Below are 71,905 nucleotides of genomic sequence, written 5' to 3' on the forward strand. Positions count from 1 at the left end.
TGGCCAAGCCGCAGAGCCTTGTGAATAAGTCTGAACTGCTTATGATAGTGCAGGAAGAGACACATAGGCCAAACCACTTGACTCTTGAAACTCATGATGTGTTTTGAACAGCGGAACATTTTCTTTGTTTAGGGATTATACATCCGAGAGAATGATAAATCTGTCAGTGGCAACTGTCAGCATCATTGCTTTCCAGTGAATAGTCAGAATTTCCCCAGAACAAAGGCTCTTTGTTCATTAGGAATTCATGTGGTGGGGTGCTGTCAATTTAGTCAGCCCCTCCTATGACAGCCTCCTCTCTTTCTTTTCTTTCAGCCATTCCAGCTGATACTGGAAACATGTAAAGAGACTCTTCCAAGAAATTTCTCTCATGGTAGGTGACAATCAAGCCACGCTTTTCTTAGAATAGGATTTTGCTACATTTCTTCATCGGAAATACGGGTTGGATCCAGTAAGATTTTGAGGGCTTTCATCTCCTATTGACCTCTATGGGAGTTGAGGGCCTGGATCACCTCTCAAGATCCGGTGCTATCTCACCGTGAGAGTGGCTGCTAAGACTCAATCCTGCTCCGACTCACGTCAATGGGATTTTTGCTACTTCTGTGCAAGTAGGATGAAACCCCTACTATTACAGCAGGAAGAGTGGAGATCTTCTTATAAACCCATCTCCTAATTGCATAGACATTTCTGTATATACCTTTAGATAGTAATAAAGTACCCTTTATAAAGACTAAGCTGAGTAGTTGATTTCCATCTTAGAAAAATACATTTTTAGGCTATAAAGCCTCAATATTTTAATTCCTATTATTAAAAAATGATTTTGAATTCAGTAAATCAAACATCACCTCAAACACATGTTATATTGTCATATCAGTAATTAGTACTTTCCCCTCATTAGTATTTTTCTGTACTGATATTTCCTTTAGTTAGCTGCATTCCTCCCCACCCTACCTTTCTTTTTCCATAAAGAATTATCATATATTACAGAGGGGCCAATCAGTTTCCACTGATCTGCCTTCAGAGGGAACCCTCGGTGTATAGATCCTACTGCTCCCATTCAGAAAAGGGGGCCAGCTGTCGGTAGCAATGCCCCTGATTCCCATGAAGGGTGCTATGTGGATCTGGTGGTGCATGGAGGGGCAGGGAGCAGTACTGGTGGGCTGAAGGAGGAGTGGGCAGGTCAGTAATGTAGCGGGGAGGGGGACACCTCCCCGCCCGATACACACACTTGTCATCAGGACAGAAAGCGAACATCATGACCCAAGCAATATGATCATTCTGCTAGGCTTTATAGCCACTGCTGTCAGTTTTCCACGCTAGGGTTCTCATCCAAAGTCAAATGAACTCACTGAGAGTCGTTCCATTGACTTGACTGGGCTTTGGATCAGATCCTATAACAGGCGTAATGACTGGCTTACTCAGAATTCGGTTATAGTTCATTATTATTTCTGAAGCTGTGGGGTTGAATATTGTGGCTTGAGCTTTACCACTTAGGCCCGTATGCTGCCCTACGTACACATACAATTACCCTTGACATCAGTAGGGCAACATGCAGCCCTTAGTTTATATGGCTGCTGTCACCCATGTGAAAATGACTAAAGAAATGCATTGCAGCTTCTGTTCATGAGCAATCCACATGCTGCGATGCTGGGCTTCAGATAACTACTTTAATTTAATCAGCGCAAGGCGACGAGTGAGACAAAAACGTTTATAAAAAGTTTTATTTCACCAACATTTGAGAAAAAACGAAACCCCAACAAGAAATAAAGCAGCTCTTTGTGTGGTGTGTTATAATTCTGAAATTAGTACAATTTACCAAATATTAATTTGAAATCCATGCAAATCATAAGGTGTCAATGCAGTGTGCAAAAACAGGCAGCACTAATATAAAAGATTGGGTCAGCGGTACATTGCTTCCATTACGTCAGTACGAAGGAGAACAGAGGTCTTGATTCTCTACTGTCTTGCACCTTGTGGACTCATTTAGGGCTCCGTCTTGCGTGGGGCTGAGGCTAACTCCACAAAAGGAAATAGATGCTTAACTGCCACTTTATAGGAACATTACGAGTCTTAAGCCATGAGAACAAACTGTATATTAATATCGGCACGTTATTGACATAATCCATGCTTGTAGGCTGCTGACCTGGCTCCCCAGTCCAGGAAAGAACCAGTGCCACACTAGAGTGTTTCAGGCCCTTTTTCTCAGGGCTTCATGTATTCGTGGCACCAACAACCTTCAGCAAAACCCTCAGTTAAACAGTTCAGCATAATTCCAACAGTTAAACCAGGTCTTTTCCCCTGACCCAGGGGCTTCCTTGGGAGAGTCTCCCTGCCCTTAGCAGCTCTTCCCTAGTCCTCCCACAGGCCATCTGCCTGGGAGCCAATCTGCCACAGACACCAACTTTCTTGTTCTTGCTGCAGCTAAGCTCTCCAGCTTAGCTCCTTCAGCCTCTATAGGAATCCAGTGCAATGCCCTGATCTCTTGTAATCTACTAGACTCCAACCTGTTCTTAACCAGGCTCTGCCTCAGAAATATGCTGGCTGGCCCCTAGACCCAAGAGTATGTCTACACTGCATCTGGAAGCAAGCCTCCCAGGCCTGGTCCCCAGACTGATGCTTGTGCACTACAAATAGTGTCAGGTTTCAGAGGGGTAGCCGTGTTAGTCTGTATCAGCAAAACAACAAGGAGCCCTTGTGGCACCTTAGAGACTAACAAATTTATTTGGGCATAAGCTTTCATGGGCTATAACCCACTTCATCAGATGCATGGAGTGAAAAATACAGTAGGCAAGTATAAATATACAGCACATGAAAAGATGGGAGTTGCCTTACCAAGTGGAGGGTCAGTGCTAATGAGGCCAATTCGATCATGGTGGATGTGGCCCATTCCCAACCGTTGACAAGAAGGTGTGAGTATCAACGGAGGGAAAATTACTTTTGTAGTGACCCAGCAGTACTTCCACCACATCATTGAACAGCACACTAACCCACAGAACCTTCCTATTAACACTACAAGAAGAAGGATTCTGCATGGACTCCTCCTGACGATCGAAACAACAGACTGGACTTCTACACAGAGTGCTTCCGCCGATGTGCACAGGCTGAAATTGTGGAAAAGCAGCATTACTTGCCCCATAACCTCAGCCATGCAGAACACAACGCCATCCACAGCCTCAGAAACAACTCTGACATTATAATCACAAAGGCTGAGAAAGGAGGTGCTGTAGTCATCATGAATAGGTCGGAGTATGAACGAGAGGCTGCTAGGAAATTCTCTGACACCACATTCTACAGGCCATTACCTTCTGATCCCACTGAGTGTTACCAAAAGAAACTGCACCATTTGCTCAAGAAACTCCCTGAAGAAGCACAGGAACAAATCTACACAGACACACCCCTAGAGCCCCAACCAGGGGTATTCTATCTGCTACCCAAGATCCATAAACCTGGGAATCCCGGACGCCCCATCATCTCAGGGATTGGCACCCTGACAGCAGGATTATCTGGCTATGTGGACTCTCTTCTCAGGCCCTACTCTACCAGCACTCCCAGATATCTTCGAGACACCACTGACTTCCTGAGGAAACTACAATCCATTGGTGATCTTCCAGAAAACACCATCCTAGCCACTATGGGTGGAGAAGCCCTCTACACCAACATTCCACACAAAGATGGCCTGCAAGCCATCAGGAACAGTATGCCCAATAATGTCACGGCAAACCTGGTGGCTGAGGTTTGTGACTTTGTCCTCACCCACAACTATTTCAGATTTGGGGACGATTTATACCCAGAGATGAAAGTAAGCCGGTCCAGTCTGGTACGGCGTACTGGCAAGAGTCGGTACACAGCCGACCATACCGGCAGGGGGCAGCTTCCCCAGGCCAGCAATTTAAAAGGGTCCTGGGCGCTGGGCAGCAGCAGCAGCCGGAGCCCCGGGCCCTTTAAATCACTGCCAGAGCCCCGCTGCCAGAGCTTTGGGGTCACGGCGGCAGCCTGGAGTCCCAGAACTCCGGCAGTGATTTAAAGGACCCGAGGTCCCAGCCGCTGCTATCACAGCGGAGCCCCAGGCCCTTTAAATTGGCGCCAGAGCCCCACTGCTGCAGCCCCAGGGTTGCGGTGGCAGCTGGGAGCCCCGGGGCTCTGGCAGTGATTTAAAGGACCTGGGGCTCCCGGCTGCCGCTACCACAGGGGAGCCCTGGACCCTTTAAATTGGCACCAGAGCGCGACTGCCGGAGCCTTGGGGTAGTGGCAGTGGCCGGGAGCCCCAGGGCTCTGGAGGCGATTTAAAGGGCTCAGGGGTTCCAGCTCCTGGCTGCTGCAGTCGCTACCCACTATCATGGGCCTCCGGCGGTGATTTAAAGGGCCCAGGGCTCCCAGCCACCGCTACCGCAGCTGGAGCCCCAGGTCCTTTAAAGTCCCTGCCTCTTCCAGTTGAGGCCCCACCCCCTGCTTAGGACCCCGGCCCTGCATACCGGTAAGTCCTCTAAGTTTCTTTCACCCCTGTTTATACCTTCAAGTCAGCGGCACTGCTATGGGTACCCGCATGGCCCCACAGTATGCCAACATTTTTATGGCGGACTTAGAACAATGCTTCCTCAGCTCTCGTCCCCTAGCGCCCCTACTCTACTTGGACCCATGGGAAGGAGGCCCTGGAGGAATTCCACCAGGATTTCAACAATTTCCATCCCACCATCAACCTCAGCCTGGACCAGTCCACACAAGAGATCCACTTCCTGGACACTACAGTGCAAATAAGTAATGGTCACATAAACACCACCCTATACAGGAAACCTACTGACTGCTATACTTACCTACATGCCTCCAGCTTTCATCCAGACCACATCACACAATCAATTGTCTACAGCCAAGCCCTAAGATACAACCGCATTTGCTCCAATCCCTCAGACAGAGACAAACACCTACAGGATCTCTATCATGTGTTCTTAAAACTATAGTACCCACCTGGGGAAGTGAAGAAAGATTGACAAAGCCAGAAGGGTACCCAGAAGTCACCTACTACAGGACAGCCCAACAAAGAAAGTAACAGAATGCCACTAGCCATCACCTACAGCCTCCAACTAAAACCTCTCCAGCGCATCATCAAGGATCTACAACCTAGTCTGAAGGACGATCCCTCACTCTCACAGACCTTGGGAGACAGGCTAGTCCTCACTTACAGACAGCCCCCCAACCTGAAGCAAATAGTCACCAGCAACTACACACCACACAACAGAAACACTAACCCAGGAACCAATCCCTGCAACAAACCCTGTTGCCAACTCTGTCCGCATATCTATTCAAGGGACACTGTCATAGGAGCTAGCCACATCAGCCACACCCTCAGGGGCGCATTCACCTGCAAATCTACCAATGTGATATATGCCATCATGTGCCAGCAATGCCCCTCTGCCATGTACATTGGCCAAACCGGACAGTCTCTACGCAAAAGAATAAGTGGACTCAAATCAGACATCAAGAATTGTAACATTCAAAAACCAGTCGGAGAACACTTCAACTGGGGATGCAGGAAGGGTGGGATTCCACATGTGGGGGGGAAATAAGGAAACATTTATCTGGCAGATTGTTTTACTGCTGTTTGAAACTGCTGCACAGGGTTCTGGAATGTTAGGCGTAGTACCAATGAAGGTGGATTAGTGGGCAGAGTGAAGGTGAGGTGGTCAACAGTGTATGATAAATGTAATTTACCACATGGATATCACCACTGTGTGTGTGTGTGTGTGTGTGTGTGTGTGTGTGTGTATTTCCATAATACACAGTACTATGAATACTAATATCGTACAGGATATCTAGCCCATGGAAATCATGGATATTTTTCCTTTAAAAGCTACATTTATTTCTCAAGAAGAGATGATGATTTAAGAAGCACAATTGCAACTGATTTCCTCTACCGCAATCATAATGCTGGCTGGTTCAAAAGAATTAGCCTAATAGTTTTTTGTTTCATTTCAAGAAGAAATTACAAATAAAGAGGGACATGGCTGATTTTCAAACTACTGTAATTTTATCCCTTAAATTACAAAATATTCAAAATGTTAACAAAAGATATATTTTGTATCTTCAGTGATTCAGCTTTGGGTTGCAAACTTGACAGCTGTTATAAACTAATCAGGGTTAGGCCTTGCTAATGCTTGACTGGGAGACCACCTGGGACAACCCAAGATGCTGAAGGAAAAGCTGTTGGTTATTCTGCATGTTTAAATCTGAGTCAGTACTGGACCAGTGCCCTAGCACAGCTTTGGAGGTGTTCATGTGCAAACCTTGCATCGCGTGCATTCATTTATTTCTGGATCAGATGCGTACAAACCACTATCAAATCAGAATTCTCATCTCATAATGATGATAGTGTTCACACTTGCTCTGCAGCACCTGTGCTGAGTGTAAAACACTACCTGTCTGATTTCAGAGCATTTTACATTCACTCTGCAAAGGTGTAAAATGACCACAAAAGGTTCCAGCTGCTAAAGAATCAGGCCCAAAGTGAAAGACAGTTGAGAACCAGTCCTATTGTCTTTTGAATGAGACTTCATAACTTGTGGCCATTAAAGATCCTAGGAAACTTTTTGTGAGTGTGGGAACTGTTAGCGCTGGAGTCTTCTGTCTTATGAATGTAGTTTGGGTAACTATCTTCTGCCTTTTTAAATTCCCAATGCAGTGACAATTGAATATGATTTTTTTCTTCACGTCGTGTCCTAAGATTTTGTTTAATGTTGTTGTGCACTGTTAATCAGCTGCTGTGGTTGACTCAGAGGTGATGGCACTTCAGTAGTGGGTGAAGGGATTCCTGCTTAGGTAAAATTTGTAAAGCACTTTGGGATCTTGATGAATGAAAGGTGCTATACATGTAAGATGAAATTATTCAGACAGGATGAACTGAGTTTTATGGAACAGATCTGTCTGCACTGCAATCCAAGGGCCAAAACTATGAGTCAATGGAGACAATTCTAGCATTCCATCAGTGGCAAGAATCAAGCCTAGGAGATATAAAATGCCTCCAGAGAGACTGTGGAGAGTGTGGTAAAAAGCAAGTCTTGATATACTTTTGGAAAAGTGTGGCTCATGCTCCTCTGCTGGTGCTCTCTTAGGTGCATGGAACAGGGGAAGGGATTCCAGGGCCACACAACTCCACCTACAGACATGCACCTTTTGAGACAGTAAGTGCTGCCAGCAGTGTTAGGTGTCCCTATTCCCTGCACTCCTGAGCATAGTCCATCAAATTATAGCTTCTTTCGAGTGGCTGCTTAAGGGCTGGAGAATTTTACAGTTGATCCTAACCTTAGCTCTGACTTGATGGAATAAACCACACCAGCAGGGAGAGAGCAGCCTCTCTAATAACTCACTACCTGGCCACTTAGTAAACAATTGCACCTCTTGTCCCACTTCCTATTTAAAATCAAACTCTGTGGAATGACTTGTGATCTTTTTCTAACATGCACTTCTTAGTGCCATGGACTGAGTTATAAACAATAAGGACCCACTTGTGCTCCAAGACACATATGCAACTGCCACTGACTTTATTAGGAGTTGTGTGTTCATGGCTGAAAGCAGAACTGTTGCCAAAAACTTTAAGCAAAGTTCAGCCTTGGGCCCACAAATGAATGGCCAAACAGATCAGATTAAGCTATGGGGTACTTCAAAGGTTGAAGTGCAAACAGAGGTTAATTTACAAACACCTAATTTTGCACTATTTCTATGTGGTACAAGGGGAGGTTATTGGTTGCATGGTCTTTAATAAAAAGAACATCCAAAATGCATGTCCACATTCTGTTATCTTGGTGCTGTTGAATGCCTGCATGTCTGAGCACAGGTGTCAAATCTAGGCAGAGGGAATACTCTGCTTTGATCATCTAAGGTAACTGTGTAAGAGCAAAAGCAGAAGGAGCACTTCACATAGGTTAATCAACAGAAAAACAGCATCTACCAGGACCAATAATAAGTTAGTTTCATTATACACCACAGGACAATTGCCTCCATGCATGCTGGTGCTTCTAAAGCGGATACTTCTGCTGTCATCACATCCATCCACTAAGTATAGATTTACACATGTACATCATTAAGGGGAACAAATCAAAAGGATCCCCTGAAATCACAACCAATGCACTGCCAAAGTAAACACGTTCATCTGTAATACTGATATCATGCCCCACCTCATTCTGAAGTTGTCACATACCAAAAATATGAAAATAGTCAATTTCCCTGTGGACTTCATCAGGGGGGCTTTAAAGCACTCTTTGTTCTACCTAGATGCTATTAAATTATATCGTACAAATAGAGAGAGAAAGTAAAGTTGCCCCATGTAAACTTTGCTTTCCCTTTTTTTCCCAGAAGGGAAGGATGATCTTGTGGTTGAGGCACTGGGCTGATAGTCAAAAGATTTAGGTTCAGTTCCTGGCTGACCTTGGCTACATCACTGAATCTCTCTGTGCCTCAGTTCCCTATAAAATCATAGAATATCAGGGTTGGAAGGGACCTCAGGATATCATCTAGTCCAACCCCCTGCTCAAAGCAGGACCAATCCCCATATTCCTAAATGCCACCTTCAATGATTAAACTCACAACCCTGGGTTTAGCAGGCCAATGCTCAAACCACTGAGCTATCCCTCCCCCAATCTGTAATATAGGGACAATGATACATCCTCAAAAGGTTAATGGATATGGAGGTGCTCAGATACCATGGTGATAGACCACATACTACCTATACAAGTTGAGAGGAAAATGTATTACGCTGAAACAGAATTCCTAAGGGTCTAAGAATAAGGTTTGAGAGGGGTTTGCTGTCTGCAGTTCTCACCTGCAGATTTCAACGCTTCAAATGAAACCCCTAACAAAATGGATGTAAAAGTTAGCGGGAGAGCAGCTTGCCATCTATAGCAGCAATTTTACATTACTATGATGTATTATATTAAAAGAGCCAGATGGCACTGGCTTGCACAATTTCCTCAGTATAGTTGGCTGCTATTATATATATCTATATCTATATACACACACACTGGTAAATTATTGCCTTTTGTTTTTCATTGGACACTCTTTACCTAACAGCTGTGGTTTAGTTTCTATGGCTTTTAATCCTCTTCTGCAGCATATCTTCGCTTAGAAAAACAATATATACAGAAGCTACAAAAGATAAGCAAAAACAGCACAGTATGACTAATGATAAGAACTCCAACAGCAAAAATGTACAGGGTTTTATCACAATAATCCTGGGGCTGGTGGAAAGGTGGAATGAAATTTGGCAGATAGACAGAAAACACCCAATAGTTCCCAAGTATGAACCAGATAAAGAGGAAGAGGCTGAGCGTAAGATGGATGTAGTATTTGTGAGCATTCTGCCGCCATGGATATTCATCGTCGTCGTCATCATCAATCACGACAGATTTGGAAAGCAGTTGCCGCATCCTGGTGGAGTCATAAAGCAGAAGAGTCACCTGTATGTTGTAGAGACAAAGAAAGTGAATAAACAGAGCCACTGGCTTTAAGGGGTCAACTCTGTGAGGTGCTGAGCCCTCACCTCTTATAGACTTCAGCAAAAGCAGAGAGCACTCAGCAACTCTGAAGAACTGCTCAGAATGGTCAGGACTGGCCCCTATAAAAGCCTTCAGCAAAATTAAAACAATAATGTGGCACATAGGTGCCAGCTTCGTCCGGACCCAGGGGTACTCAACTCCACACTCTGCCCCAGTCCCTGCCCCCATCTGCCCTCTTCCCCCAAACCTCCACCCCGTCCCACCTCTTCCCCCCCACTCCACTCCACCCCAGGCCCCGCCCCCACCCCCACCCCTGGCCCGTCTAATTCCACCTCCTTCCCTGAGCTCCCTGCTTCTCCCTATTCCTCCCAGAGCCTCCTGCATGCCGCAAAACAGCTGATCACAGTGGGTTGGAGACACTGGGTGGGAGGGGGAGGAGTTTATCAGCAGGGCCACTGGCGGACAAGAGGTCCTGGGGTGGGAGGAGGGAGTTGGCTGCCAGTGGGTGCTGAGCACCCACTAATTTTTTTCCCTGGGTGCTCCAGCCTACTACACAGACACTGCACCGCTCTAACTATACCAACGTAAGCCTTATGCCTCTCATTGAGGTGGGGTTATTATGTCGGTGTAGTAGAGCACCTACATTGGCGGGAGAAAGGCTGTAGTGTAGACACTGACATACTTAGGTCAACATGAGCTGCCTTATGTCGACCTAACTGTGTAGTGTAGACAAGCCCCAAGTATAGAACTCACTACCAATTTGGGGTTTGTGCCCTGGTTCTTAACAGTCTACCCTTGAGCCACTGCAGGACAGCTTGGCAAGGTCCATTTATGGCTATTAGCCAAGATGATCAGAGATGCAACCCTATGCCCTGGCTGTCTCTAAACCTCTGACTGCCAGAAGCTGGGACTAGATGACAAGGGATGGATCACTCAGTATTGCCCTGTTCATTTGATCTGAAGCATCTGTCACTGGCCACTGTTGGAAGACAGGATACTGGGCTACAAGGACCATTGGTCTGACCCAGTATGGACATTCTTATGTTCTTACATATGAGTATAACCGAGGGTGGAATTGAACCAACTGGATTTAAGCTGATAAACAAGGTGCTATTGAGGGGCTATGTTAAAACATGAACTATTCTAATCAAATTATTAAAATCAAGTTGGTCACCACATTACAAAATATAGGTCCAATCCAGCTTCCATTGAAGCCAAAGGCAGAGCCCTGATTGACTTCAGTAGGAGCAGCATTGGACCCACGTATAGTGTCATTTTTAATGAGAATTGACGACAGACTAATCACTAATGGCTAGCACAATTTTATTACTCATTAAAATCTTTATTAATCTCTGGTCAACAATATTAGGAGAGTTTCAAGCAATCATATTAAAATTGTGGATGTCAGCATTGTTGATGAGGGTCCCAGTTCATTACAATGAAAAACTCCCATTCCGATTTAATTTTCCTATAGGAAAACTTAGCTGTTATTAATCTAATCCTCTGATTATGCTATTGCTGCAGGAAAGTCCAGCTGAGCAATCAAATGACTGAGCATTTAACCGGTGGAATTCATGCACAGCAAATGATTTCTAACAAGCTTAAGTACTTTCTTTTCCCCATTCACTTATTTTGCTGAAGATACTGACCACAGCCCCTTGATGGGGACTATTCATTTCTCATTAGTGGGACCATATACTGAATCTATGCTGGGCAAGTGTAGGGTGTGTAGAGACCTCTTAACAAGAGCATTCTCTGCCTTTTCTCTCTTCATTGATCCTGGCACAAAAAAGAGGCAAGAGACATGCATAAGGGGAGTGTAGCAGCGTGCAATGCTACTGTTCTCAGGTAAGATACTGGCAGCCTTGACTTCAGGAGACAGGCTTCCCTTGCCTGGAACATTAGTTTCTCACAGCAGGGGACTCCTACCTCAATCAGATTCTCCCTGGAAAAGTGAGGGAGACTAAATGGAATAGCTAATTGGGAATATCGTACCATATATACCATAGTCTCTGTCTACATGACAACCCTACCTGTGCCAGCAAGCAACTTAGGGGCGTCTGCCATGGGGTTTTGTTTGCAGTGTAGAGAGCACTACATGGTTATAGATCAGGAATGGGAAAACTTTTTGGCCCAAGGGCCACATCTGGGAATAAAAATTGTATGGCAGGCCACGAATGCTCATAAAATTGGGGTTGGGGTACGGGAGAGGGTGAGGGTGAGGGCTCTGGTTGGGGGTGTGGGCTCAGGGGTGGGGCCAGAAATGAGGAGTTCAGGATGTGGGAGGGGGCTCTGGGCTGGGGCGGGGGAGTGGTTGCAGGTGTGGGGGGTGAGGGCTCCAGCTGGGGGTGGGGGCTCTGGGGTGGGGCTGGGGATGAGGGGCTTGGGGTGCAGGAGGGTGCTCCAGGCTGGGATCAAGGGGTTTGGAGGGCAGGAGGAGGATCAGGACTGTGGCTGGGGGTTGGGGCATGGGGAGAGGCTGAGGGGTGCAGGCTCCGGGTGGCACTTACCTGAACTGGCTCCTGGAAGCAGTGACATGTCCCTTCTCCGGCTCCTACACAGGTGGCTCTGCACGCTGCCTTGTCCGCAGCCACGCCCCTGCAGCTCCCATTGGAGCACCGGAGGGGGCCATTGAAGTGCATAGGAGCCGAAGGGGAGCCATGCCACTGCTTCCAGGAGCTGCATGGAACTACCCCTGACCCTGCTCCCTGGATGGAGTGCCAGAGCACCGGAGTGCAGCAAGCCCCAGACCCCACTCCCCAGCGGGAACTCGAGGGATGACTTAAAATGGCTGGTGGGCCAGATCCAGCCCACAGGCCGTAGTTTGCCACCCCTGTTATAGATTGTGTTACAGCATTACAGTCTCCATCATTACCTGGGATGTCACCCAGCTACAGGGATAACCCTGTCAGACAAGCACACACTGGCACAATGAGATTTGTAGAGTAGCTCAGAACAGAGAAACAGCTTCACTATTTTTTTGTTCAGTTTGTGTCTCCTCAAGAGAAGGAGCAGGGTCTGAGGAGTTGGGGGGATTGTTAGAAGAGACAGAGCCTGATTCATTATTGCCCTGCACCTGGTGTAGTCATTTCCACCAGTGCAAAGGGAGTGCATGGAGCATGTGAAATGCAACCGTTCTGATTTGGTGTATTTTATGCCCACTTTGCATTGGTGGGAATAACTACATACTGATCAGGGCAAGGTGAATAAGGCTCATTGACAGCTGAATTCCTCTCCTGTCAGCCTCCAAAGCAGGGGCAGATACATTTCAGAACAGATGCTAACTCTGATTGTTACGTCCTGTTGACTAAATAAAGCTACCTGTTTTAATCTAGCGGTTTTAAGCGTTTCAGTTAATTCCTGGAGAGGCTTCAGGGCAAGAATCTTCACTCTATGTCTAGGGAGATCAGACCACTAGTACAGGATTTCCAACCTTACAAAGTTTTAGCATCATTTACATGCAGCATGTGATGTTACATTAATCACTTACATCTGTGCCAGCCACTGAGATTGCTGCCTGGTTCTCCTGTCCTCATTGATAAAAGAAATAAAATTCAGCCAACCAGAAGCCATTGTCCTTTTATGGCTCAGATGCTCTCTGATTGGCTGAGATACACAATTACTATGTTCTCCTGAATGCACCAGCAGGTCCGTCATGGTACTGTATAGTGAGAAGTTGTTACTTTCCTGTACTAACATTCATTTATTCATTCTAGATCTATCATTTGATAAAATGGAAATCAAATCATTGTAGCAGAACATTTCCACAGGATCAATGCCTCTTGCTTTGGAGATAAATGTGCCTATTTTGTGGTGCAGCAAGGAATTATTATCCTGTGATATCATTCAGTTGCCTAGCTCTCAATCAACCATAAGAATTTAATGTAAATTCTTAAGTATCCTGTCTGAACACAGCTCACTTGAAACATACTTTATAATGTCAAAGTCTTGGCACATAAAACATTTTTCACATACAATGCACAGTACCTTTACACTGCCGACAACACCACCCACCAACAGATATAAGGGAATTAGTGGTTGAAGTGGGCAGTCTTCCAAAAACTTCATTCCTGAGTACCAAAAATATAATATCGTTAATTACCGTAAGTGGCCAAAATACCAGTATATGCTTTACAGAAAAGAATAAAGATGCAGTAAGTGCAGTGTAGTACTTACAAATAAGCTTCGGATCCAATTAACATTAAGGTCAGTGGGATTGAATTAAAGGGGCCTTGCATCAGACACAACACAAATGAGGATAATGAACAAACAAAAAGGCAGGGAAGGGACGAAATAGAACGAAGATCACAATATCAAGATTATGGGGTTACTCATTTGAGTCAGGTGCATGTTTTTATGGCTCTGTTCATCTTTTGTTACGTGTATTATTAAATATAGAGCTGGTCAGAAAAATTCCAACAATTTCAACAAACTTCGGATGGACCCTAAGCTGTTTCCTGCCAGGTCGTCTGTCCAGCTCCTCAGCAGCCTGTGAACCAAGAGCCTCGGACCTGGGGAGCAATCCCAGGGCTTCCTGGCTCCACTGCAGTGTGGACAAAGCGCGGGAAATGTGCTGCCAGGAATGATCCTGCATGGTCAGGGAGATGGACTCTGATCTAAAGGGTCACTCCATCTCTAGCTTTGCTTTTTGGAATTTTTAATGACAAAATTTCATTCCTACTTGTTAAAATTTGAAAGTAGATAAATAACCAAGGGGTTGAAAAGATCTCAAATGTTTATAGTTAGGAATTATTGGCTGTTCTTCATGAATATTGATCGGCACTATTATTTGCATAGTTACAGATCTGTTAATATTAGATAAATATCTAGAAATTCTCTCTTTGACTAGGGCCAAAATGATTGGATGCACATCAATAATCGGATCTATCGAAATCAAGTCATTGTGAGAGATCATTGTAACAGAATGTTATCAGAGAACTCGAGTCCCTTGCTTAGATAATAAATGTCTGCATTTCGCCTTGACATTTAATTTTCCTTAAAATGCCTTCGCAGATATGTAGCTGTCGGAAACCATTATCCTGTGACAACGCTGTATTACACTGACATCTCTCTTAATTTCAGCAAGTCATGAAAAAAGGACTCTGCGTCTGATGTGGGAAGTTACCCACAGCTCTGGGCTAATCCCCTAGAATAAATGCCACATTTTCACCTCGAAGTTTCATACATTAAAATCTATTACTAAAAGGGGGTATTAACAACAAAAGGTCAGATTCTAGCCCAGGGCCTGTGCAAGGAAGTTTCACGCCCTAAGTGAAACTTCCATCTTGCGCCCCCCCCCCCCCCCCCGCCGCTCCCCACCCTCCCTCCACCCTCAGGCGCCCCCCCCCCCCCGTAGCTACCCCCCCTGGGAGCTGTGCGGCAGCTCCCCACCCCAGTTCACCTCTGCTCCACCTCCTCCCCGAGCACGCCGCCCCCGCTCTAATTCTCCTCCCCTCCCAGGCTTGCGGCACCAAACAGCTGATTGGCGCTGCAAGCCTGGGAGGCGGGAGAAGTGGAGCAGCGATGGCATGCTCGGGGAGGGGGCATAGGAACGCTGTAAAAAACAAATTGGGGGCACCGCTTTTTGGCACCCCCAAATCTTGGCGCCCTCGGCAACCGCCTAGTTTACCTAAATGGTAGCACTGGCCCTGTTCATTTTTGAAGGCTGGCTGGCAATGTGTAAATTATGCCATGGTGTAATGACACCTCCCTGCACTAGCCTGGTCCCTGCAGCCCTGTCGCATTCACCCCATCACCACTCTCCCTTGGGATAGGCAACAGTTTTAGGTGATGGCCAGGTCCATATAAGAGCTCAGTCAGGATAAGTTTTCGAGATATACTGAATCAATGCATCTCCTGACTGTCTGGGACACATAGTCTCTGCAGTAACACCCAGTGGACATACAGCTGAGGCAGGGGCAGCATAGACCCTTAGCTGAATCATAGGTAACAGTAGGGGAAAAACTAGCCTGGGGAAATAGTTTTTACTTTGTGTAATGATCCATCCACTCCCAGTCTTTATTCAAGCCTAATTTAATGGTGTTCAGTTTGCAAATTAATTCCTGTTCTGCAGTTTCTCGTTAGAGTCTGTTTTTGAAGTTTTTTTGTTGAAGAATTGCGACTTTTAGGTCTGTAATTGAGTGATCAGGGAAGTTGAAGTGTTCTCCGACTGGTTTTTGAATGTTATAATTCTTTACATCTGATTTGTGTCCATTTATTCTTTTGTGTAGAGACTGTCTGGTTTGGCCAATGTACATGGCAGAGGGGCATTACTGGCACATGATGGCATATATCACATTGGTAGATGTGCAGGTGAACAAGCCTCTGATGGTGTGGCCAGGGCCGGCTCCAGACACCATTGTAGCAAGCAGGTGCTTGGGGCGGCCAATTCAAAGGGGCGGCACTCCGTCCGGTATCGGGGCGGCATGTCCGGGTCTTCGGCGGAAATTCGGCGGGGAGGGTCCCTGATTCCCTCTCTTCCTCTTTGAGCTGCCGTTGAATTGCTGTCAAAGAGGAAGAGAGGGAGGACCTGCCGCCGATCTGCCACAGAAGAATCGGCGCGGTTGAGCTGCCGCCGAAGTGCCGCCGCTCGTCTTTTTTTTTTTCTGCTTGGGGCGGCAGAAAAGCTGGAGCCGGCCCTGGGTGTAGCTGATGTGATTAGGTTCTATGATGCTGTCCCCTGAATAGACAGAGTTGGCATCGGGCTTTGTTGCAAGGATAGGTTCCTGGATTAGTGTTTTTGTTGTGGGGTGTGTGGTTGCTAGTGAGTATTTGCTTCAGGTTGGGAGGCTGTCTGTAAGCGAGGACTGGCCTGTCTCCCAAGATCTGTGAGAGTGAGGGATCGTCCTTCAGAGAAACTGCAGAACTGGAATTAATTTGCAAACTGAACACTATTAAATTTGGCTTGAATAAAGACTGGGAGTGGATGGTCATTATACAAAGTAAAAACTATTTCCCCAGGCTAAGTTTTCCCCTACTGTTACTCACACCTTCTTGCCAACTGTTTGAAATGGGCCATCCTGATTATCACTACAAACGTTTTTTTTCTCCTGCTGATAATAGCCCACCTTAATTGATTAGTCTTGTTAAAGTTGGTATGGCAACACCCATTTTTTCATGTTCTCTGTGTAAATATATCTTCCTACTGTATTTTCCACTGCATGCATCCGATGAAGTGGGTTTTAGCCCATGAAAGCTTATGCTTTAAATAAATAAATTTGTTAGTCTCTAAGGTGCCACAAGTACTCCTCGTTCTTTTTGCTGATACAGACTAACACAGCTACCACTCTGAAACCTGTCATACTTCTCAGTGTTCATAAAAGTACTTTAACTGTGAAATTATTCCTATAGTGCAACCAAACCACTGTAGGAAAGAGCAACATTCACCTTTTTGTTTGTTTAGTTTGTAGCTCAGACCTGAGTCCAGCCATACCCAGCCTTCTTTATACTTAGAGGCATGTGAATTGTGTTTGAAATGAATATTTTTTCAACTGCAGCCTGAAGAGTGTTCAGTGGATCAGAAAGAGCAGTTCACTCTTCTGGCTGTTTGGAGGTGATTTCGTATACTGGACATATACTGTACAGTGCACTCTATTTTGTTCACAAGCAATTCAATGACTTGCACATAGGGTGACCAAAGAGCAAATGTGAAAAACTGGGACAGGGGGTGGGGGGGTAATAGGAGCCTATATAAGAAAATGATCCAAAAATCGTGACTGTCCCTGTAAAATCAGGACATCTGGTCACACTACTTGCACCATGTCTTTTATTCAGGATGCAAGTTCTGGGTGAAATTGCCTTTGTACCTGTTTCTTGCTATTTATTATCAGTATTAGTATTATTTTAGCACTTATATGGTTGTTTTCATCTTCAACTCAGGTTCCAATAACTGGGCCAAATCCTGCTTGAGTCATATGAATAATCCCATTGGAGTCAACAGGATTGCCAAATGGGTAAGGTGAGCAGTATTTTGCTACTAATTAAATTTCCTGACACTGCTGTGAGGTAGATAAGAAAATTAAAAGAGCCACATTTAATAGATGGAGAAATTTAGGAAAAGAGGTTAGGTGGGTTGTCCAAAACTACAGAAGGAGTCATCAGAACTGGGATTAGAAGGCCGGAATTTCTGGCTCCCCATATAAATGGCTGCTGCGGTAGCCTGGATATCGCCCCAGAAGCTTACAGGGTGAAAAATAATAGTGGAAGGGATGGAGTTTATCATTACGAATCTGACTCCTATTCAGCATGCTTTTCCCACATAACTGCCAATCTGCTTTGATTATGACCTGCACACCCCACGCCAGCTCAAGGAATCACTGAAGCAGATATCAACAACCATATCAAGCTCTGTGGTGGTTTTATGATGTGGACAAACAGATGTAGTGACAAGTATGTACTGTACGATGTCGACAACAATATGTGGTGACATCACCAAAGTCAGGTACACTTGTGTCATAAATCAGATTCAAACTAATCTTTCCACAGGTGGCATTGCTATATAACTATATAATACCACCAAGCTCCTCTCTTTAAACGTCTTAGATAGACAGCTTACCTGTAAAAGCCATGGACAGTGGTAAAGCAAGGAAAGCAAGAAGCCCAAAAATAAAGCATGCTGTAAAGAAACAAGAATGGTGGATTATTCAGCTGGCAGTATTTCAAAAGATACCACGTCCTATTAAATATGTCCCCTTGCACCACGCGTGTGGACAAGGAGTGTCCATAATCCAATGCAATGAGAGCTTCATTTGGATTGCGTGGGATCAGTGATGACTGGGTTGTGGTGTATTTCACCTGCTGACACTGAATTTTACAGTGATACTTGAGCAGTCTCACCACCTTGGAGCAACCAGTAATAGCCTATTCATCCTGGGCCTGAAGTCCTTCTATTGAACTCCGTGGGCTGTGGAGCAGGCACCATACCAACACTGGTGGGGGCTTCATCATCTTCTGCAAAATTCAAGCGTTCATTTTCTAATTATTATGTTTCCAGCCCTTGTAATGGTAACAAAAGTTTTCCAAATGCATCCCAATGCAGCAGTGTCTGCCTACCTGTGCAAGATGACAGAAACAATTGCAGCAAGATAAGTGTGAACTCTCCCTATTCTTATCAATAGTGGTCAACTTTGGAGCCTAATGATGGGCATTCAGCATTGTTAAAGTGAAATTCTGCTCTGCAAAGTAACTGTAAAAAGGTTATTATGGAGTTCCAGGGGTCACATTGCTCAGGTTGCAAACAGATCCCAGTGGTGAGTAAGAGCACTACAAGGAGGTCGAAGTGGCTCAGAGGATAGAAAAAAGCCACTCTAGAGAAAGGCAGTATGATGTTCCTTTGGAGGTCCGAGTTTGCCAAATTTGAACCTGGAACTGTAGGGCATAGTCCCCCAGGTAGCTTTGCACAGCTGAGCCCTGCTAGTTCAAACCCCCTCCTCATGTCTCAGTGCACAGGAACAGATGGAGCCCCAGCAAGTTAGCAACTGCACCAGCACACGTAGCTATTATATAGCATGTCCTGTTCATAGACCAAAGAGTGCTTTCCAACTGAAGGTAAGTATTATTATCACTATCTCACAGAAGGAGAAATGGAGATACAAGGGAGTAATAACAATCAAGGGCAGTAACAGATCTGGGAACAGAACCCAGGTCTCCTGACTCCTAGCCCTGGGCTCTAACCACTGGACAATGCTACCTCCCATACACTACATTAACTTTATTAGGTGCATACTGAGGTCTGAGCTCTTACGCTTCACTCCTTCAGCCCCAAACATAGTGTATGTAACATATCCACTAGCTGAAAAGGGCTGAAGGTATTTCGAGATGAAGAAAGCACTTCTGTTTCTTCATCCCCCCTCCATTTTTTTTTCTGCACCATCCTCTCTCTTTTTCTCAAACACTGCCCAGTGCAGCAATTCTCCCTGTGTGTCAGGCGTTTGCAAAGAGGCCTACACTTGGCTAAGCTCTTTCAAATGGCCTTTATAGACAACCTTTCATTAAAACAATGGATGCCAAGTTCTATACTATGACCCTCTCACTGTTCCATTACCCAGATTATTATTCTAATACACTGGAATGATTTTGAACTCTAAACCTTACCCGTGAACACTACCAGTTGCCTAGGTAACCCCATTTACTTAATATTCCAGAGAGGACAGTTCAGGTGTTCAGTAGTTGAGTTAACTGTCTGGAGTTATAAGTAAGTAGCATGACTAGTGTAGCAGAATGTAGGTCATCTCTTCCACTGCCATTTTCCCTCTCCAGCCCTCTCCTACACTCACCACGTGGATACAGAATAAAGAGAATCGTAGGAAGAAGAATCATGATTCTTTAATGTGCAATGGATATTTTCTATGATCAGTTCCAAAGAAAAAACACTGGAATAGGCTCCAGTATACTCTATAAATGGCTTGGCGGGGCACATGTACATGTAGAACTGCACATCTGGCACACAGGTGTTTGGTTTTGTATTTGCCTGCTTTCTATCAGCTAGCTTGATTTTGGAGGAGGAAAAAGGCAGCAGGGACCACTCAGAGCTAGAGAAAAAGAAAGATAATGGTTAATGAATTCTCTTCCCTAAGCAGTCACTGGGAATGTATTTCCTCATTATCGCCCCATTCAGCCTCATGCTCTGAGATTTCGCTTTGAAGCAGCAGATGCACGGTCTGGGAATGTTTCCAGATTCATGTTTAACAAAGTGAGATACTCAACAATTGACTATACAATTGGCAGGGTTCTGTAGCCAGTCACAAAGCGTCACTAGCAGTACTAAAGATTGTTTTCCCTGATACTTGTGGAGTTTTCCTCTAATGGCACAGATAGATACTGGCTGTTTTGTCTAGGTTGTGCTGCCCCTGACTGGACTTCGGACAAATCAATGGAAAGTTAGGAACCTAAATACCTTTGTGGAGCTGGGCTAAGCTGCCCAGGAAAACCTTTTTTTAACTGCAGTATGCAAAGGTCGTGCAGACAGTGCCATGCTCCTAGAGCTGGGAATAGCTCTGTATTTACGACAGTTCATGGAAGTGAAATGGCAACATTTCTGTGTTGGTGGCCATATCTCCTCACAGCTGGGCGAGAGAAACCCACCCTCTAGGATCCAACCCCTCATAGCAAGTGGCAAGAAAAGGAGCCTTGTGTTCTGGGAGCACACTCACAAGACAAGGGGAGATGGCTTCCTGATTTTCCAAGGTTGGTCCAGAAGAAACTGTGTTCTGGGAACCCATACCTGGAACCTGGACAACTGGGTGGGGAGGCAGGTAGTCAAGAAAGCTCCCTGTTCTGGGAATGTCTCATTGGATTGCAGGGAGGAGGAGAAGTTTGTTCCCATGTGTCTTGCCCAAAAGAGAGCCCGTTAATGGAGAGGGCCTGCTGTGTTGGGAAGTGGATGACTGGGAAGAGCTCATGCTCTGGGAGCCTGGAAGTGCAACCATAAGGAAGCAGCTGGGTTAGGTTCTGCCCATTCTCTGAACTTTGCGGTCAACAGCAGAATTTGAATTGTGGGCGTGGACACTGAATTTTCAGGCACCACAGTGACTCTGTCCATGGGCAGAGCATAATGGAGGCTGGGGGAGGCTAAGCCTCCCCAAACCTCTGCTAACACTCCCCGCCACAGCCCCAGGCCCAGGCTGTGGCAGGGCTCAGAGCTCCTCCAGGGAGCTGGGGCTCGGGGCAGCCCAGGCTGGCGTGTGGGGTGGCTCAGGCCGGCCAGCTGGGGTTCTGGGCGGCTCAGGCGGGTTGGCATGGAGCTCCTCCAGCCACAGTGCGGGGCTCAGCGCTCCTCTGGCCCCAGCAGGTGAAAGCGGAGATGGGGCCTTGGGTAGAAGGGAAGGGGTAGGGGCAGGATCTGGGCAGAAGGGGCAGGCTAGGGAGCTAGCCTCCCTGAATTTGGGGTGTATGTGCCACCCATGACTCTGACCCTTTGTCTAGCAGAGTTACTAGTTTCTGATCTGTCTCCTGCTTGACTCTCTCCTTCTCTTCTTCCCTCTGATGGTTTGAGATCTAAGCTGTTACTTTGTCCCTAGCAACGCCATTGTGCCACCGCTCTCCATCCTGCCTGTCCTCGCCTCTCCTCCAGCACGCTTTTGCTGTCTCTAATTACATGCTGAGGTTTAGGCCGCACAGCCGACCCCTCTCTCTCATCCTGTGAAGGAAATGGGTTACCACAGAGTACTTAAATGATGCCAATTCATTTGTGGGCTCCTCAGCCTTTATTGTGTTACTATGATTGTTCAAAGAATGTTTGAGGTTTCACATTATCTCAAGCCATTAGGTTTACTTCTTTTAAAAAAAATCCAAAATACAGTGCTAAAATGACAAGCTAAATAATAGTTTGCTTTGTGGTATGTGTCAGAATTTTCAAAAGTGGCTGAGGAGCACAGCCCATCCACCCACCTTTCTTAGATACCATGATGACGTGCATGTGGTATAAGAACCCAGATGGACCAGGTTACAAGCTCTCCCATGTTTACCTGTCATGTTGCTGGCCATACTTTTACCATCACTCCTAAATGCTGTTTGTTCTATAGCCTGCTGTGTGTTTTCGTAGGAGTCTGCAGCGATTTGCTAAGAGATCCAAGGGGTCCCCTTGGCAGGACACCACCAACTTCCAGATGAATTCCATACTTACCTAAGTGTTTTGCTATAGCACTGTGAACTCATCAAATGTAACTGTGGAAAGTGGCAATGTAACGGGGCTTGGGTGCACAATGTGCAGATACATTTATTAATATTTTATTGCTTCACAGTAATAAAAGCAATTCTCCAGAGCAGGGTTAGGGATTTAGAAAGAAGATCTGATATAGTTGGGTGGAGGTTGGTGTAACTGTGAGTGTATGGTGTATGTGAGGCCTGGTCTACACTACAAATTCAGGTTAACATAAGCCGCCTTGCGTTGATCTAGCTGTGCATGTGTCTACACTTAAATTTGTCTCCCATCGTTGTAAACGCTCCAGTACACTGATATTGTAATACCACCTCCCCAACTGGCGTTAAGCCATGGTCAATGTACAGAGGTTGATGCAGCACAAAGGTAGACATTGAGTTTCTTATGTTCACCCTAATGGTCCTCCAGCAGCTGTCCCACAATTCCCCACACTGACCACTCGGGTCACAATTGTGAACTTCACTGCCCAGACAGTGGAAGCCACGCCCCCTTAACAGCCATACAAATTTTTGAAATGCCTTTTCCTGATTGTCCATCTTGGTGACCACACCCAGCAGCTCTTCACTGTTGTGTGCAACTGCCCAGTTGACCATGCCAGTTACGCAAGTCAGACGCACTCTGGCTTGGAGCAGACAGGAGATATTGGCTCTCCAGCGCCTGTGAAGAAAAGAGGCTGTGCAGGCACAACTATGGACCAGCCATAGAAATGTGACCATCTATGAGAAGACTGCACTGAGCAGGCAGGGCAAGGGGTACGACAGGAATCAGCAGCAGTGCCGCGTGAAAGCAAAGGAACTGTGGCAGGCATAGCGGAAGGCCAGGGAAGCCAACAGTCAATCCGGTGTCGAGCCCCAGAGGTGCTGCTTTTACAAAGAGCTGCATGCCAGACTTGACAGAGACACTCCCCACCACCACCACTCTGGATACCTTTGAGGAGCCCAAGTCACGGGCCCCTGCCATGAACAGCGAGGATGAGGATGGGGGACATGGAGCCAGGGGTTCCAGCTATGCCACAAGCCAGGACTATTTGAGACTCCACTGCAGTCCAGACAGTCCCAGCAGCTGAGCACAGGTGAGCCTAAGGCAGGGGAAGGAACCTCGGGTATGTGTGTAAATTTATTTCCCATTACGGTGATGACTCCCACAACTCAGCAGGCAGGGCTGGCTCCAGGCGCCAGCTAAAGAAACAGGTGCTTGGGGCGGCCAATACCAAGGGGCGGCACTCCGGCCACTGTTGGGGCGGCATGTCCGGGTCTTCGGCAGCAATTCGGCGGCGGGTCCCTCAGTCCCTCTTGGAGTGAAGGACCTGCTGCCAAATTGCTGCGATCGTGCTGCCGTGGCTTTTTTTTTTTCCCCGCTTGAGGTGGCAGAAAACCTGGAGCTGGCCCTGTTAGCAGGACACAGCCCTTGACTTTTCATTAAGTTACTCCTACTAGACCAAGTAGCAGTACAACAAAGGGAGGTAGCGTTGTTATCTGTTTCATTTCCCCTGTAAAGTTACCAGGGAGCCATGTAGATCAGTTTGTTTAGGTACACAGGGATGTCCCTTGAATCCTCCTGAGAGATCTCAATGAAACTTTCATGGAAGAACTCTGCAATCCTCTCCCGAAGATTTCTAGGGATGGCAGCCTTATTTCTTCTTCTGAGGTAGGACTCTGTCCCATGCCAGTCAGTGATAACTTTAGCTGGCTCCATTTCAGTACCCAGGCTAGCAGCATCCAGCCTGAGTGGCTTTGGGATGCCAGCAGCAGCTGTGCTCTCTGTGCCTTTGTAGGTGATAACTCACTCCTGAGGGTAACGATCACCACTGCCTGTGGAAAATGGTGCCAGTATTCAGTGCCAAGCACTCCGAGGCAGAAGCATCAATAAACATGTCTAGTATAAAGCTTTAGGGGAGCAAGTGAAGTGAATTCTGAATCTTAACTTTTGCTTTCCACAGTGGTACCTCTATGTGTTTTATCTGTAGCAGCTGCTGCCCTTCTGGCCTTCAGGGGTTCCCCCTCCACCCCCACAGAACACCTGAGCCAGATAAGGAGGAGAAAGAAGAGAACTCCAGATGACATTTTCCACAAGAGCCTGCAAGTCCGTGCTGCATCAGACTGTGAGCAGAGGGCCTGAAGGATGAACACTGCAGACTGCATGGAGAAGGAAAGAGCAAAGAAGAAAAAGGCCCAGGAAAAAAAGGGAGAGGGAGATGTACTAGGACATAATGGGGCTTCTCTAGCAGCAAACACAGATGCTCAGACTCTTATGGACCTACAGGTTCAGCAAACATGGGCTCACCTCCCTTTGCAATCCATGGAGAACTCCAGTATAGCACCTCCATCCCCCCCACACACACCTCAGCATTGCACATGGCATCAGGGTCTGCATCCCTACCCCTACCACTCCACACTAGGGGACAGTAAGGACAACCACCACTTCACATACACTGACCTGTGAGAGTCACAGTTAATGTAGGTGTAGCTAAAATAGACTTGACTGTTCCTTCTCTTCTTTAATCTCTGTTCCATGATGTATTTGCATGATGTATTTGCTTTTAACTGGGAACTGGGAGGTTAGGACCTGGGGGCAAAGGGAGAGGCCCCCAGGAGCTGGGTGGGCATAGAGGGCAGCTGGGACCAGGGGACACAGGGAAGGCCCCCCCAGGAGCTTGGGGGCTGGGAGCTTGGGGCAGAGAGAGGACCTCCTGGAAGCTGGGAGGCATGGAACAGGGCTGGGACCTGGGGCCCAGGTAGGGGGCCCCTGGGCAGCTGCTCGGCTGGGACCTGAGGGCACATGTATGGGCCCCCTGGGAGCTGGGGGGCATGGAGAGGGACTGGGACCTGGGGGGCACAGGGAAGGCCCCCCGAGGAAGCTGGAGGGCTGGGACCTGAGGGCATAGGGAGGGGCCCCCTGGGAGCTGGGATGCAGGGTCAGGACTCCCCCAGACTTACTGGTCTCTTTGTCCTGCAGTTTTAGATATCTTCCCACCCACCACCTTGCAGCCCTTCCCCTCACACCTGGAAGAGGCCAGCAACTTCCAGCTCCCATTGGCCAGCTGAGATGCCATGCTCACCTTCCATTGGGTGGCATTGCTTTCATTCAAGCTGCCCATGGAAGGAGGAATGGCAGGGCTGGGACAGTCCCAGAGGGTGGTGGGGAGGAGCCTCCCAGTTTGCAGAGTGCAGAGGTGGAACTAGGAGCCAGGCTGGGAAATCAGATGGGGAAGAACTCAAAAGTTCTGCAGCCACTGCTCATCATCCCAAACCTGCATTATGAAGTGATTCCACTAGTTGGTGCTAGTTTCTCAGGCCCCAGAAGCAGCGCTCCAGCATTTGCAGCTTCTCTGTGAACACCAACAACAACCTTGCATTGGTTCGGGCTATGTCCCACAGCAAGCTGCCCTCCAGGAAATCATTGTGTTCCTTGAGACTCTTCTTGCAGCTCTGAAAATACTGGAAGATTATGCATGCTGTGCTTGGGACGCTCATGACAACAGTGCAGAGCACTGCAGGCTCTATGCTTCTGTCAGAGATTGCGGACCACGACAAATCCTGCGTGGGTTTGTGGGATTTTCAAAATAAGCATGAAAATGATGGGATAGAGATGGCATTATGGGGAGGAGAAGGTTGCATGATGGGAATTTCAGCCTGCAGTCCCAGTTACTCCAACACTACTCATTTTTGCCCCATCATGCATTGTCAAAACTTCCCAAAACACAGTGCGCTGGATGGTGGCACATTGAGATACCTACCCATGGTGCACCACACAGTGCATCTAAACAAGCAATCCTCGTGAGTACTCAAAGCGCTGGTGGTATACTAACTGCAGCAGCTGTATGCCAAATTCATTTACATCAGCAAAAGTTTGTAGTGTAGACATGTCCTAAGTAAGAGACATAAGAGAATGGCTCAGGGGATTTAATCCCTAATTAAGTCTCCCAGTCTGTAATTTGATTGACAGACAGGGAGACTTGGACACAGAGGGTAAGGGTTAAGTGACACTTGCTCAGGATCAGAAAGCAAGGCAGTGGCTTAGCTGGGAATAAAATGCAGGTCTCCTGATTCCCAGGTACTAACCAAGCTGTTCATTTACAAAATATAATTAATGAGTTACCCTCTGAGTGAAGAGATAGGTATTTATTATGCTCATTTCCTGGATGGGGAAAACAGGTGCACAGAGAGGTGAAGGGACTTGGTCAAAGTTCGCACAGGAACTCTGGTAGAGCCAGGAAGAGAATAAAGATTTCCTAATTCCCGGGCCTGTGTTTTAAATATAAAACCCTCCTTCCTCTTGAGCTCCTATCCTCCGCTGGCTATGACCCAATTCATTGCCCACTGGTGACTGTTCTAGTGGTGTATGTTTAATGAGTAAGTGGTCTCAGTGCAGATGCTAAGTGGACATAGATCCACACAACAAAAAACATCAGCACAACCGTCAATATGTTGGGCACCTGAGAGTACAGCATGCAGTTCTGGGCCCTTTAATAATAGAAAAAGGTCAATGAATGAGATGGAATTCAAAGGAGGACAGCAAGGAAACTTGAAGGGACTAATTTATGAGGAACTGAATTCTATCTGGTTAGCTTGCCCAGACACGATAGTCTCTGAAGGGCGCAAGCACCCAAGAGGAAGATGGACTATTTGGGATGGTCCTAGAGGTTTAAATGCAGTACGAGAAATGGGCTTAAGGTGACCATACATCCTGTTTTGGCTGGGACAGTCCCGTTTTTAAGCTCTGTCCTGACTTCCCCCCAAAATGGACATTTGTCCTGTTTACTCTTCCCAACTGATCAGTTGGGAAGAGCAAAAAACAAATGCCCAGTTTACCAAAAAAGTTGGGTGTGCTTCCCATGGAAGGGGGGCAGAGGAACATTGTGGGGAGCAGTGATGTGAGGTACCAGGCAGTGGGGCTCAGGGGTCAGCCCCAGGCGGCATGAGGCTCAGCCCCAGGTGGCGCGGATCTCAGGGGAGGAGGGCCGGGGGTTCAGCACCAGCCCCAGGAGGTGTGGAGCTCAGGAGGGGGGTCAGCCCCAGCCTCTGTCTGTACAGGGCACCAAGCTCGGGGTGTGTGTATCAGCCCCATCCCCAGCCACGGGTAGTGGGAGCTCGGGGACCAGCCATTGGTGGCATGGGGCATGGAGCTCGGGGGGGAGGGAGTGGCTCTGGTAAGCCCTATGGGGAGTATGTGGGGGGCAGCTCAGGCTCAGGCAAGCCCCAGCCATCCTGTTTTTACTTTAGGAAATATGGTTGCCCTAAATGGGATGAAATTGAGCAAAGGAAAGGTTACGTTGGAAATCAAGAAAAACGTCCTTATAGTGAGATCTACTAGTGGAATAGTCTTGCAGAGGAAGTTGAGAAGTTCCATCCTTTGAGCATTTTAAAAGTGGAGTAGAAAAACCACCCTAGGGTATCCTGCAGGGAGCAGTCCTGCACTGGAAGGAACGTGGATTCATAAATTGAATAGCTCTTTTCCACCTGTAAACTTACATAACACTTATGATAATATATAACAGCACAATCATTTTACAGTGTAAAAGGAATCTGTTCAATAAGGTTCCAACCCTGCAAATATGTGATTTTACGTACATAAGTAGTCACACCAGGTGAAATTCACCCCTGTGCAGAGAGACACCATGAGGCCTAGGCACCTATTTTGAAGGAGTAAGTGGGACTTAAGTGGCAGTTAGGCCTTATGAGGGGGAAGGCACGTGTGAGAATTTCACCCATTGTGCATAATGTGTGTTAGTGTTTGCAGGACTGGGCCCTAAAATCATTCACATATTTTCCACATAATTCTGCAGGCTATCTAAATATGTCAGGTAACACTAACTGGACCCATATCTGCGTAATTTATTCCATTAGTCACCCCTGAAGCCCTGATGGCACTATAACACCAGCAGAAAATAGTAACATTTCGATTGTTTCTGTGGTAGGAACAGAAATCTGAAAATACACTGCCTCTGCCCTCTGTCCTGAAATCCAGAGAGGGGTAAAAATAATGGCCAAGATTCTCTGCTGTGCATGGTTTCCACAGGGGGCGACAGAGGTGATGGAGAGCTGTCCGGTTGCTGAAGCATCTTGTTTCTTGATGCAGTTCTGAACCAGGCACTGCCCCGGTGGAGTTTAGAGCAGTCTGGGGGCTTCTCTAAACTGCGCCAGATGGTCACAGCTCCCAAGCAGCCACTTGTGAAATAAGCAAAGCCAGATCACAGAGTGCTCTGGACACCGTCCTCACTACTCCTTATGCTCTTTATTGGTGGGGGTGACATAGAAGCTCTATGTGAGCTGGGGACTGTTCCCCACCATGTGAATGGGGGGATTGGTCTCTGCTTTCTAGTCCCTTTGTGTCACTGGAACAATGTAAAGAGAAAAGATGGGAACAGAGAATCCGGCCCAGCAATGTTGCCTACAGTTCTATTTCCTCAGAGTGGGATCTTGTCAGATTTCACAACCTAGGTCAAGTCTGGCCTAGCCCTTACTGAGGCTACACTATGGGGGGGGGGGGGAAATCGATTTCAGATACACAAATTCAGCTACGGGAATAGCGTAGCTGAATTCGACGTATCTGATCCAACTTACCCCACTGTGAGGACGGCGCAAATCGACTGCCGCAGCTCCCCCATCGACGGCGCTTACTTCTACCTGGGTTGGTGGAGTACACGCGTTGATTCGGGGATCGATTATCGTGTACCGACGAGATGCGATTAATCGATCCCTGAGAGAATGATTTCTACCCACCGATCCGGGCGGGTAGTGAAGACAAGCCCTTAGATGACAGCCCTCTGTAGCTTGATGGGGTTTTTCACCTAGGCAGTTGGTATTTGGTACCTCCTCAGGGGAGAAGGTAAGATTCAGTGTGGGCTCTTGCTGTGCCATTTGATAGAGTAGCAGTAGGGTGATTTAATAGCAGCAAAGTCTTTCAGACTGAATTGCTTTCAGTCAGACTATTTTAGGCTACATTTGAAGAATTGGACAGGAGATTGGTGGGAAATATTTAGCTGAAGTTCTAATGTATTGGAATCAGTAACTTTAAAGTATAATTTAGCTTTTGAGAGTCTGTGCATTTTATCGTAATCTTTGTGGAAGACTGTATTTCATGGGGTTGTGAATTTTAGGTCATTTTGTTATGGAAGAAGGAGTGTAGTGGCTAGGACCAGCTCTAGGCACTAGCAAACCAAGCACGTGCTTGGGGCGGCACATTTTCAGGGGTGGCATTCTGGCCTTTTTTTTTTTTTTTTTTTTTTTGCGTTTCAGGCGGCAAAAGCCTAGAGCCGGCCCTGGCAGCAGCAGGGCATCATGCGCGGGGGGCGCCCTGGGGCTGCTGCGGTTCGCGCCACAGGAGAGCAGCGCCCGCACCTTGTGGCGTCGGATCCCATTTGAAAAGAATTACACCAGATTTGGCTCTGCAGTGCAGTACATTGTAAAGTGTTTTAAGGTGTATTTATAAAATTTAATTTGACCAGGACACTAGAGTTAACATACCTTGTTCCGTACCTGGACCTCAGTTTTACATCACATCTGCAGCACCAATGTGCCTCCTAACACCATGCTGGGACATTGGTTTAGTGCTGACTCAGAAGGCAGAATCAGAAGTTTGAGATTCTCCCATCTATGTACTGACCAGGACCACCTGCGTTTAGGACCCAGTCCTGCAGCATGCTGAGTCCCTCCTGTGAGGTGCTAATTGATTTAGGTAGGAGTTGTCATTACTCCGCACCAGGCAGGAGTAGACCATTTGGGCTTGATCCAATGCCCAGAGCCTCCATTGACTTACCTGGGCTTTGGGTCAGGCCCTTAGTTTGTCAGTTCTGGTGAGATCATAGCAGAAGGTGGTACGGCTGCCTAAACTCTCATGCCCTTAACTTGCAATGAACTTGGTATTAGCCCATTTTTCTAACTATAGTAACCACAGGGCCATTTAAGTAATAGAAGGTGATTACTTCTACAGCTGTGACTTACCATTACTGGCAATTTTAGATATGCACCGGTGACAAGCTTTCTCCAGGCCAGCAGCCATTGGTGATCACTGTCTGGTGTAGCTCTAGAGATAGAAATAATAAGGGTATTACAATAATAAGTTGTGTTTTTAATGAACTAGACATGATGGGCCAGATTCACTGCTTTGCTTTAGCAGCTTTGCGCCTACCCCAGTCACCCAAAGCAGCTGCACACCCAGATTGCTGGAGCAGAACCAAGTAGCCAGAGCATACCAGCAAATCTAGCCCCACTATAAACTGAATGTTAAAGGCTTGATTCACCTCTCACATGACATTGGTGTAAATCAGGAGTAACACCACTGAAATCAACTGTGTGACATGGGTGTAAGTGAAAGGAGACTGTATAGAAAAAGAGTAGCATGCATGGCCAAAAAGGGGAGTGATGTGGGGATGCACAACTGGGTGTGTCTGAAAAAGAGGAATTCAGTGCCATCCGCAGAGTGCAAAGAAGGCACTTAGCTAACTGCTCCCCTTTGGCCTTGCTGCTGCTATTAGTCAGGAGCATTCTGGCAGCCACACAGCAGAGCTTTCATTAATGCACGATCAGCTTCCCCTGCGCTCCCTGTCTTGCTCATGTCTTTATACCGAGTACTACAATCCCTGTCTGCACTGTGCAGGATCAAGGCCACCATTAAGATAGATCGTGATTTTTAAAAGGGTAAAATTGGTGTCCATAATAAATAAATGGGATACATTTAAAAAGTCATTTGCCAGCAATTTTTACACAGTTGTATCTGTGTTACCACCCTTCCCCCACTCTCAGAAGACACTACTGTTTTATCTCAGAAAACGCTGTGTGGTAACGTGGCAAAAGCCGACTCTTTTCATTTGGCCACAATAAGATGATGGCTGGTCAGAAGTGACCTGATTCTGGGGGAATTCACCCCATCCCCTCCCCCCTCACACAACATGCCACTAAACCATCCCTGGCTCATAAAGATACTTCCGAAGAGCAAATATTGTGCTTTTGGATTGCAACAATTGACAGGTTTTTAAAAGAAAGAAACTGGCAGTGAAGTGCACTTAGTGGGCAAAGGTGGGTGGAGGTAACAATGTAGTAGTGGTAGGTTGTATACAATTTTCAAAATGCTAGCAAGACCCACTGGCTCAAAACAACAATGCAGAGCAAAAGGCTTCATAACTCTTTACCAAAGTAAGAGTATATACTCATAAAACCACATGAGAGGTCAGTTTCAAATGTAGAAAAGAATGGATTAAACTGAGGGCATTGGTTGTAAATTTTATTCCTGAGAAACCCAAAATTAGACTTTGCTTTTAGAATCAAGACATGGCTAGTGACATATCCATAAAATGGTCTAATTAAATCACTTTGGCCATTATGAGAAAAAATATAAACACCCATTATTTTTATTTTTTTAAAGCAGGCAATGCAATCAACAGAAAATACTTTTATAGTTGTACTTTTTGCTAAAACTACTTTACCTATCCTTTAACAATGCATTAAAAAACCCCCACACCTCTGAATACCAAATTATCATGGACCAATGAACGACTCCTGTGGTTGTTCAGGCTATATTTCCACACAGAGAGAGCAAAATAGACCCTCAGTCTAAAATGACTTTGGTTTTAAAGAAAAACTACAATAAAGAAAAGTAAATGCAATAAATAGACTCAGTATGTGTGATCATGTCTCCATCTAGTGGCTGGCCTCAGCAACTACAGCCATCTGATTACATGGCTAAAACTGAGTTCTGCACAGAGGGAGAGTTCTTAAAAGATATGAAGACGTAGTACTAAGAAAGCAAAGGCATGATGGTTTCATAGGTACACACACAACAGGGCATAGGCACATAACCTCGAGATATTTCACCAGATTACAGGTGACATGCACCCATTTATCAGAGTGGATTTGAAACCTATATGATTGATCTACTACTTTGGAAAGTGCTATAAAGTCTATGGGTAAACATGCCAAAAAACTGCCTATCTGCAGGAACACAATGCATATTATGGACAAAAGCATTTACTGTATGTAATTAGCTATAACAGATGTGAAGGAGCAACTCAGTTGCCAGGCAAATTAAGGGGTAATTTCCTTTGGAAAACTGCCATTATAAGAAATTAAAATTTAAATGACCACTAAAAACTACACCGAATCAATGTAGAGTGTAGAGGCTTATAGAATGCTAAAGTAATGCAGATAGGCACCCTCATTTTGCCCACAACAGATATTGCAGCGGGTCTCAGAAAATCACCTGATGGTACCACAGGTAATAAAAAACCCAGACACAACTGGGTAAAGTTAGAGACAAAGGCCCACACTGTGATCCTCCTTACCTCAGTTTTACACTGGTGTACTTCATTGCCTCAAATGAAATTATTCTTCTGCTGCACAGGTGTAAGGGAGAGCGTGTCGAGCCAAGGGGACAAGTTATTCAGCCACCATGGGGATGGTCACAGTAGCTGTCAAAGCAGCTGCATGGCCCTATTTGGGGAAATTTGGCTGGTGGCTCTACATAGCTGCAGATCCTTTGGTCACTCCCTGGCCGGCTGTTCCCATGTGATAGCAAAGATGGAATCCATAGAGCAGAGCTCATGGGGATATATTTTCTCTCCACATCCTGCTCAGTCTCAGCACAGCTGACCTGCTCCAGCCCCTCTCCCTTTTGTGCCAGCTGTGCTGATGGAGGGGGGCCAGGGTTGCCCCAGAATGTTGGCTTCAGGGGAGGCTTGAACTGCAGCAAACTCATGACATGCTAACACTTTCTCAGATATTGCTCCCCTTGTTTTAAAACTCTGTCCCTTATTCCTCCAGGCAGTAATGAGAAGTCTCTTAGCTCAGACCCTTCTGTAAACCCAGCCCAGCCCACTCTCAGCCCTGGGTAGCTTTAACTTTGAACTGGTTTGCTGCTGTTGGTTTCTGTCCTAACCTTACATTTTCAGAGTTGTGTTCACCAAAATAAGAATGATCCTCTCTCCTGTGAGCATGCCTGACCCCTCTGCATTTGTAAGTCCCCTTTTACACTGTTCCCATCACTAGTTATCCAAGTAAAGAACAGATTCCAAATTGGTCTATTATTTGATTGCTTGAAATATACTTTGGCTGCACAAAATAAGCTACACTTTCAATCAATTCCAAACACCTCACACTGTTGAGGGATAAAACAGGAAGACACTCTGTTGCTTTCTAAATTCTCAGTTCGCTGCACTGTAGATCTAAAATTCCTGATAGCTCAATCAGATAGGCTTTGCCCCAAGACCCCAAAACCTTCAGCAACAGAAACACATTCATCTCACTGCATAGACTCTTGAGGATTTTTTAAATATTCCGAAAACCATTTCTACCATACTGGTTTGCAGTCCATTTCTTCCTGACAAACTACAAAATGTGACATTGTCCTTTATTCTGCAAACATTCCTGGCAAATCAGCATCTTTCCAATGAATTTCTCATACCTGAAAGGACTTTTGAGTGCTGTCTTAACTCACCTTGTTAAACCAATGGAAGTCTGGAATGAGAAATCACAAAATAGATTCTTCGACAAAAGTATATTGTGAAAGTCGGATCCTGTGTTAGACTATAGTCATACTCCGCTTCCAGGGACTCTGCTTTCAGTTAGCTGGCTTTAAGCGATCTTGGCTTCTTTTCATTCCATCTCTTTCTCTCTCTGTTGCACACACCTTTTCTCTCTATCGCTACTCAAACTCCTCTGCTGCAGCCAAGCAGCTCCTCTGCTGTTTCTAGTTGTGAGGAGAAGGGATTATAATTATTTCCTATATACTCCCACATTCGGCTTGCTCCCCAACCCAGCAATTGCAGGGTTTTACAGTGCCATCAGGGGGCAGCAGAGGAGCCCATAGAAGACTTGTGAAGGTGAAAGAAAAGATATTTCCTTTGCAAAAATCTTTCAGTAGATTTGGTTTATCCATAAATCAGCAGCTAGTAGCTGATGCCTGGTTTATTTTATGGTACCGTTTTGTCCCTTTGCTCTTTGCAATGGCCTGAAATAGTCCTCTGTGATTTACAAAGCTGCCACATACACAGCTTTCAGTGTTAGCTACTGGATGTTGTTTATTCCATATATCCTATACTACCTCCCTAGAGATCTATTTTTTGAATAGTTATTCGCCAGTTTCTCTTTTCATTAGCAGGTGCCTGTCAGAAATCTCGGGTCTAATAATAAGTGCTGTGTCACTAGCTAGACAGCAATACCTTTTGTACAATAGGAAACTATGATTGACAGATAAATCTCTCTGGGAGCAACTACCGCATTAATGAAGATCTACACATATTTAGGGCCTTTTATAAAAGGCTTTGCAAAAAAGGCTACCAGCTGTTAAAATCATCATTAGGGAACTGACAAAATACCTGCCAAAACTTTGGAGAAACAATAGTGAACTCAGCTCTCATGTTTGCACAGCATTCATATGTAATATAATTCTAATGTTGAAGCAAAGCTAACAGCTATGCATTAGGAGGATGACGTCCATGGTTGAGTTTACTGGGGAAAAGAAAATTGCACGGCTTAAAGATTTTTTTTACATGCAATTTGTCTAGTATGCACAAAAAATAATGTATGTCGTTTTTCATTATGAAGGAACCCAATGGTCTTTAAATGTTAAATAGTATAGAGAGTATATTCTGTGCATAGTACAGAGGCTCTGATTCTGCAGTCCTTACTCATGTTGATTAATACCTTGCTTCACCAGTATTCATGTTGATTTCAAGGGGAGCACTCAAGTGGGTAAGATCTCTACAACTGTGCCCATTGATATTACTAATTCACCACTGAAATGCAGCCACTTCTGGTCTGACACATGTGCTAACAACACAACACTGCACAACTGTTTTTAGGAAGAGAAGGGAAGCACCAACTGAAACAGTAGTAATTCGAATTTAGTTACCAAAGTTGGAAGTTAGACAGGACATCATAGTGTTTAAAAGTAGGAATAGCAAGGAGAGAGGGGAATTGTTTGGATTAGTCCAAGCAAGCGTAACTAAGAGAAATCAGATGCAAATGAACAAAGAAAAATGTGAGCTGAATAAAATTTTCTATCAGGAATAGCTACAAAATCATGGAATAGAATCCCAAGGAAATGATAGAAATCCTTTTGCATGAATCTTTAAAAATTAGTCTGAACGTGCACTTGGGAGCAAGCCTATATTGGCCAAGGGGTACGCAAAGTTACCTACTAAGTCTTTTCCATCTCCAGTTTCTATGATTTTAGCCTGACTTGTAACCATGACAGATGACTGTGTACATGGGACAAGCAGAGTAAAGGAAGTGGGTGAGTGAAGCTAGTTTCTAGATGCCACAAGAAGCTGTAGAATAATGAAATCTTCTCTTTGCTAGACAGTTGTCTGTGTTATGAAAATCACCTGCATGTCTGACATTTGTTGGCACCTCTGTCAGCTTTGCCAGCAGAGGGACCGAGGATTGAATTGATATGGGGGGCTGAACTACTCTTTGCCCTAGACGTGATCCTTTCTGAACAAGATTAAGGCACAGCAGTAGGGGAAAGCTGCCACAGCAGCTGTCCCCAGTGTAATTGCAGCATTGCTACCCCAAATGCTCCAAAATCATAAATTAGCCCCCTGAGATTGTCTTAAAAGCACTGAGAGTCTAAAAAAAATAATCACTAAGGATTTCTTTTTCTTTATTTTGTGTTGATTGCAACTTTAGGGTGAAACTTTTCAAGCTTTTCTCCACAGCTAATACAACCCTTTTCATAAGCAATCCATTCAATATAGAGTACTAACAAACCTTAGGGAAGAAGTTAACAGTTGGATGGGGAGGGGAGAAGGAAAATATGGTAAATTCCCAAGTAGAACGTTCCTCAGCTTAGGAGCAAGGACATTTTAGTGAGAAAAAGAAGGGGAGTGTGAGGATATATTTAGTGTTTCATTAAATCTGTAGCAGGAAACCAGGTAGGAGAGGGCTGCGGAAAAGTCTAGGAAAAAATTCGAAGAGAAGAACTGAGTAGTTTTAAAGATAGTTCTGTTTTCTTTATTATAATAAAGCACCTCGTTCAGCGTTTCAAGAAAGCAACTCTTCCAGTGATTCTTTTTTATGTCATGTAACAATGGTAAAGGACGGCGGAATGGGAAACTGGAGAAAGGAAGATAGGAAAGTTGGGGATAGACAAGAAAGGAGTTTTAGCCCTTCTTTTTGCTATCTATAGGGGTGAGCAAACCGAGGGCCACATTAGGGTTGCAAAACCGTATGGAGGGTGAGTAGGGAAGGCTGTGCCTCCCCAAACAGCCTGACCCCCGCCCCCTATCCAACCCCTCCCACTTCCTGCCCCCTGACTGCCCCCCTCAGAACCCCTGCACCATCCAACCCCCCTCCCCGCTCCTTGTCCCCTAACTGCCCCCTCCCGGTACTCCTCCCCAACCGCCCCCAGGACCCCACCCCCTAGCAAACCCCCCTGCTCCCAGTCCCTTGACTGCTCTGACCCCTATCCACACCCCTGCCCCTTGACAGGCCCGCCAGGATCCCACACCTATCCAACCTCCCCTGTTCCCTGTGCCCTGACCCCTATCCATACCCTCACCTCCTGACAGGCTCCCCGGGACTCCCACGCTTATCCAAGCCCCCCGATCCCCCATCCACCCCCCAGAACCTCCACCCCATCCATCCGCCCCCTGCTCCCTGTCCCCTGACTTCCCCCCGGGACCTCCTGCCCCTTATCCAACCCCCCGGCCCCCTTACCATGCCACTCAGAACAGAATGTCTGGCAGCCACGCCGCCCGGTCGGAGCCAGACATGCTGCTGCTCTGCTCGGCAGGAGCGCGCAGCCCCGCCGCCCAGAGCACTGCCTGTGCGGTGGCGTTGCTGCTGGGGACAGGTACAGCAGGGGAGAGGCTGGGGGCTAGCATTCCCGGGAGCTCAAGGGCCAGGCAGGACGGTCCCACAGGCCGTAGCTTGCCCACCTCTGGTGTAGAATCACCACTTTAAAATATCATCTTCAATAAAAGTAACTTTGTTCCTGTGAGGGTCTTGCTATCTCTCCAGGCAAACCTTTGGTGAAAGTTCTAGTCTTGAACACTGCTCCTCACATCATTTTATGATGACAACAGTGGGGATGGAACTGTTCTGTTCAGTTTCTAGTGCAGTTTCACTAGGTATAAGATTCTGATCTTGCTTACACTGGTGAGTTCACACAGGCATAAGGTATAAGAAGGTCACTTCTGGTCTTGCTTACACTGGTGACTTTAGTGATTACTGCTAATTTATACTGATGTGTCTGAGAGCATAGTCAAAACCCCATGTTCCTAAACGACTGATACATTTTAAGGCCGAAAGGAGCCATTATGAGCATCTAGTCTGACCTCTTGCACAACATAGATCATAAAGTGTCACCTAGTAATTCATGCTCCAAGCCCATAGCTTCTGGAAGTCTGAGCACACGAACAGGGTGATTCTGTTCTTCTTTCAGCAGTGTCAGTGTGACTTTCCCTGGCTATTTAATTGGGAATAGTGCTTAGTACAGAGAGATGGAGACACTCATTTAGGAATGTTGCATTTTATTTCCAGTTTGAATTTCTTTGTTCTCATGACTGGATGACTTACAAGCCAAAATACCCAAATAGAGTTACAATTCTCCTAATTCATTGGTTATTTAAAAAAAAAAAAAGAAAAAAAAAAGAAAGGATTTGGCAAAATTAAGGTACAAAAAGGCCAGATTTTCAAAGTACCTCCAAAAAGGCACCTGTATAATTTACACGTACATCCATCCATTTGTCTAGCCATCTTCGTATACAAATTGAATAATTACACAACTGCATGTTTGCGTGCACAACTGGGTGTTTAGTGACTTGGCTGCCTGTATACATACACATGTGGCCTCTTGGTTCCTCCATAGGGATAGAGACAAAACCCACTGAAGTCAATAGAAGTCTTTTCATTGACTTCAGTGGTCACTGTATTGGGTCCTAGAGGCTGCATCCGGGCACTGCCCTAACTCCAGATGCTTGCTGCTCCTGGGCCAGCTGCGAGTCTGAAGAGGGAGAAGTTAATTGAGAGTCAGTCCAGTAAAAGTAGATTCCTGAGCCCTCCTGTACGGTGTGCCCTGTAAGGAATGTGAGGAGTAGTAGTACCTCACTCACAAATGTGTGAGGAACCAGAAATAAACTTGGGTCCCAAAGGATCACCGCTCTTTTGTGAGCAGCCCAGTCAAGATAAAAACTTGTGAGTCCATCCCACTCTACAACAGATCATGGAGAACGAAATCAGTGTTGTATAGTCACTAGGGAAAAAGGGTTGGTGTTTACAATAGCAAATCGGACTCAGAATAACTCACTGTCAATTCCTAGCGGAGACAAGGCACAGGATAGTTTTGCCTTGATGTTGCTGGTTGAGAAAACCTGAGACCCTCCCCCACCAGTGTTTACCTCAACCAGCCACACTGAGGTGAAACTGCCCCGTGCTTTGTCTCCACTAGGATTTTAAAACAAGAGAGCTAACTCGAGTTAGCTATCTTGTTATAAAAAAAGATCACACCTTTTCCCCTAGTGAAGGCTGGCTCACAATGTGGAAACAAGCCTCCCTGAGCCCACCTCTGCCTTCACCCTCACTTTGTACAGGTTCATATAATCATGCTGCAAGTCAGCAGAGAACCAGGCCCAGTGAGTGCATTCAGGAAATGGCTCCATCTAATTTGAGAATCTGTCCACAGGTTGACAGAGACAGCAGTAATTTTAAAACTGATGAATAAAATAGAGTTACTTTCTATTATAGAAACGATCATGTTATCATAATGCTTTCAGAGAAAAAGCTTTTTATCATTTATTAATAGCAACACAGGTAGTTATAAGAAAAGAAATTCAATACATCTTTCATTTTTCCATTGTTCAAGGCAAGACGTGAATATTTAGCTCACAGCTGCTTTGGTTAGCAGTGGAGGGGTATGTGTGAAATCACTTCAACTGCTTTCCATAGCATTTAACGGCTAAGCCAAATGGAATTCCAGAAATTACAGCATGCAATTATTACAATCACATCTCTGCAAAAAAAACAACAGGAATGAATCAGGGCCAATCCCCCCAGCAAAGAGTCAATGCTGCAGATGTAGCAGGCCTAGATTCCTGCAAACCAGAGACGACATTTTGGTGTTCACTAGCAGTCAATGCTGTAGCTAGCACAGTTGATTCTGCTCGAATTCACTGTAATTACAACTGCCATCTCTGTGAGAACTCAGAGACGAGATGGGCAACACCGCCAGGGATCCACACTATCTTTGCTTCTCTTCAATAGCTACATGAGACCGCTGGTAGAGACAGTGAGATACCATGGGGTAGCTGCCAGCAGTACACCATTAACACTCAGCTCTATGTAGGCTTGGCAGGATTCAGTTTAAATCGATAAGATGTCGGTAAACGTTGATTTCAGCTCACACACAATGAGTGCGGCTTCCCCCACCTACCTTGTGCCTGCAAGGATCTGGTGTCACCAGCCCTGTGGCAGTGCAGAAGCCCTCTGCAGCCTCACTTGCACTGGAGTGAGGGTGCAGGGTCGTGACAGCAGGACTGCAGCAAGTGACCATGATCCCCACAGGCACAAGGTGTGGGGAAGGCTGCAGACCGAGTGAGGCAGAGCAGAGACCCCTGGCCACAACTGCAAAAAGGTGGAGGAGGATATGCCCCTGGCCATGGGGGAGGTTATCCCACTGCTACTTGGCTCAGGAGCCATTCAGCAGCAGGGATGGTCTCCCCCTCAGCTGGAGTATCGTTGTTCTCCTTGCACCCCAGGCTAGGGGTTTCTGCTCTGCCCGCCAAGCCTACAGCCTCCCCCACCCCTTGCGCCTGCAGGGACCCAGTGTCATCAGGCCCGTGACTATGCAGGGAGCCCCCTGCAGCTCCACAGCCCCTCTGGCTCACTCACCAGCCAGGAGCATGTGGGCCATCCTCAGGCAGGAACTGTTCGGCAGTTCAGCAGAGGGCGGCCTGCCTTGCCACCAAGGGCTCGCCTCCACCTCTGCTCCACTGGGCCAGCACCACAACCTCCCCCACACCTTGTGCCCAGGTGTCTTAGGCCCTTTGGCCACACAGGGAGCCCCCTGCAGTCCTGCTGTCAACACTGCCCTAACCCTAGCCCCAGCTGCTTCATTTCCCACAACTGTAAAAATCAAAACAGTTAAACAAATGGGGGGGGGGAATTAAAATTAAAATTCTGCCAAGCCTGACTACATATCTCATTCTCTGCAACCACCACCAGAATACTGAGAGGAAATTAGCTCTGGGATGGAGAAGAGCTGGCTCAAGCAAGACTGAAGTAGTGCTGGTCAGAAAGGGGAAATGCTTTGAAGAGCTGGCCAAGCTGTTGTCTCCACCTTCTAGGAAAGGCACAAAGCCCCCATTTGTCAGAGTTGTGTGATGCCTCAGGTGTCAGGAGCGAACCCATTCAGCTGAGCCTGAGGCCTAGCCAGCCCAGCCTCCAGGCAGATTAATGGGCTCAGCTGAGTTGTGGTAGGATCACCTCGTTGGCCAGCTTGCCTGACTGGCTGAAGGGAGCTAGCAGGCCTGCTCCTAAGTGCAGCAGCAGGTCACTGGCTGCTCAACACTTATGCCCACAGCTGTGATCATTTCTGTACCTGCCTTGTTCCTATCCTGCTTCCTCCTAACTCCAGCTCTGACCCTCAGCTTGACTACTGGTTCCTGTCTCTGGCTCTGACCCTTAACTCCTCCAAACACTAGGCCTGACTCTTGCTCCAATCACCAGTAGGGTTCCCAGGTGTCAGTTAAAAGTCCAGTTGGCAGCGCAGGCAGGCTCCTTATCCGGCTCCACGCAGCTCCCGGGAAGCTGCCAGCATCTCCCTGTGGCTCCTAAGAAGAGGAATGGACACAGGGGCTCCGCGTGCTGCCCCCGCCCCCAGCACCAGCTCAGCAGCTCCGATTGGCCAGGAACCGCGGCCAATGGGAGCTGAGGAGGTGGCACCTGCAGGCACGGGCAGCGCACAGCAGTGCAGTAGCGCCTCGGAATCTCACCAGGTAGGACTGTGCTCCAAGGTTCACTCAGTGGGCAAGTATGTCCCTGTGAGCCACTAGCTGGGATGGGAACTGATTGCATGAATATGTGATGCTGCATTGGGAACCACAGTAAAGACAGTTAAGTGAATGACTAGTGATTGACAGATACCAATTACTGACCAACTTTCCTATAGAAAGTGGTGGTGATACATGTTCAGGGTATGAAGCTCAACACCTCTCAGCATAATCCATAAATGCTCCCTATTTCTAAGTAAATAGAAGAGAAGAATAAATGATGTCTTTGACACAAGTAGATGGTTGAGCTGAGGGAGCATTCATTCACTCAACCACACATCTCAAAACTTTCTCCCATGTTCAGAGCTCACTGTTTTCTTGTCAGGGCAGCAGAACATTTTCTTGCCCGTGCTCCGGTGGGTGAGGTCCCAGAGTTCGGGGATGTTCTTCCTGATTGCCTGTTTGAAGAAGACAGCCACCTTCTCCTCCTCCTCCCATTACTCTGGGGAAATTTGTGACACAGCTCAAAATGGCTATGACTTAGTTTCAGTTTAATTCCTGGGAAGCCAGTGTTATGAAATGGCACTTTGATTTTGGGAATCTTCTCTCTTTTAGAATCCAGCCACTTGTTGCCTTGGTTCCAGCAGCCATAACATGGGAGAGAAAAAGCAAGTTAGTTTGATGATAAATATCTAAGCCCATTACATGTCTGGAAGAGCCAAGCATCAAATCTACCTGTATCATCTTATCAGAGGGGTAGCTGTGTTAGTCTGGATCTGTAAAAAGCGACAGTGTCCTGTGCACTTTATAGACTAACAGACGTATTGGAGCATAAGCTTTCATGGGTGAATACCCACTTCATCAGATGCATGTATTCACCCACAAAAGCTTATGCTTCAATACGTCTGTTAGTCTATAAGGTGCCACAAGACCCTTTGTTGCTTTGTATCATCTTAGTGCAGAGAAGTGGGTAGAGTATCAGGGAGCCAGTTGCAGTTGCTTGACTCAGTGCTGGTTGGGCCCCAACATTAGTTAGAACAGCTATGGGGCTGCTCTAATTTACACCACTGGCAAAAGGTACCTAAGGAACTTTATACCAGTGAAGAATCAGTACAATCAATCTCTGCTCCACCCCATGGCATTCCCAGTCTGTGCCTGATGTGTTTCATAAGCAGGTGTCACAGGAGCTGGTCCTGCTGCCTCCAGCAGCGCTACTCTAGCATGGAATTCCCTTCTGCAAAAGGAATTCTCTGATGGCCATTTCTAGCCAGAATCCATCCACTCTCTTGTGTGACATCAAGTAAACACATGTTGCAAAGAATCTAGGCCTCAATTTAGAATCCAGCCTGATCAGGAAGAGGAATAAAGAAATGAAAAGAGGGGAGAGGGGAAAGCAGACAGAGAGTGACAGAAATGGAAGAGTGAGTTGATGTTGATGATGGTGGCTGTGAACATTGTGCTGTCCTTCTCCTCCGTCTCTCTATTCCTTTTTATTTAATTTATTTATTTATTTATTTATTTGAGGGAAGACAGAGGGCTGAAATGTCTAGAGGAGCTGGATATTTGCATATTTCAGTCCCTATCTTCACAGAGTAGAGAGACAGGGTAGAGGGGTATCTGATATGTGCACTAGTGATTGAAAATGGCCAGAACTAGTTTTAGGGTTCCCAGCCGTGAAAGTGGTCTTTAAAGTGGTCTCCAACAGAAATCCAAAACAGAAACAGATTATCTCAATGTTACGTTGATCTGAGGCAGAATTGGGTTATCCAGGATTTGTGTTATAGTTTGCACTCACCACTGCTGCCTCAAAAAGAAAAAGTTTAAAACCAAGGACTGACATGAAAAATTGCAGTGTCCTAAGTTGTTTGCTCCATGTTCCAGGAATTACAGAGTGCCAGCATCAATACATACAATTGCTTAGATGAAGCTATAAAAATAATCATAGAATATCAGGGTTGGAAGGGACCTCAGGAGGTCATCTAGTCCACCCTCCTGCTCAAAGCGGACCAATCCCCAGACAGATTTTTCCCCCCTATCCCTAAATGGCCCCCTCAAGGATTGAACTCACAATCCTGGGTTTAGCAGGTCAATGCTCAAACCACTGAGCTAGCTCTCCCCAATAATTTAGGCTAGATTCTGCCTGGCCCTGAGATATGTTTGCTGAAGGCAGGGCACAAGGAGTTTCACTCTACATCTTTACTTCTCCCCCTGGGGTGCACAGCACCCCAAAGCAGGCAGGAATGGCATAAAAGTCCTGTCCTTCCCGCTGCACAACCTCGGTTTGGCTCTTGACTGACTCACCTTGCTCTGCCCCTTTCTGAGACCAAAATGTTTTGGGACTGCTAGCAGCAACTGTGCAAATCACATCGCTGCGTCATCATTGTCTGTGATGAGTAGGTCAGGGCCACGAGGCTCCCAGCTGAGCGTAGGCTGCCCAACCAGCCTCCTCTGTTTCATGGACTGTTGGTTTCAGAACATGAAATGCAGGAATCCAGAGAAGCCAGTTGTCCAGTGATCAGAGCAGGGGCCCAAGAACCAGGACATCTGGATTCTAGTCTTGGCTTTGCTGCTAACTCACTGCATGGTTTTGGCTGAGTCAGTCATTTCCCTCTGTGTCTTAGTTTTCTCATCTGTAAAATGGAGCTAATACTGACTCTCTGAGCTAAGTGTTTTGAACGCCTGTGAAGGGATGAGGGGTCTAGAACATGTCAGAGTACTAACATCTTGCATGGCTCCATATGCTCATGTTCCTCAGAACTTGCTGCTTCCTTGTGGTGTGAGAGTGAGTGAAATGCTTCCCTCAGTCGCATGTGGGACGTGAGAGCCTCCCAGGTGCGCCATCTCCATTCTAAACCCCATATTTCAAGTATTTTTGGAAACAAAATGATCCTGTGGCCTGAAAGTCTCAGCCACTTATAATTAACAAAGACCTAGGGTTCCAAGGTTCAGCCCAGTGTTAGGCCAAGTCCCAGTTTGGGGAATTCCAGTCATTCTGTATGGTCACTTGGATACACGTTTCTGCATCATTTCCTGTGCTCCATCCCTGGCCAGGGGTGGATAACAGTTATTTTATATCCCATGCCTCACAGTGGCTGTGAAATTTACTTAATGAATTGTGTATGATTAAAATGTTCAGTCAGCACTGGTGACACAGACTGGCTGGTGCAACTGGCCAAAGGGAGCTGGTGGGTTCAGAGGCAGTTTAAAAAAAAAGTAACTCATTATTCATAGCTTTGAGATTTAAGTTCTTGTGGTTAAAATATTGGACCGGGACTCAGGAGATCTGAGTTCAATTCCTAGCTCTGTTAGACTTCCTGTGCAACATTGGTCAAGTCACTTAAACTGTGTTTCAGTATTCATTGCAAAATGGACATAAAGATGCTTCCCTTTGTTGCTTTTATTTTTTAAGCTATTTGCAGCAGGGATGGTCTCTTGTGAGGTGTTTGCACAATACCTTGCAGAATGGGGCTTCTATCTTAATTAGGGCCTCTAAGTGCTACGACAATATAAATAATAATTATAGATGGCTGGTATGATTGAGTGGAGCATTCCACAATGGAACACTGTGGGCTCTTTGTCTTTTGGAACCTTTTCACATTGCATGAAGTTGTTGCTATGGTAGCAGCATCCACAATACAGGAGCAATCTACGTGGGAGACAAGAAGCAGGTCTGTTCAGATCTAAATAATGTCCAGGCACATTCTCTGCTCCATGCAGCTTCCTACCAACCCTCTAGGTCCCCAAAATTGGCTCACTCTCTCCCCCAGGCCTTTCTTCCCCAAAATATTTGTTACAGCAGCTCCTTCTAACCTTCTACCCTGATGCTTTGTGAGAAGGAGTCAGTCCTCTTCAGCAATATATGACAGGCCAATAATGTTTAACCGGTGGCAGTGAGAGGGACAATTGGTATTGAACATCAGTCCCAGGTTGTGGGGCTGCCACTGCTGGCGGGAGGAAAGGAGGGCTGCAGAATCTAAGCCCAGGTCTGTTCGGCCCCTTAGACGTTGAATTTGATTTGGTCGGGCAAAAAGAGATCATTAAAGGAGTGGGGAGAGGAGGAAACTTACCATTATCGCCAGCAGCTCCATCGATAACAGCAAGAGTAGGAACAGATTGGGTAGTCAGGAATTCCAAGAGTTCCCTGCTTCACAAATCACCTCTATGCCCAGTCATTCACTTTCTATCTGATAAATCATGAGATGTGACAGACAAAACAGGACTTTGGCTACAGTCCCCTCACATGTGGATAAGTGACGATTTTCTCCAAGTTCAGAAAGTGGGTGAATACATTTTGCTGTTTCCATCCACTGGCATCCTCCTTCAACTATACTACCCCCCAGAAGAGAGAGATCAGAAAAGGCAGGAAAATTAAACCTTCTAGGAAGATGTAAAGGCCTTTTGGGAGAAGGCTAAGACCGATAGGGAGAAGACAAAGACCTACCAGGTCTTCTGGGAACAAGTTCAAGCCATCAATAAGCCATATGAGAGGAAGAAAAGGCCTTTTAGAAGAAACAAGAGACCTGCCTGGAAGATAAGGAAGCTTTCTTGGTCTAGAGCAACATGTTTGAAGTGTTCTGGAATAAGGAACTGGCCTTCATATAAATTGACTTCTGAATCATCCTGATTGAAGAAAGAGATGTTTGGGTGGAAGATGATGTTTTCTCGATGAAAAAATGTGCACTTCAGGAGATGGAGAAAGCTCTGAAGAAGGCGAAGAAGTAAGTCCTTTGGGAAGGTGTAACTGGTGCCTAGGAGGATATAGATGGAAAGCATTTACCTGAAGTTGCAATGACAAATGCTGATGGCGGTCATGTCCACATTCCGCAAACTAGAGAAAGGTATAAATATTGTATTGGATAGGAAATGAAGGAATGACAGCTCATGTGAACAGAGCTTTATCTATCTTTTTGATCCCAGGACTGTAATAAATCCCTAACAGAGATTCAGAAGAAAAAACAAACAAAAACAGCTTAAGAGCATGAGTTTTTCCTTTTAGATTTGTTACTATATTTGTTTAATTTTATTTTCATCTCTGGGATACTGCCACAAATTTGCTAAATGTCCACTCCAATTTTTGAATTTTTCACTTGTAAAAGGATATCTGAAATCTTTATTCTCATGCTGATGGTGATCTAACATTTTCAACTGCAACTTTAATAACTGAATAGATCAGAGAAGTCTCTCCATAGCCAGCCCAGGCACCCCATCCTTGACTGGATAACTTGTGGTTTGTTCTTGATGTGCTGGAAATTTCAGAAGCTAGTTGGGAACGTCAACATTCGATACTAAAAACACTGTAATAAATTTGTGGCTCTCTCCTGTAGAGTTTGATAATTTTTTCAGTGCTGCATATCTTGACTATTTGGAACTTCATAGTGGAAGCAAGGATAGATCTGAAATCCATGTTCTCCAAAATAACCACAGGCACTTATCACTTGTGCTAAAGGAAAAGGAGCTGTTAGCAGCACAAGGCTTATGACACACAATTAAGCAATTATGATTTGATCCAATAGAGGGCAGCAGTACATTTACTCACTAATACATTACAAGTTATTTTGCTTGTGATATGTACATTGTACATGTGCTTAATATGGACCCTCTCTGTTCTTCCCTCTCAGGCTCTTCATACTGTTTCTTTTCTTTTTTCTTGGCCCCAACTTTCCATCCTCCCTTAAAAGCCCCCCAGCAATCTTTGCACACTCTGGCTCCAATTTCTCACTCTCCACTTGGAACTTCATTTAATTCCTTCCTGATTCTCCTCTGCGCTATCTGTTTGTCATCAACGCAGCTGAAGCATACAGGTGAATCTGGCTCAAAGATGCTATAATGGAAAGAACACTGTGACTCACTCTTTCACATTCTATAACTTAGCTGAAACACAAAAGATAGACTCCTCTACATTTAAAGGTTAATCATGGGGAAAACAAACTGACAATCTCTCCTTTCAGTTAAGTAGCTATTTACATGCCAAAGCATGAGTATTTATATTATACTGTATATTGTTACATTGTAGATAACAAAGATATTGAAAACCATCTGTGGGCAGAAGCCCCACTAAAATCAATAAGCATTCTGGTCAAGGTTTTCAGGAACAGGAACCTGAATCCATATTTGGACACCTACTGTCAATAATTGGCCTGATTTTCAAAAGTGCTGTGCACCGAGCAGCTCCCACTGACCTCAGTGGGAGCTGGTGGATACTCAACACTTTCGAACAAATCAGGCCACTTATTTACAGTAGGTGCCTACATATGGCTTTAGGAGCCCAGCTTTACTTCTTTATATCTTGGCCTTTCTGCCACAGGTTTACGATCAGCTGGGCCCATTAAGCTTAGTTATAGTGCCAGCATGACATGTATATCTCTATTTTCTTCATATAATGTGTTTTTTAAATGGGAGATGCAATAATGTGATTATTACGTTAGGTTCAAGCTTCATATACATATAGTAATAAAACCAAAATATTAATATTTGCCTAATATTTAAAGTATGTTGAGGCAAGCCGGTTTTGTTAAGGTCCCTCAGCAGGAATCCTTAACCCAACATGCAAGCTGAGATGCTACATAGTTTATTGGGGTTTGATAGTTCTATTTATTACAACCCATGAACGGATGATCCTTTACCGTAAGGTATGAGAGGGGAACCCAGACCCATTCTTGGCTCCTCCCTCATTCACCTCCACCCCAATGACCATCATAAGCTCATTTCAATATTACTTAGCTTTGGGTCATTGGTGTTGTACTTTGTGAAATGACATCACTATAGGTGACCTGAATCTTAGCTAGGCAATCCCCAGAGGGCATCAGACATCCAGTGGGGTTAAGGCCCACACTTGTGTAAGTATTGTACAGTCTCTCTTAAATTTGTTACAAATGTTATGGTTTTGGTAGTACATGTATTGTTATTAAGCAGAATTACTATGTATCCCTGGTGTCTGACTTCCTGAAGTCTAGAGATGTTCACACTATCAAGAAAAAAAATCTCTTTGGGTAAAGAAATTATTTTATCAATCTATCCATAAGGCCTCTGCAAGTCAAAGGCTAAACTCAGATTGTCATCAAAGATGTCAGCCATTACTACACATCTAGAGACATCAGCAATGACCCAACAACTGTTACTTTTACCTAATAGAAATAGTGTTTGCAGATTTGTGGAACAAAATGATATAATTTAGTCATATTTGCTATTTGATAATTATGATGTACAAAATGAAAAAAGTTACGCCTGCATTTTTGTAAGGGTGGTCCAGCAACATGATATAAGAAGAAATGAAATTGTTTTTTACTGAGCCTTTCAAAAAGAGCTTTCAAGCCCTTTCTTTGCATTTTACATGCATGTCATGGAGAGGGAGGTTCCAAGTGGGACTGATGGCTTACTAATTTGGTCTTCTAAGCACCAGATCTGATTTGGAAAAGATCCCCACTGTATATTCATTGTCTATTTTAGGCCTTGCTCTTGAAGCATCAGTAAAACCCTTCTTTATTACTTCCCTAGAGGTAGAACTAAGCAACCAGAAGATGTCTGATTTGTCTTTGCTTTCTACCATTTAACAAACGATACATGCATGAGGTAAAAGTCAGTTCATCAGGTTGCATTAAACACAGTGAGACATTGGTTATGTGCCTCACTTAGCTGGACTATAGAAGCGTGTCTCATGCAATTGTTTTTATAGCTCAGGCAAAATTAGGTAAGTAAATGTGCCAAAACCAATTGCCAAGAGCCGATTACCTCAATTATCCCTGATTTGTGGCAGGCCAGAAAACACTGGAAATGAACATGCTGGGTAGAGCAGGATAATGAATGTATTGCTCTGCACATAGCACTTCTCTAGTGGCCCAACAGGATCAGCAAAGTGAAACTAACAAGGCAGATACCATTTTCACTCTGCTCCTGTTGGTTGGAGGTAGGGCAAGAAAGAGAAAAGGAGAGGGAAAAGTATGCAGTCCAGGAGGTGAGACACTGAGAACTAAAGAAGAGAGAACAACATAAGAACGGCCATAAAGGTTCAGACCAAACATCCATCAAGCCCAGTATCCTGTCTTCTGACAGTGGCCAATGCCAGGTACCCCAGAGGGAATGAACAGAACAGGTAATCATCACGTGATCCATCCCCTGTTGCCCATTCCCAGCTTCTGGCAAACAGAAGCTAGGGACACCATCCCTACCCATCCTGGCTAATAGCCATTGATAGATCTATCCTCCATGAATTTATCCAGTTCTTTTTTGAACCCTGTTATGGTCTTGGCCTTCACAACATCCTCTGGCAAGAAGTTCCACAGGTTGACTGTGCGTTGTGTGAAAAAATACTTCCTTTTGTTTGTTTTAAACCTGCTGCCTAGTAATAGAAATATCAAATGTGAGATACTTAATCTGAAAGAAGACTGGCTATATTTGAGCTCCTTATTGGCTGCCATCAGTCTACTGGTGATAAGACTGATAAGTGTAAGAAACTCAGAATTAAATCCTTCTCCTTTAATACAGTATCTGATTCTCCCTCTACATGATACAATAACTCCCATTAAAAGCTCTGTGTGAATTACTTGTATCCTGAGGTAGGGGAATCATGTCCTTTGGATTCCTCCAATCCTCTGCTGGAAGAGAGGAAGAGATGTGGGAGGAAAAGGTTCCTCCTGAGAGATAAAAGTTAAAGCATGGTAAGGGTGTGAGTATGAACAAATGGAACGAGTGCTGACACTCACTCAGAGGCAAGGTAGGGTGTGAGTAAGTGTGGGTCTTTTATTTAAAAGACTCAAACAATCCTGTCGTCTGTTTGCTAACTCTGCTTCTGAATCCTTCCTTCCTGGACCCTCAGGGAAGGACCAGGCTGAAGCAGCTGCAGTGCACGGAATGGCAAAATTCACCTCCTGGTGCTGCTATGTCATTGCTCTTCAAAAGTCTCCCAAAGAGTTGGGACTGATCTGTCACTGCCGCTCCTCCAAGGATCCCTCCTTCTCCCCAGCATAGAGCATATGTTGGGGTCAGGTCTAGCGCCCTCTCCCCTTTCTTTTCAGCAGCTTCTTGTTAGTATGGAGATAAATGGGATTGAACTTTCTTTATCCCACTGACTGCCACCAACAGGGATCCCAGAGGGTGGGAAAGGAGGAGATGCTACTTACTGGTCTCCTTGATGAAAAGGACTTGCCTCCCCAGGAGTCCCACAGGAGGGGTGGGTGCAGAGGAGCCACTGCCAGCAATCACCTTTGTTGAGAAATCGCTGTTGTTTCAGTGACTACTGAGAGGCTCGCAGGAGTGGGGATTGAGGTGTGCTGCTAGGAGCCCTGCAAGGATGCAGTGGAACATCACTTCTATCCCCCCTTTCTCTTCCCCACTCCAGGCAGCACATTCACAGCCTCCCAGCTTTTGCTATGCCAGTGAATGGTTAATCTTCCTTCTCAGGAGAAGGCCAGAGGAGTAGCAAAGCACTATCAGAGGAGTAGGTGAGACCAGGAGAACCAATAATTCCTCTTCATCCACACAGGACTCCCGGCGGTGGTTCTCTCCAACTGTGGGGCTGCTAGACACAAAGCTCATCCTAATGGCCGTGAGAGAGGCTAGAAGTGGCTTCTTTCATTCACTCTGCCCCCACTCGCCCCAATGATCACTGGTAGCAGTGGCATGGGGAGTGGATGGTGGGAGTGGAATGGATGATGTTAGAAGACCATCCCCATAGATTCCCACATCCACATCAAAGGCTATTGGAAGGACCTACTGGGTACTATCCTGGTAAGTCCCTTAAACACCTAGATCTCACATAAGGAGAGGGGAAATCAAGGAAGAAGGGGGTTTAAGGTATCACACACTTCCCATCTCCTTGATAGGCACCATTCCCTGCACTGCCCCTGCTATCCCTGGAGCCTCTCCTAAGTTTCCAGCAAAGGGTAGAGGAAATCGTGCATAATCAAATAATAAAAAGATATTTTATTTATAAAGCACCCTGCTCTGGATCCTGAGGCATTGTACAATAATTCATAATAACAGTACAAAAAAGTAATTAGCTTTTCTCTCAATTCAGGAATTATGAGGCAGCGTTAGTCAATAGAAAACCAGATTGTTTTCTCTCTCCATTGGTTGGGTAATTAGTGATTCTGTGTGCCTCCATTTTGAGAGGCCTACTTCAAGTGACCTGCAAGGGGCCTAATTTTTGGAGAGTGAGTGCTCAGCACTTTCAGGAACCCCAGGTCCCTGCCAAGATCTCAAGTTGGGCACTCAAAAAACAGAAGCACCCAAAATCATTTTTGAAAATCACTTTGGAAAATCTTGGTCCAGATGTTACACCTACAATGAGCTACAGGATCCCTACCCAAATACTGCACTAATTGATGCTATATAAGTGCCGTCCAAAGAGAAGGCTTTTCACTTTGTAAACATCTGTATTTCTGGTGGAGCCATATTTCAACCCCCCCTGATTTACACAATTACTGCATATGTTTGAGCAATTCCAATTACGATAGTCGTTGCTGACATCTTGACACTTCTCTATCTGATGGGCTATAGGATGTGACAGGCTGGACTGGGCTTGGACCATACCTTGCCCTCACAAGGCTCCGTAAGAGACGAGAGCTTTCATCAAGGTTGGCAAGTGAATGAATAAAACTGCCATTGCCTCTAGATGTCCTACACCTCCCGCCAGAAGCAGCTCATCAAGAAGCTGTGGGATGAGAAAGTTTTTTGGGAGGAAATCAAGGCTTTTCAGGAGAAGATCAAAGGCTTTTGGGAGAAGATGAATGCCTTTTGGGAGAAGATCAGGGCCTTCAGGACGGTGATCCAGGCCTTCTGGGAGGAGGAAAACCCCATCTGGGAGGAGGAAAATGCCTTTCGGGAGGCAGAAAAGACTTTCCGGGAAGAAGCAAAAGCCTTCTGGGAGGGGCACAGGGACTTCTGGAAGGGGTATAATGCTTTCTGGAAGAAGGATAAGGCTTTCTGGAAGGAGGATCAGTTCCTCTGGGAAAAGGACAAGGTTCTCCTGGATGAGGACAAGGTCCTGTGGGCAGAAGAAAAGGCTCTCTGGGCAGATGAAAAAGCCCTCCTAGAAGAAGAAAGAGCTTTCTGGGAGGATGAGGAAGCCCTACGAGAAGATGAAAAAGCCCTCCAAGAAGATGAAAAATCTATCTGGGAGGGGGCATTTGGCCCTCTGAGAGGAGAACAATTACTGCTAGCTGTAGCTATCAATGCTCCTGGGAGTCATGGCCCAGATATTCTTAGAGGAAGTGGGTAGCCCGAGGGAATGAAAACAAGGTGTAAATTATTCTGCTGGATTCAAAACCAATATTTGAAAAGTCACATATGATGAAGCAGCTGTGGAATTAGACAGTTACCCTCTTTGCTTTGATTACCCTTCTGAAATAGCCTCTTTGACCCCAGAAACCTGATAAAAGCCTAATCGAATTTCAGTAGAACTATTTTACAGTGTCATTTGCTTTAAGATGATTGCATTTAGGTTGTCATTACATTATTTATTGCTCTGGGATCTTGTGCATTGGTAGGTGGCCTGAAGCTGTCATGCACCACCCCAGTTTCCAAACCTCTCACCTGTAAAGCAGGAGGTTGATGTTCAGTAGGTGCTAACACACCAGAGAAAGAGAATTTACCAGCTGAGTTCTAGATCATCATAATTATAAATCTGTCAGTCACTGCTGCTCCACCAGTGTAATTCGAGTCAGTGGAGTAAGGCAGTGGTGTTTTAGGCCCCCTCTTTATATTTAAGAGACATTGTGCTAAAGTCAGCGATGAGAAAACTCTTGCTCTTCCCCAACATTATGCTTTTGATCTTCCTCCTCATTGGTCTCTGAAGTCTGATGTGGATAGGTCATTGTTGGTCATCCTTTACTTTCTTCCGGGACTCCAGCTCCATCTGTCTGGGTCTCACCCCTGAATCACGACATGGGAAGATGATCTGTTGAAAATTGGGAGGGAGCAAGGAACCCAACAATAGTAGGAAAAAGATGTCAGTTGGAGAAAGAGGTGGGAGTGGGTCAGTCTGAAAGGGAGAAATAAGACAGTAGTGGGAGGGAGCATGAATGTCAGGGAGTGGGAAGAAAGGCTACATACATAGCCCTGGATCATATCTAGCTTCAGAGCTGCCATTGTCTGACACAAAACAGGGAGCACTATCCTCTCCTGGGAATTCATTCCTCATTAGCTCCTTATAGAAAATCCTAGATAACCATTGGGTGCAATATGTAGTCAATGTCTGTATCCCTGTCTGCAACAAAGGCAAGAAAAGAAACTTTGAACAGAACTCTGGGGATGTCCAGGTTTCAGGAAAGACATGACTACCATAATACAGACCTTGTTCTCTTGCTCTTTTGGATCTCACAGACTATTTTTGAAGAGGAAACAAAATGCTCTTCTCCAAACTCACCAAATTCAGAGCCATGGAAGTTGATACAGAAATAAATCTTCTGTATTTGTCCCTTGTTGTTGCAGCTAGAGGTGAGATGAAAACGGGAGAGGGATTAGGCAGACTGTGAAAAACGTTAATCAGAGTCAACCTGGTAAACACTAAGAGTCAAAGTTGTTACGTGTGCATCCATTGTGGTAGCTTTAGTAACTTGTTTGAGGTTTAGACAGTGTTTTATGTTTAAAAGGTTTACACCATAATGAGAGAGTCCTTTACAATTCCTGCTAAAGAATTTGGAGACACCTGCATTTGTTAGGTATGTATCAGTATAAGTCAAGCACACCTTCAAATACAGTTTTTACATTTGTGATCTGCTGAAGGGTGAGCTAGACTCTCCTGTTTAATTGTATTCAGAACAAATTGTACACAAAGGCTTGTCTTAGAAATACATGAATACACAACTCCTTATGAATACCTACCCCATGAAAACCTTCTCATTAACTGGCTCAACCAAAGTAGGAATGTTTTGCAACCTCCTATTATAGTCATAAATAATATAGATGGAAATGCCCCATTAGACCATCCAGTCTAACATCCTGTAAATTCAGGAGCGTTCCCTATTATACATTTTAGAGCTGTATCATTAGACACTGCAAAAAGAAAAAAAATCCTTCAGAAGATAATAATATTCAAAAGGCACCTGTCATTTCATATATTTTAATGTAAAAAAAAAAAAAACCATGGGAATTTATCTCTATTATTCAAATCAGCATGTCAAATTAACATCCATTTAAACTAAAATTAGACATGTTTTTCCTTACGAAGAACCTGAAGTACATGAAATGCTTTTAAGAAAGATCCTATTCATTTTTTCTCATATAGCCAAGTAGAGTGTTATCGGTGATAGTGCTGTCATTATAATACAATGGTTGTGCTACTTAAGGAGTTACACAACACAGTGCAGAAAAGCCAGAAGTTTAGTAGGAGAAAAGGATACACCAATATGCTTTCAAACCTCTAGTAGCTCCCCTTAAAAAACATTTAGCTTAAAATATGCATGGATTTCAGGGGGCATTTGGACTGGCCCTTGTAAGCCTATGGTTTGAGAAGGGGATAGGCTTGATTGGCTGTTTTCACAGACATTTTCCCCAGGAAGGGGAGGGGTGTTTAGATTTAGAAGGGGGTGAGGGCCAAAATATGAGACTGTGATGGAAAGGTGGGCTGTATGGAACCATAGTAAAATCTGAAAAATGTGTCATGACCATTTTATTAGATTTAACTCATGTTTTAAAATCATCACACAAATTAAAGTTGGCTACTCAAGCCTTCAGTGAAGCACTGTGTTTACATCCTTTGCAGTTTCTTGTTGTAATTTTGCACAACTGTTAATGAACTTCTCAAATGCAGTGCGTTCATCTTTGGTGGCTTCTCGCATGCCCAGTACTTCCAGTCCTTCAGTGGATATGTTCATTAGTTCATTCACAGGATCAGGCAGAAGGCGACTTCTTTCAGAACACTAAATTCTATTCAATGATGAAAAAGAACACTTGCCTGTAGCTGTTATGACTGGGAGTAGCAAGAGCTGAATTCCTACTTCTTTCATTCCAGGAAACAGAACACAAAGATTGGGTTGAGCCACTAGTGATGATAAAAAAGAACTTGAAGTCAAATCTTCATTCATTCATCATATGACATTCCACTCTGTGTTCAAATTCTCTATTCTGTCCTGATCACATGGCAGCCCCATTGCTGGCAATGCCTCACTCCACTCAACTGTTGGTGTTTTATAAGACAGGCATCTATAAAAGCTACTTAGAGGGTGAGCAGAATCCAGAAGTCATTTTTTGTAGATTTGTAAGAATCAAGTGTGTATTTTTGCAGCTGGGTTAACACTTCTTGTCCTCTTCACTTAAGTGCCTTCATTAGTCAACTTCTGGACTGATGTCCTTGCTTCTTCCAGTACATTTTCAATGGATATCTCTGATTGATCCAAGTGTAGCTTCTATTGCTGGACAAAGATCTACTACAAAGATCTACTACTGTTGTAGCAGATGCCTGGATCGCATTGTTTAATGACCCAAATGGTTTCAACGGTAGATTTACAAAAGAAAGAATGGCAATTGTTTTCTCTAAACATAGTAACAAAAGTAGTCCACCAGCCTCACTACTTAGATCAGTCCCATCTTGGTAGATACTTTCCAAAGCCAGCAATAATTGTTGCAGTAATTTTAAGACATCAACCAAGGATCACTCAAAGCCAGTGGGTTTTCCCAGGTTGGACTAATTTGAAATTCAGTCCCAGAGCATCTTGTATTTTTTCCAAGATGTTCGCTCTTTTTGGACTCTTTTTGAAAAAAAAAAAAAAGAGTGTAAAGAACCATTACATTTATGGCTTTTAAAATGTCTTTTGAAGATTCAGCAACTTGTACTATTGCTAGTTGAGTAGATCATAGAATTGTAGGACTGGAAGGGACCTTGAGAGTTCTTCTAGTCTAGTCCCCTGCACTCAAGGCAGGACTAAGTATTATCTAGACCATCCCTGACAGGTATTTGTCTAACCTGCTCTTAAAAACCTCCAATGATAGATTCTACAACCTCTCTAGGAAATTTCTTCTGCTGCTTACCTACCCTGGCAGTTAGGAAGTTTTTCTTAATGCCCAACCTAAACTGCCTTTGCTGCAATTTAAACCGATTGCTTCTTACCCTATCCTCAGAGATTAACAAGAACAATTTTTCTCTCTCTTCCTTGTGAAAATCTTTTATGTACTTGAAAACTGTTATCATGTCCCCTCTCAGTCTTCTCTTCTCCAGACTAAACAAACCCAATTTTTTCAATCTTCCCTCACAGCTTATGTTTTCTAGACCTTTAATCATTTTTGTCACTCTCCTCTGGATTTTCTCCAATTTTTCCACATCTTTCCTGAAATGTGGTGCCCAGAACTGGACACAATACTCCAAATGAGGCTATATCAGCTCAGAGTAGAGTGGACTACTGCAGTAGAGCAGACTACTGCATCTACTGGCCTCCCACTGACATCAAGATATTTTACACACTGACTTAATACTTGATGCCCATTTGCATCGATACATTCATCAGCCATGTATGCAATTTTTTTGAATGTGATGAAAGAGTTCTTCACTTTTTCAACTGCTGAGTCTTTCACTTTTGCACTGCATGCTTCTAACCAGTCAGTTGAGTTTCTTGCAGAAAGATAGTGAGCGTTTGCCAGTCTTGTTTGGAACCAGTGTCCAACTTCAGGGTTAACAAGTTGTCTTCCAGTTTGTAGTGTGTGGTATCTCTTGCTTAAACAGAATAGATGTGACAGCCATGTTTGTTTGCATAAACTTTGTTGTGTCTCCAGCATTCTTAACAACCTCATAAAGTACTTTTAAAATTGGCTTTGACAGTGACTGGCTTATAAGGCTTTGATGTCGATGCAGTCTAGAGGCTTGGGGTTTTGCAGCCTTTTCATGTAGTTTGTCAGTATTGGCTTTGTTGGTGATCAATCTGGCAAACCAAGCTCCTCCAGTTTTACCAATTGTAGCAGTAGGAAGCTTTCCTTCTTCATAAGCTTTTTTGCAAGTGGTGCAATAGTTGTCATCTTTCGTAACTTCAATAAATGGGAAAAGTTTGACCAACAAACATCAGGAACTGCCTTTAGGTTGTGGAAATACTGTTTCTTCAGTAGGTAGCTGCATGTGTGCCTCGCGCTGTTCAGAAGTAGATACACCACTTGAACCAGATGACGTGTTGGTATATTCTTGGTTTTTGTTATGGTCTTCACCTTGGTTGATTTGACCACTGCGTGGGTGGGGATGATGAGGGAGTTCAGGGGGGATGTAGGGAAATCCCTGTGGTACATAGGGCCCACCCAAGGCTTGGGGTTTAAGTAGAACTCAGATGATACATAAGCCTTGTGGTCGGTGAATTTAACCCCTAATTCAGGCAATTTCTGAGGGTTTTTTTTTTATGAGAGTGAGTAAAAGAAATGCCATAAGAAAGAAAGTTCAGCTGTATTCAGCACCCCTGCAATAAATACTGAATGGGACCAGATCAACGGCCATGACAGTTAGCAGGTAAGAAAAATGTTCTCTCTCTCTTTCAAAAGCAGGTCTGCTGATCTGGTGCAGGTGGGTCATAGCTCATGGTGAGAAACTGAATATATACCAGATGGAATAAAGATGTTAAAAGCATGTCTCCCCCCTGTCCCTGACTCCCCAAAAGGATTAAATAGGAAAAAGGATTTGGAGCCATCTCCTCCCTAAATTCAGCATATGAAGATGCTAGAATGCCAACCTTACAGTGCTTATGTTGTAGAAGGGATCCAGCCAGGTGCTATGGAACCTTAGGAAAGCACAACACACCGGGCTCAATTCGCAGCTCCCTTCGGACGGAGCAGATCTGATCTAAACCTGCACTGAGGAGTCCTCTGGCAGTGGTCAGTTTCTGTAGCAGCTGCTGTGCCACCCCCCTCCACATTCCAATCTCACACCAGTTCAAACCCAGAGCACATCCATTGATTTAACCAAATGCACATGGATAAGAAATGGAGCAGAGACATGGACTGCCGCGGAGTTATTCCAACTTCACTCTAATGCAAATATCCTCTTGGGCTTGCTTGTACAGCTATAAGAAAGGGTAATTAAGGAGGTAGGGAATCAGTCCTCAGAATATGCTACTATAACATCACAGTAGATTCAGGGAAACACCCCATACACTTGAGAACTTTTGTAAACAAAACAGGGGTTATTTGGCAACAGTGCCATTAATGAAATAACCCAAAATATACCTGTAACCCTTCTGCCCATCTAAGTTGGCAGCAACAAGGGCCGGGTTCTGTATCTAGGGGTTCCGTTTCAATAACGCAATGCAAAACCGGCTCGAGCCCCCACCCAGTGACCTGGGACAATTACATACCACCCCCTGGGCGCCTCTATGAGGCAATACTTCCCCTCTCGCCAGCACAGAGTCTGAGTGTAACAGAAAATGTTTAATAACATGAGGTAAACGACATCAGCGTTAAATTGGAAAAAACACCACAAACAGGCTTCATGAGCAAAAAACTCACCCCAGCAAATTGGGCTGTGTCCTTTCCCTTTGGTTCTTGAAACCAGCAACCCAAGGATCACCAAAGTCCCAAAAGTCCAACAACCCCCCAAAGTCTCTTGGGTCCAGCAACCCAAGGATCACCAAAGTCCCCAAGTCCAACAACCCCCCAAATTCTCTGTCCCTGGTCAGTGCAGCCCCAGAGTTCAAGCGGGGGGGGGAGGGGAGGCACGCAGGGTGTTAAGGGGCACCTTACGTGATCCAAGGCCGACCGGCTGCCTCTCCGTGGGGTTCCGCCGCAGCCTTCTCCACGAGCCGCTCCACTCCACCAGCTGTCCCATGAGCCGCTCCCGCCGTCCACGAACTGCTCTGGCAGCTGCTCCGCTCTGCTCACCGACCTGTGAGCCACTCAGCTCTGCTCCACTTCAGCCGTTCCTTGGGCCGCTCCCACAAGGCTCCGCTCCGCTCTGCTCGCTGCTTCTCCAGCCGCTCCGCCCTGCTCACCGACCTGTGAGTCGCTCAGCTCCGCTCCAACCATCCCCATGAGGCTCCACTCTGCTAGCTGCTTCGCCAGCCGCTTAGCAATATAGCTTCAGGCTCCCCCACTAGTTAACACAGCCTCAGTGATCTCAGCTCTTTTGTGATTTCAGCTCATAGTAGGGGAGCCCCAGTGCTAGTGCACCATTGGCCCAAAGTGAATTCAGCTCAGCAGCCTGTAATTAGACTTCTAATGGAATCAAAGTTAGCTCTGACATTCAACAGTGGAGAGAGGAGGTAGTGCAATTGGTGTTTCAACCCCTCAGGGAGGGGGGCCATACCATCAGGTACAAATACCTGTCCCCCCTCCTCTCTCCATTCACTGGGTTTTGTAACCCATGCCCCTTGTCAAGCAAGTGCTACTTAGGTAATGGTGATGGACTCACTCAGTCCTTCTGTCATACAACAGGTTCACTGCCCTTGATTCACAGAATCAGGGTAACAAAACTTTATTCTTCCTGCCCCAATAACAAAGAAACTGGGGATCCCACACCAGCCAAAGTAACCACTTTGAGTTGCTGTTGTTTCATGCCAGGCGAGTGGGTGTGCCTATGCAAACAAGATCAGCCCCTGGAGTTCTTTTCCACACTCGCCATAATTCACCACCAGATGTCAGGGTAGAGCTCATCCTGACTCTGCTTACATCCCCAAGAAGTGTTTGATTGCTTACCAAAGCATGTGCATTTTGAATAGATCTGTTGGTATGCAACAGAGACTAATGGAAGAGTGTTTGAACTGCACACACTGAATCCAGGGGGCCTCTCTTGCTTTAAGTTTAAAACAAGCCATGAAGTTTTGCACCCCTGTGATCTAATTGTGGGTGTGCATTAAAGGTCTCTGGCAGTGTTCCATGTATTAAGCATGGGTGGGATTGAGGGATCTGGGAGAGAAGATTATGACACATGCAAATTCCAGATCATCTTCCTGGTGGGAGCCATAATGATCATCTCCTGACTTCTGGAGAAACAAGAGCTAAGGCAGAGAAATCCTTGTGGAAGTTGAGGATAACCCCGTCATATATTTTTTCACAGCCTCAAAGGCCCATGCAAACCATTCATTTTGCTCTGCAATGGGAGAAGGTTCAGGAAGTGGAGGTCCTTTCATTTGCACCCAGAGTTTGCCATAGGGAGAGTCTGAGCAGACTGGGGAGGGATGGACACCGGACATCTTAATCTGCAAGTCTGCCAATGTGTGACACAAGCCACCAAAGGTGTGACAAACGGCCAAAGCATGACAAATGGCCAAAGCCTGGAGTATCCTTGTTCTGTTGCGTGTTGGGCCATAATTGGCAATGATAATGGTTTTTCACTGTATGAGTTCAATAACAAGTTTGGCAACCAGATGGATGGGTGGTGTCCCGACAGGTTGCTCAGGGACTGGTGGGTTTGAGGAGAAGGGCTGTGCCTGGGTTTCTCTGGGCACTAGAAGAAGGATTTAGGGATAGTTTCTTCCCAGGCTGCCCCCAATGCAATTAATTCAGGTTAGGCCACCTCCCATAGGGCATCCCCACCTAGAATTGCCCTCCTGTTGTGGTATGACAGGCACACCTGCCTCATTTTCCCTCCTTCACTGTCCCCCGAAATAGGTCAAAGACTCTTTCTGTGTGTGAATGGGGGTTAAGCTAGTCCAAAAGAAAGCCCCAGCACATAATCCATAGCCCAAGTCTCATAACCATAGTCCAGACAATATATCAAGTAAAGGTAGAGTCCCCCAGCATCCCTCAGCACCCCACCCCAGCTCTCCAGTACAGCTCTAGGGTCCAGCAGCACTCCACCCCAGCTCCTCTCCGGAGTCCCTCAGCACCATGGCCCAGCACTCCAGGATGGCTCCAGGGTCCCTCACCATGCTTCACTCCCAGCCTTCAGTCCCCTTTGGCCTTCTGAGAGCCAACAGGCATCTCCCTCTGCTGCTCTCAGCCTTCAGCTCCCTCCTGCCTTCTCTGGCTATGGCTCTCTGGGTTAGCAAGCCACCCCTACCCTGGCTTCCTGGTAATTCCTTCCTCTGTCCAGGGAGTGCCTGCAGAGAGCTCTCTGCAGCTTTTCCCGGAGACCTCCTCCCATCTCCTGACAGTCTCTCATCAGCTCTCCTCCCCCTCAGATTCTCCCAGGCGCTGTCCCACCCTCTCACTTGGCCAAACTGGGAGCACCTGTTCTGGCACGGGGGGAAGGGGCTGGACCTGCTTCATTTATAGGGGCCAGCTATATTGAGAAACTCCCACCCCAGTAGACAATGAATTCAAGTCCCCCTGTCTCGCCCTATGCCAATGCAATGGCTGCTTCCCCCTGCAGGTCATTACTGCCACTCCTCTCCTCCCCTCTGAGAGCAGTGAGGGGGAAGTCAGATGGAGCAGTCGGGGATGCCCCATGTTGCACAGGAGAAGAAAGGGGAAAACAGGGAGTGGAGCCTTCCAGACTGTGTCCAGGCCAGCAGCTCAGGGCTTGCTCCACTTCCGGCTTCTCCCCTCCCTTCTGTGACCTTCCTTGGGGCCTTCTCTTTGCTGCTTGGAGGGAGTGGAAGGGGGAGAGGAATGAACAAGAGAAGAGCAGGGGTGTGAGGCTGCCAGAGGAGGGTCTCCCCCTCCTTTTCCCACCCTCACTGCTCAGCTACTGCTGCTCCAGAGGTTTGCAGGACACACTGAGAAGGTAGGGCAGTGGGACAGGGAGTCTGGACATAGGCAATGGAGAAGGTACCATGCCATCTGGTACAGATGAAGGCTCTGCTTGCCCTTTCCATTGCCTCCTCCTCTGACTTGGAGGGGCTGTCTGCACCATCAGGACATTGCACACAAACCATCCATCTGTCTCTGTGGTCACACAGGTGGAAGATGGCAGCATTTTGCTTTGGCTTGTTCCTCTCCTCATGCACTGGAAAGAGAGCACGCCAAAAGGATGCCAAGGGCCAAGCTACCAAACAAGTGAGTGGCCAAGAAACCTAAAAGTCATATTTGCATATAATGCACAAGGCGCCTTTCCCTCCTCCTCCCCCCACCATTAATTGGCAAGAAATTCACTGTAGAATGTCACAACCCTATATATAAGGACAGGAAGAACGTGGGAGTTACTGACTGCTATTTAGTATTGCTAGAGGAGGCAGATAGAGTCAAAGGAGGGTGAGCCTTCCAGCACCTGGCTGACAGTTTGAACTACTTCTGCAGGGAATGATAAAGGGCCTAAATCATTAGTGCCAGATCAGCATAAATCCTTTAGCAAGAGAAATAAATAGCTCGTGAGAACACTTGCCCATTTTTAAATGGCAACATTGTCTTTGAAAAGCATTCCTGACGCATGTACAGAGCTAACTTGTGGGAGCTATAAAGCATGGAGAATAGTAAAGACTAATTAGAACAGACAAAGGTTGCGTGTCAAACAAGAAAAGAAAGTGACGAAATAAATAAATTATACGAGTCTGTGTGTCAGTCAAATATATGGAACAGCAAAAACTGAGAGGCAGGACTGTGACTGATGTGAAATAGCAGGTATGGAAATAGTCCAATCTGTCACGAAACATGACAAATAAGATGACCAACAGCGCTGCGGAAAAGTCAGATGATGTGTCATTACATTTGAAGGTGTAATTGTAACATTTTTATTAATAACATCAGAGAAAAACATTTAACCTAGCTTTGCCTTTTTAAAGTGGAGTGTATTAGAGGTTAATAAAGAGAAAAATACATGAAGAAATTATACTTTGATTTTTTGAAGAGCTTCAGCTTCTTGCTAACTGAATGAAGAGGATGATTTACAGAAGGGGGATTTCTGGATGTATTATGATTTTGGGAAGTTTAGCAAATCTTTGGCCCGATTTAGCAAAACCCTGAAGTTTGCGCTTTGCTGTACGGTGTGTTCTTAAGACCCATTTATGTCAATTCTTAAAGTTAAGTATATGCTTCAGTGCTTATTGGATCGGGGCAGCATGCTCTGCAGGCCTGAGCGCTTGCTGCATAGAGTTGGACTTATACACATGTCTAAGTCCTGGGGTAAACTGGGCCTTTATCACAATAAAAGGCAGTTCAAACAAGTTCTTCGGAAACATTGTGATAGACACAGCAGTACAAAAAATAAAGAACTGTTATAAAATAACGTACTTTGTGTTTTGGTACTTACGTTTTGCAATACATAAAGTACACAGAGCATCACTGACCAGCAAGACAACTTTGATCACCTGAGAACTATATTTGTTAGTCTGCGTCTTCTTTTTTTACTAATAGAAAAATGTGGCTTGTAGCCAGTTAGAATGCGCAGTACAGCCAATGTATTATGAGGGCATATTATTCAGCATACTCTACTGCCTATGCTATTAGAAGCAATTGCTTCCATTAACCGTAATTGGAGATGTGCATATAATGATTTATCAGATCATAGAGGTAATGTTTTGGAAGCAGACCAGCATGACATGGGGTAAGGACAACATCCTGTAATAACTAAGGCATCCCCTCTATCCCTCCCTGCTCCACTGCTCCCCTGAAGAATATGCTGAAATTGTCAAGTGTAGTATTTCATTGGTGCAGATGAAAACACAGCTATTTGTTCTAATTTTTATGTGTTTTATAATGCTTTTATGACACTATGGTACAGTTAGCAGAGCATTTTGGTGTGGGCGAGGGGGTGTTTTTCAAATAAAGTTATTATTTTTCATACGCATGCCCCATTTCCAGTGCCTCAGTTTGGGATGGGCTGAGAGCTCTGAAATTTAATGTGAGTTGAAAAGCTGTTATTTAGCTGTTCACCCTGCTGGTAACATTTCCCCCCCGTTGTCTTTTTCTGTACTAAAGGAGCAACCCACAAATTTTCAGTCCGACTGACTTTTATTGCAGATTAAAGGAAACAAGAAAGAATAAAGGTAAAGTCTCCGAGGGAGCACAGTTTGTGTCTCTTTTGTTAAGATGCTCATAGAACCATAGGATGAGTAGGAACCTCAAGGGTCATCTAGTCTAATCTCCTGCCATGATGCAGAATTCATTCTGTCTAAACCATCCAAGACAGATGGGTATCCAGCCTCTTTTTGAAAACCTCCAGTGAAGGAGCTTCCATGACTTGCCTAAGCAGTTTGTTCCATGCGGTATCAATGCTGACACACAGCAAAGGTGAAAGTAAGCCGGTAGGTCTGGTACGGCTTACCGGCAAGAGCCAGTACCATCTGACCGTACCAGTAGGAGGCAGCTTCCCCAGGCCGGCAATTTAAACGGCCCGGGGGTCCTGGCAGCGGCTGGAGCCCCAGGCCCTTTAAATAGTTGCCAGAGCCCCGCTGCTGGATGCCAAGGGTAGCAGCAGCAACAGGGACCTGGGGCTCCGGCAGCGATTTAAAGAGCCCGGGGCTTCGGCAACGGGGCTCTGGTGGTGATTTAAAGGGCCCGGGGCTCCCCACAGCAGCCAGAGCCGTGGGCCCTTTAAATTTAGTTTTAAATGCCAGAGCCAACCACAATATTTAAGGGAAGTTATCAAGGCAGTGAAATAATTGAAACTTGGACAGACAAGGAGACCAGGGCCGGCTCTAGGCACCAGCGCTCCAAGCATGTGCTTGGGGCGGCACTTTCCAAGGGGCAGCACTCCGGCTCCTTTTTTTTTTTTTTTTTTTTGCTTAGGGAGCCAGCCCTGAGCGGAGGTGAGCGCTGCAGCGGTGGAGGGCACGGGGAGGGCCGCAGAAAGTAACCCGGGGGGGGCGCAGAGGAACCGCTCCCCCCCCAGCTCACCTCTGCTCCACTGCCGCCCGCTTCCCCAAGCACGCCACCGCTCCGCTTCTCCCCCCTCCCTCCCAGGCTTGCCGTGCAAATCAGCTGTTTTGTGCAAGCCTGGGAAGGAGGAGGGAGAAGCAGAGCAGCGGCGGCGCGCTCAGGGCAGCAGGCGGAGTGGAGGTAAGCTGAGGTGGTGGGGGGCGTGGGGAGGGCGGCAGGAAATAACCCTGGGGGAAGCAGAGGAACCGCTCCCCCCCTCAGCTCACCTCCGCCTCCTCCCCCGAGCACGCCGCCGCTCCGCTTCTCCATCCTTCCTCCCAGGCTTGCCTGGGAGGACGGGGTAGGAGGGAAAATGCAGTGTGCCTGGGGGAGGAGGTGGGGCCGGGGATTTGGGGAAGGGGTTGGAATGGGGCGGAGAAGGGGCGGGGGTGGGGGGGTGCGCGGGACATTTTTTTTTGCTTGGAGCGGCAAAAAACTTGGAGCTGGCCCTGAAGGAGAATGACCTTTCCTATCAACCAACAGATGGGCAACAGTTCCTTGAGCAGAGCTGGGACAAGCTCAGCCAAGGGTTGATAGAGATGTAATGAATTAACAAGACAATTTGTTGTGAATATGAATATTATAGAACGATCTGCGATCCTGGGGGTATAGTATGGAGAGAGGGAATATGTGTGTGACAGGTTGGATCACAGAAACCCCCTTGGCAGTTGCCATCCAATGTGCCAAGACTACTTTTATTCCTGTTTTCCCTGCCAGCTCAGGACTCCCGCACCCTGTCTTGCTGAGCCAGACACTCCGTCTGCTCCAGCACAGACCCAGGGTCTGAATCACTTGTCCCAAAACTGCAAGTTTACCTGAAAACAGCTCACAGAAGTGTGCTTGTCTTTAGCACTCAGATGCCCACGCCTAATGGGGTCTAAACCCAGATAAATCCGTTTTACTCTGCAGAAAGCTTATGCAGGGCAAACTCATAAATTGTTCGCCCTCTGTAACACTGATAGAGAGATATGCACAGTAGTTTGCTCCCCAGGTATTAATACATACTCTGAGTAAATTACTAGGTAAAAAGTGATTTTATTAAATACGGAAAATAGGATTTAAGTGGTTCCAAGTAGTAACAGACAGAACAAAGTACGTCACCAAGCAAAATAAAATAAAATAAAATGCTCAAATCTATGTTTAATTAAACTAAATACAGATAAGATCCTCACCAGTTCCAGAATGCTCCCTTTCACAGGCTAATCTTCTTTTAGCCTGGGTCCAGCAATCACTTACACCCCCTGTAGTTACTGTCCTTTGTTCCAGTTTCCTTCAAGTATCCTGGGGGGATGGGAGGCTCCTTCTTTAGCCATCTGAAGACAAAATGGAGAGGTCTCCCACAGGTTTAAATAGACTCTCTCGTGGGTGGAGACCCCCCTCCTATGCAAAGTCCAGCTCCAAGATAGAGTTCTGGAGTCACCTGGGCAAGTCACATGTCCCTGCATGACTCAGTCTTTACAGGCCGAAGCCATTGTCCACATGGTATCTTGTATGTCTCCAGGAAGACTTCTTATGTGGATTGGAGCATTCCAAGATGCACTGTTCCCCAAGTGTTTCCTGATCAGGTACTTAACCTTGTGAATTCTTTCCTAAAGAAACTGACCAAATGCCTCACACAAAGCTTACTTAGAAACCAAGCAAGTATACAGCCCATATTCTTAACCTCAAGTAGAAAATGATATATGTATACAAATAGGATGAATAGATATAGTAGACCATAACCTTTACGGAGATATGTTACATGGCACCGGCAGCATAAAACATATTCCAGTTATGTCATACATACATTTATAAGCACCCCCACCCCCACAAACCCTTATGGGGTACACTGTCACAATGTGTATACCATTGTTCTTGCTAATGGATAAGTAAATAACATGTTTGTAGATTGCTTTGTAGAGAACCAACAGCCGATTCAAAAGAAGAAAAATGGTACTTTATACACACAGTATATTGCATCTTCCAGCCAAAGGTCTCAAAGCATTTTACAGACATTAATAAATGTAACCCCTGTCAGTTATGGAAGTATTATCACCATTTTACAGACGAGGAAACTAAGGCACAAAGAGGTTGAGAGAGGTTAAGGCCACACAGGATTTTGTGGCGCAGTCACAAATAGAATTTAGGACTCTATTCCTAGATTGGTATCTGTAAAGGAATTCACTCACCAGTGGAGTGCCTCCTCCTGGATGAGCATAGCGACTTCCTCCCAGTCTAGCGTCCCCTGTGACAGTTGTTCCAGCACTGCAGTGGTCTATCTTCTCTTAACTTGGCCTGCTGCTCAGCTCACAATTTAATAGATTTCTTCCAGGGTAACAAGAGGCCAACAAAATAAACAGTTCCAATGTCCTCACCGAAAGGTCTTCAGCCCCAACTCCAGGCCCTGTGATCCTCACAACCTTCTCTCAGGGCTATCCATTGGTCCATATCCCCTTCTCAGGGGCTTCATATCACTTTCTCAGAGGCTGGTAGGCCCTCCCACTACACTGGATTCCAGCCCAGGACCCAATAACTAGCAGCCAAGGTCTGCTCAGTTCCACTCCTTGCTGCTGTTTCCCTGGACTCCTTCCTACCCAGCCTTTCTCAGGCCTTGTCCCCTGCAACGTCTCTAGATTCCACCTTGTTTCAGGGCCAGGACTCTCAGGACCCTCCCCTGGAATCCTCTAACAAAACCCCAGCATAGAATTATAAATAAAGACCTACTCCCAACCTCCCTGGAAGTAACTTTACATCTCTCCTAAGGCCTGGTCTACACTATGAGTTTAGGTCGAATTTAGAAGCGTTAAATCGAATTAACTCTGCACCCATCCACACAATGAAGCCATTTACTTTGACATAAAGGGCTCTTAAAATTGATTTCTGTACTCCTCCCCGACGAGGGAAGTAGCGCTGAAATCAACATTGCTGGTTCGAATTAGGGTTAGAGTGGACGCAATTCGACGGTATTGGCCTCTGGGAGCTATCCCACAGTGCACCATTGTGACCACTCTGGACAGCAATCTGAACTCGGATGCACTGGCCAGGTAGACAGGAAAAGCCCCGCGAACTTTTAAATTTCATTTCCTGTTTGCCCAGCGTGGAGAGCTGATCAGCACAGGTGACCATGCAGAGCTCATCAGCACAGGTAACCATGTAGTCCGAGAATCGAAAAAGAGCTCCAGCATGGACCATACAGGAGGTACTGGATCTGATCGCTGTATGGGAAGACGATTCCGTTCTAGCAGAACTACGTTCCAAAAGATGAAATGCCAAAACATTTGAAAAAAATCTCCAAGGGCATGATGAAGAGAGGCCACAATAGGGACTCACTACAGTGCCGCGTGAAAGTTAAGGAGCTCAGACAAGCGTACCAGAAAATGAAAGAAGCAAACGGATGGTCCGGGGCAGAGCCTCAGACATGCCGCTTCTACGCTGAGCTGCATGCAATTCTAGGGGGGGCCGCCACCACTACCCTACCCCTGACCGTGGATTCCGATGAGGGATTACTCTCAGCTATGCCTGAGGATTTTGCGGACGGGGAAGATGATGATGATGAGGAGGACGAGCTTGCGGGGAGCACACAGCACACCGTGCTCCCCAACAGCCAGGATCTTTTTCACAGCCTGACTGAAGTAGCTCCCAACCCTCCCAAGGCGGTATCCTGGACCATGAAGCCATAGAAGGGACCTCTGGTGAGTGTAACTTTGTAAATATAAAACATGGTTTAAAAGCAAGCGTTTTTTAATGATTAATTTGCCCTGAGGACTTGGGATGCATTCGCAGCCAATACACAGGCTACTGGAAAAGTCTGTTAACGTGTCTGGGGATGGAGCGGAAATCCTCCAGGGACATCTCCATGAAGCTCTCCTGGAGGTACTCCAAAAGCCTTTCCAGAAGGTTTCTGGGCAGTGCAGCCTTATTACGTCCTCCATGGTAGGATACCATGCTAGTAGCAAGTAATCTGGTATTATTGCATGACAAAGCCTGGCAGCGTATGGTCCCAGTGTTTGCTGGCATTCAAGCAACATCCATTCTTTATCTCGCTGTGTTATCCTCAGGAGAGTGATACCATTCATGGTAACCTGCTTGAAATATGGGAATTTAATTAAGAGGACAGAGGTGGCCGTTCCTACTGGGCTGTTTGCCTGTGGCTGAAAAGAAATCCTTCCCTGCAGTTAGCCAAGCGGTGGGGGGGCGGGGGAGGTATTGGCGCTGAGCTGTTCGCATTTGGCTAGCAGGGATCTTCCCTGATACCAGCCACGCGGTGGGGGGGAGGGGTAAAGCAATCATCCCAGAGAATTGGATTGCGGGGGGGTTAGTTTGGTTTCTGCTGCTGCATGTTAACATGAAAACCGCAGCACTCAACGGGCTTTGCTTGGTATGGGAAAGGAGGCTACTGCTTTTATGAAGGTTGCAGAAGCCAAAAGACAATGGCTTACCATGGCCGCATGCAAGCCGAATTGTGTTGCTCAGCCCTGCGTCTGTGATCTCTAACACCAAAGCCTCAGGCACTCAATATTAAGATGCAAAATGCGACTTTGTACCGAAATCACATGTGCTATGTAATGTGAATAGTGTTGTTCACCATGAAAGAGTATACCCATTGTTCTGTAAAATGTATCTTTTTAAATACTTCTCTCCATTTTTTCCCTCCCGCAGCTGCAATTTTTTCAAGCCTCCCTCCTCCGTCCCGAATGCTATCTCAGATAAGGCAGCGAAAAAAACGCACAAGAGATTAAATGTTCTCTGAGATCATGCAGTTGACCTGCAATGAAAGATCTCATCTGAATGAGTGGAAGGACACAGTATCACAGTACAGGAAAGTGGCCAGTGAACGTGAGGACAGGAGGGACGAACCTGAGGACAGGAGGGAAGCTCGAGATGAGAGGTGGTGGCAGGAAGATCAGAGGAGGCAGGATGCAACGCTGGGGCTACTGTGGGATCAAACGGACATGCTCCGGTGTCTGGTGGAGCTTCAGGAATGGTAGCAGGATCACAGAGTGCCACTGCAGCCCCTGTTTAACTGCCCTCCCCCCTCCCCAAGTTCCATAGCCTCCTCACTCAGACGCCCAAGAACGTAGGGGGGGAGGCTCTGTGCACCCTGCCACTCCACCCCAGTGGACAGTCCAAGTAAAAGGCTGTCATTCAACAAGTTTTGAAGTAGCCTTTTCCTTCCCTCCTCCCCTCCTCCCACACCCCACCTGGACTATCTTGTCAGTTCTCTCCCTATTTTTATAATCAATTAATAAAGAATACATGGTTTTTAAATGATAGTGACTTTATTTCCTTTGAAAGCAAGCTGTGATCGAAGGGGGGAGGGTGGGTGGCTTACAGGGAATGAGTCAATCAAGGGGGCGGGTTTTCATCAAAGAGAAACAAACAGAACTCTCACACCATAGCCTGGCCAGTCATGAAACTGGTTTTCAAAGCTTCTCTGATGCGCAGCGCTTCCTGGTGTACTCTTCTAATCGCCCTGGTGTCTGGCTGCGCGTAATCAGTGGCCAGGCGATTTGCCTCAACCTCCCACCCCGCCATAAACGTCTCCCCCTTACTCTCACAGAGATTGTGGAGCGCACAGCAAGCAGCAATAACAATGGGAATATTGGTTTGGCTGAGGTCTGAGCGAATCAGTAAAGTGTGCCAGCGACCCTTTAAATGTCCAAATGCACATTCTACCACCATTTTGCACTCGCTCAGCCTATAGTTGAACAGCTCCTGACTACTGTCCAGGCTGCCTGTGTATGGCTTCATGAGCCCTGGCATTAAGGGGTAGGCTGGATCCCCAAGGATAACTATAGGCATGTCAACATCCCCAACAGTTATTTTCTGGTCTGGGAAGTAAATTCCTTGCTGCAGCCGTTTAAACAGAATAGTGTTCCTGAAGACGCGAGCGTCATGAACCCTTCCCGGCCATCCCATGTTGATGTTGGTGAAATGTCCCTTGTGATCCACCAGTTCTTGCAGCACCATTGAAAAGTACTCCTTGCGGTTTATGTACTGGCTGCCCTGGTGCTCCGGTGCCAAGACAGCGATATGGGTTCCATCTATCGCCCCACCACAGTTAGGGAATTCCATTGCAGCAAAGTCATCCACTATGACCTGCACATTTCCTAGAGTCACTACCTTTGGTAGCAGGAGCTCAGTGATTGCTTTGGCTACTTGCATCACAGCAGCCCCCACAGTAGATTTGCCGACTCCAAATTGATTCCCGACTGACCGGTAGCTGTCTGGCGTTGCAATCTTCCACAGGGCTATCACCACTCGCTTCTCAACTGTGAGGACTGCTCTCATCTTGGTATTCTGGTGCTTCAGGGCAGGGGAAAGAAAGTCACAAAGTTCCATGGAAGTGCCCTTCCGCATGCGAAAGTTTCGCGGCCACTGGTAATCATCCCACACCTGCAACACTATGTGGTCCCACCAGTCTGTGCTTGTTTCCCAGACCCAGAATCGGGGTTCCACAGCATGAACCTTCCCCATTAACATCATGATCTCCAAAGTGCCGGGGCCCACGGTTTGAGAGAATTCTGTGTCCATGTCCTCATCACTCTCGTCGTCGCTGTCTCCTCCTCGCCTGGTTTTGCAGGTTCTGGTTCAGCATAAACTGCACGATAATGCGCGAGGTGTTTACAATGTTCATGACTGTTGTGTTGAGCTGAGCAGGCTCCATGCTTGCCGTGGTATGGTGTCTGCACAGGTAACCCAGGAAAAAAGGCGCAAAACGGTTGTCTGCCATTGCTTTCACGGAGGGAGGGAGGAAGGAGGGAGGGAGAGGGGGGCCTGACGACATGTACCCAGAACCACCCGCGACAATGTTTTTTGCCCCATCAGGCACTGGGATCTCAACCCAGAATTCCAACGGGCGGGGGAGACTATGGGAACTATGGGATAGCTATGGAATAGCTACCCACAGTGAAACACTCTGGAAGTCGATGCTAGCCTCGGTACTATGGATGCACACCGCCAAATTAATGTGCTTAGTGTGGCCACATGCACTCGACTTTATACAGTCTGTTGCCAAAAATCGAATTCTGTAAAATTGGAGTAATCCTGTAGTGTAGACATACCCTAAGTAAATGTCTCTTAGGGCTCCCTCACTGGGAGTCCAGTTCCTGCCCTTTTTCCAGGACCTCCCACCACAGCCTGCGCCACTCCAGGGGCTGTTCTATGTCACTTCTGGTTGCTCACCAGCCTCTTGTGCTCAGGTGAGGATCCCAGGGCTTGCTGGTT

At 46.0% G+C, this 71,905-nt stretch overlaps 2 protein-coding genes across 3 annotated transcripts; one reads left to right on the top strand and one right to left on the bottom strand.

Moving 5' to 3' along the window:
* Positions 1–5,522: 5,522 nt before the first annotated feature.
* On the bottom strand, positions 5,523–33,845 carry TMEM272 (transmembrane protein 272). Of its 2 annotated transcripts, none has more exons than XM_034758540.1 (5): positions 33,571–33,845; positions 30,084–30,165; positions 18,037–18,096; positions 13,470–13,552; positions 5,523–9,443 (listed from the first exon to the last, which is right to left on the bottom strand). In XM_034758540.1, the coding sequence occupies exons 2-5, from the start codon at positions 30,139–30,141 to the stop codon at positions 9,081–9,083; spliced, it is 564 nt and encodes a 187-aa protein (XP_034614431.1). In that variant the 5' UTR covers positions 30,142–30,165; positions 33,571–33,845; the 3' UTR covers positions 5,523–9,080. The 2 variants fall into 2 exon arrangements, with proteins under 2 accessions (XP_034614431.1, XP_034614432.1); XM_034758541.1 differs by lacking the exon at positions 33,571–33,845 and adding an exon at positions 32,420–32,745.
* Positions 33,846–51,674: 17,829 nt separating this feature from the next.
* Positions 51,675–52,280, top strand: CCDC70 (coiled-coil domain containing 70). Its single transcript, XM_034759465.1, has one exon. It carries the CDS (start codon positions 51,675–51,677, stop codon positions 52,278–52,280), a length of 606 nt encoding a protein of 201 aa, XP_034615356.1.
* Positions 52,281–71,905: the final 19,625 nt, after the last annotated feature.

Source organism: Trachemys scripta, chromosome 1 (assembly GCF_013100865.1).
Source record: "Trachemys scripta elegans isolate TJP31775 chromosome 1, CAS_Tse_1.0, whole genome shotgun sequence".
Taxonomy (NCBI): Eukaryota; Metazoa; Chordata; order Testudines; family Emydidae; genus Trachemys; species Trachemys scripta.

What these genes read in the sequence shown, in the direction of transcription:
- CCDC70 (XM_034759465.1), top strand. Translation starts at nt 51,675, where the DNA reads ATGTCCTACACCTCCCGCCAGAAGCAGCTCATCAAGAAGCTGTGGGAT.
- TMEM272 (XM_034758540.1), bottom strand. Translation starts at nt 30,141, where the DNA reads ATGGCTGCTGGCCTGGAGAAAGCTTGTCACCGGTGCATATCTAAAATT. An exon ending in ATCTAAAATTGCCAGTAATG is followed by an intron (nt 18,097 to 30,083) that starts GTAAGTCACAGC and finishes GTTTCTTTACAG; the next exon opens with CATGCTTTATTTTTGGGCTT. An exon ending in GTGTTGTCGGCAGTGTAAAG is followed by an intron (nt 9,444 to 13,469) that starts GTACTGTGCATT and finishes TACAACATACAG; the next exon opens with GTGACTCTTCTGCTTTATGA.